The sequence below is a fragment of the Sturnira hondurensis genome, unplaced genomic scaffold (genome assembly GCF_014824575.4).
Source record: "Sturnira hondurensis isolate 20B ecotype Veracruz unplaced genomic scaffold, ASM1482457v3 Scaffold0016561, whole genome shotgun sequence".
Taxonomy (NCBI): domain Eukaryota; kingdom Metazoa; phylum Chordata; class Mammalia; order Chiroptera; family Phyllostomidae; genus Sturnira; species Sturnira hondurensis.
Genome location: NW_028089192.1, coordinates 211174 through 282821, shown reverse-complemented (window position 1 = coordinate 282821; position 71648 = coordinate 211174). Strand labels below are relative to the sequence as shown.

At 43.8% G+C, this 71648-nt stretch overlaps 1 protein-coding gene and 3 non-coding genes across 7 annotated transcripts; all 4 read right to left on the bottom strand.

The window, feature by feature from the left end:
* Nucleotides 1-11942: 11942 nt before the first annotated feature.
* On the bottom strand, nt 11943-12049 carry LOC119001042 (U6 spliceosomal RNA). Its single transcript, XR_005069472.1, has one exon. It is a non-coding gene; the product is annotated as a U6 spliceosomal RNA (small nuclear RNA).
* Nucleotides 12050-29244: 17195 nt separating this feature from the next.
* Nucleotides 29245-36981, bottom strand: LOC119001038 (melanoma-associated antigen D4). Of its 4 annotated transcripts, none has more exons than XM_037066190.1 (13): nt 36867-36979; nt 35706-35966; nt 34596-35429; nt 34031-34234; nt 33852-33915; nt 33552-33631; nt 33082-33173; nt 32402-32481; nt 32252-32294; nt 31779-31841; nt 30435-30549; nt 29651-30081; nt 29245-29460 (listed from the first exon to the last, which is right to left on the bottom strand). In XM_037066190.1, the coding sequence occupies exons 2-13, from the start codon at nt 35913-35915 to the stop codon at nt 29451-29453; spliced, it is 2226 nt and encodes a 741-aa protein (XP_036922085.1). In that variant the 5' UTR covers nt 35916-35966; nt 36867-36979; the 3' UTR covers nt 29245-29450. The 4 variants fall into 4 exon arrangements, 3 of the variants coding, with proteins under 3 accessions (XP_036922085.1, XP_036922087.1, XP_036922088.1); XM_037066192.1 differs by having other exon boundaries at nt 35706-35945; XM_037066193.1 differs by having other exon boundaries at nt 35706-35916; nt 36867-36942.
* On the bottom strand, nt 30813-30942 carry LOC119001045 (small nucleolar RNA SNORA11). Its single transcript, XR_005069475.1, has one exon. It is a non-coding gene; the product is annotated as a small nucleolar RNA SNORA11 (small nucleolar RNA).
* Nucleotides 31115-31244, bottom strand: LOC119001044 (small nucleolar RNA SNORA11). The gene has a single exon (XR_005069474.1). It is a non-coding gene; the product is annotated as a small nucleolar RNA SNORA11 (small nucleolar RNA).
* Nucleotides 36982-71648: the final 34667 nt, after the last annotated feature.

Here is a 71648-nt window from a genome sequence, read left to right as displayed (position 1 = left end):
GCTTGTGCATCATGAGACTTAGAAAAGATATTGAAACAACTTTTTGAAATTAACAAGCATATGTAGCAAGGTTGCTGGGGAGGAGAATATCAGTGTACAAATACATCTGCATATGAAAGCTCAATTGGAGTATAAAATTTTAGAAAATGATATAACTTTTGATAATATCACGTACTTGGGAGAACATTTCACAAACAACTTGCAAGATTCTTTGCAGAATGCTGTGAAAGTTTTTTGAGAAAATTTTAACAGTCAAATATCCAACGTAAGAACAGTGCACATGTTTTCAGATCATCTTCCTTTACATCGGTGGGTTTCCATCGCCTTCAAGATAAACCTAACTGTTGGGAACATAACTTAGCCTCATTTGATTTAGATTACATTAAAGGCATCCAAAGGACAGAGTTTTGGCTTCATAAGACTGAATTCCAAGCACATATCTTACCAATGTTTATTAAACACACTACTCTTTCTACCAGTACTCAGAGACAAAAAGACTGTTTACTTTCGGAGCACATGAAATGAGATGAACCTAGTAAAAGATGGTTTTAATTAGTAAGGGAAAATTGCATAAACTTTGTCTGAAAATTCAGACATTATTGAAACAGCAGAAAAACCTCTAAGAAACAAAAGAAATTTGTGAGAAAAGTGCCATTTGTGTGCTTCGACTTGAAATAGTATGATGGGTATAAGATAGCTAAAACAGTAATGCCACATTTGTCCCTGCCCACGTGAAGTAAATAGAAAGGTCCAAGCTACCTTTGCTTTTTCTCTCTCATGCAGAAATGTAAAAATGTTTTTGGGCTACTTTAGCCTTTATGTGATTGTTTAAGTAGGGTAACCATGCACCCCCAATTCCAGCTGTGGTCCTAGTGTAATTGTAAATAATGCCTTTGTCATACTTAGATGAGTTCCAATTTGTATAATAGCTTATACAGTCACACTAGTTTTAAGTCAGTATTGTCATTTTTGACATGAAAATGTGAAGCTCATATATAGCATGCCTAATGAAGAATAATTTTTTTTTAAAAAAAAAGAAGACTAGAGAGAAGGAGAGGGAAGGAAGGGGGAAGGGTAGAATTGAAAGAAAGAGAAAGATACCTAGACAAGCCAGAAAACTTATGTTCCTAATATAAGTGCTTTTAAAAACTTTACTGGGGAATTACTAACACATATAATTATATATATTGAAAGAGTAGAAAATGATTTCTACACACACATACACATACATTGTGGAATGATTGCCAATGTGAATGTATATCATTAACCCATCCCTTGGCTTGCATAGTTAACATTTACTTTTTGTGGTGAGAATGCTTTAGATCTGTTTTCTCAACTTTCAAGTATATATGACCATGTTATTAACTGAAGTAAAAGCTGGGGAGTGATACCTCTGAACCAATTTCTGAATTTCCCCCATGGTATCTCCAATGTTTCAGACATTCAGGTATAGCTGGCATATATTAAATAAAATAAGTCTTACTCATGTATTAACCATTTCATCTGTATTTGGAAAATATTAGTTTACAGTTCAAGAATATCTACATTTTCAATGATATAAAATACTCAATATCTGTTAGCCTCTTGTTCGTATTTCTTACTGGGTATACTTGGACTTCTTCCATATTCCTCAAGATTATTTAACTAATGGAATCTCTTCTTAAATGTCTTTCAATAAAGCCATTTTTCCAATTGACTGATTGCATTCATTTTCCTTTTCTTGATCATTTATATTAATTGTGTACCTTCTTCCTAATTCTGTTGTTCTCTTTTTGTTACCTTTCATGTGGATGGTCATGCTATTTGTTATCTAGTCAGTAACACATTTAAACTATGATCTTACCCTGAGTCCATTTTAGCCATGTTTAATAGGCTCCTGGAGTTGTCAAAGAAACTAATGCAAATAATCCAATTAAATGGTTCAGCAATGTAGAATAAAAAGTTCAGAAGACTAATTCAAGATAATTCCCTTCCCTAGAAATCAAGTGCTTCATTTAAAATCCAGAAGCCCATTTAATTACTAGTGATCAATTTGGAAACACATGAATTACATTTTTAAAAATTTTTATATTTTTATAATATGTTTTATTGATTATGCTATTACAGTTGTCCCATTCCCCCCCTTTATTTCATTCTGCCCTGCACAGCCTCTCCCACCCACATTTCTCCCACTTAGTTCATGTGCATGGGTTGTACATGTAAGTTCTTTGGCTTCTATATTTCTTATACTGTTCTTAACCTCCCCATGTCTACTTTCTACCTACCATTTATGCTACTTATTTTCTGTACCTTTCCCCCCTCGCTCCTCCCTCCCGTTGCCACTCCCCCATTGATAACCCTCCATGTGATCTCCATTTCTGTGATTCTGTTCCTGTTCTAGTTGTTTGTTTAGTTTGTTTTTGTGGGTTTTTTTTTTAGGCTCAGTTGTTAATAGCTGTGAGTTTGTTGTCATTACTGTTCATATTTTTTATCTTCTTGTTCTTAGATAAGTCCCTTTAACATTTCATATAACAAGGGCTTTGTGAGGATGAACTCCTTTAAGTTGACTTATTTGGGAAGCACTTTATCTGCCCTTCCATTCTAAATGATAGCTTGCCTGGATAGAGTCATCTTGGATGTAGGTTCTTGCCTTTCACAACTTCCAATACTTCTTTCCTGCCCCTTCTTGTCTGCAAGGTTTCTTTTCAGAGATCAACTGGTAGTCTTATGGGCACTCCTTTGTAGGTAACTGTCTCCTTCTTTTTTGCTGCTTTTAAGATTTTCTCCTTCTCTTCAATCTTGGATAATGTGGTTATGATGTGCCTTGGTGTGTTACTCCTTGGGTCCAACTTCTTTGGGACTCTCTGAGCTTCTTAGACTTCCCGGAAGCTTATTTCCTTTGCCAGATTGGGGAAGTTTTCCTTCATTATTTGTTCAAATAAGTTTTCTATTTTTTTCTCTTGTTCTTCTCCTTCTGGCATCCTTATGATTCGGATGTTGGAACATTCAAAGATGTCCTGGAGGTCTTAAGCCTCTCCTCATTTTTTTGAAATCTAGTTTCTTCATTCTGTTCTGGTTGAATGTTTCTTTCTTCCTTCTGCTCTAAACCATTGATTTGAGCCCTGGTTTCCTCCTCGTCACTGTTGGTTCCCTGTGGATTTTTCCTTATTTCATATAATGCAATCTTCATTGCTGCCTGGGTCTTTTTTATTATGCTGAAGTACCCAGTGAGTTCCTGGAGCATCCTGATAACCAGTGTTTTGAACTGTGTGTCTGATAGCTTGGCTATCTCTTTATTGCTTAGTTGTATTTTTTCTGGAGCTTTGAACTGTTCTTTCATTTGGGCCATATTTTTGTCTCAACGTGCCTGTTACATAGTAAGAGTGGAGACTTAGGTGTTCACAGGGCAACTCTCATCACTGCGTTTTGACACTGCATGTAGGGGAGGGGTCTGAGAGGGAACAGTGCTGCTTACTCCACTCTCTGCCAGTTTTCAGTCACTTCCCCCACTGCCCACAATCAAATTGTGCCTTTCTGGTGCTGATTCCTGGGTGGGTGGGCTTGTGTACATTCTAGGACCCTGTAGGTCTCTCCAACGAATTCTCCTTTGAGGCTGGGAGCTTCTCCCACTGCTGCCTTAACCCTCACAGGTGTTTTCAGTCAGAGGATTTGAGGCTTTATTTCTCTGCACTGGAACCCTGGGTTGCTCGGTCTATCTCACTCCCTCGTTGTTCCTCCTGGTTTATCTGCACATGAATGTGGGACTGCACTGTCTGCAAGCCACCGCCTCACCGGGTCTGCCAGCCGCCACCTTGTTGTGAGTCCTGTCCACCCCACTGCCCATCTCTGTCCCTCCTACCAGGCTAAATGAATGTTTCTTCTTTAACTCCTTGGTTGTCAGACTTCCATTCAGTTCAATTTTCTGTCTGTTCTGGTTGTTTTTTGTTTTTAAATTTGTTGTCCTTCTTTTGGTTGTGTGAGGAGGCACAGTGTTTCTACTTATGCCTCTATCTTGGCCAGAAGTTCATGAATTGCATTTTAATAAAGAACATACCTGCTATTAGCATGTAAATATGCTCTAGATTTGGTAAAATCTCCCCGTTGCCTTCCAGCTCATCTCTGTCCTCACGTCCAGTCTTTGGCTGAGCCATCTTTGTCCTCATCTCCAATAATTCCTGGAGATCAGCTTCCAGAAGAGGCCTTTAAACAATTTGTCAGTTTGAGCAGTAAACATACTTAAGCTAATTATTCGGGAATTATTAGTTATAGTTTTTGAACTTCTAATCTCATTAATTGATATTTCAAGGCAAAAAATGCCACATTTGACATGATTACAAATAATTATATCATAGTCTACACATGTTCATCATCAACATTAACTCATTAAAACTGACAGTTATGACAGTGAACTTGCTTAGCATAGGTGTCTTATTCACACCTACCCTGAGCATCAGTGATTGCCTGCACTCTCTGTACTTGATCAGACAAACTAAAAGCTAGACTATTTCTTGCCACACTATAATGCAGTCACTTCTGTCTTCATTGGGGAAAGAAATAAAAATACGATTGTTTCTAAGAGCCAGAAGAATTCAGAATTTATGAATCTAAGAACAGATATCCATATCTTACATAGAAAAAGAAATAACAATGGAGTGTTTACTTCTTATTTTGGTAACTATGAGATCTTAGTTCAGATATTAAACTTTGAGTCAAAAAGATAATCTATGACAAATAAGTCATCAAAATAGAGTATCTTTGTATTCTATGTATTCTTTCTAACAATACTAGAGAATCCAAGAATCAGTAGTGAAAATTCATTTATTTGATTTGAATTCACGATTTATATGAGTAAATATCTTTTTTTTTGCAGTGGGGAGGGGAGAGGGCGATTATGGGTGAGAGAAGGGGAAGGGTTGTCAAGGAATATGTATAAAGGACCCATGGACAAAGCCAACGGGGGGATTGATGTGGGAGGTGGGTGTGGGTGGGTTTGGGGAGAGTAATGAGGGGAAAACGGGTCAACTGTAATTGAACAACAATAAAAAATGTTGATTTAAAAATAGCCTCTTCAACAAATGGTATTGGGAGATCTGGACAGATATGTGCAAAAAAAGAAACTTGATCACCAACTTACACCATACATAAAAATGAACTCAAGGTGGATAAAAGACTTAAATATAGGCCACAATACCATAAAAGTCCTACACCTACAGGAGAACATAGGCAGGAGTATTTCAGATACCTCATGCAGCAATATTTTCACTGATATGTCCCCTAGAGCAAGGGACATAAAAGAAAAAATAAACAAATGGGATCTCATCAAAATTAAAAGCTTCTGCATGGCTAAAGAAAACAACATTAAAATGAGAAGAAAACCAACTGTGTGGGAAAACATATTTCCAAATGATATCTCGGACAAGGGTTTGATCTCCAAAATATATGAAGAAGTTACACGACTCCACTGTAGGAAGGCAAAGAACGCAATTAAAAAGTGGGCAAAGCACCTGAACAGACACTTCTCCAAGGAGCACATACAGAAGGCCTAGAGACATATGAAAGGACCCCCAACATCACTAGCCATCAGAGAGATGCACATTAAAACCACAGTGAGATATTACTTCACACCAGTGAGAATAGCCATCATAAACAAATTAACAAATGACAAGTGCTGGCAAGGATGTGGAGAAAAGGGAACCCTAGTGCACTGTTGGTGGGAATGCAGACTGGTGTAGCCACTGTAGAAAACAGTGTGGAATTTCCTCAGAAAACTAAAAATGGAACTGCTGTTTTACCCGGTAATTCTACTGCTGGGATTACACCCTAGGATTCCGAAAATACCAATTCAAAAGAACCTATGCACGCCAATGTTCTTAGCAGCACAATTTATAATAGCCAAGTGTTAGAAGCAAACTAAGTGCCCATCAGGAAATGAGTGTGTCAAAAATGTGCTACACTTGCACCATAGAATACTATGCAGCAGAGAGAAAGAAGAAGCTCCTCCCTTCAAGACAGCATGGGTGGAACTGGAGAGCATTATGCTAAGTGAAATAAGCCAGGCGGTGAAAGACAAATATCATATGACTTCACCTACAAGTGGAACCTAATTAACAAAACAAACAAGCAAGCAAAATACAGCCAGGGACATTGAAATAAAGAACAAACTAAGAGTGACAAGAGGGGAGTAGGCAGAGGGCTATGGGTGAAAGAAGGGGAATGGGACAAGTTAGGGAACATGTATAAAAGACCCAAGGGCATGGACAACATGGTGGGGATTGACTGTAGGAGTGGGGGGCATGGCAGGGCAGGGGAGAGCAGTGGGGAGAAAGTGGGACAAGTGTAATCGAAAAACAATAAAAAATAAATTAACTAATTAAATAAAGTAAAAATAAAGTTGGAGAAAAAGCAGAAAAAAAGAGAGAAGACCCAACCAAATTAAATCATAAATGAAAAAGGAGAAGTTAACAACTGATACCAATGAAATGGAAAGGATTATAATAAAATTCCATCAACAACTATATGCAAACAAATCAGAAAATCTGGAAGAAATGGATGAATTTCTAGAAACATACCATCTTACTGAATCAGGAAGAAACAGAAAATCTGAACAGGCTACTATAATTAAGAAAATTGAAGCTGTAATAAAAAAAAAAAAACTTTCAACAAACCAAAGCCCTGGGCTGGATGGCTTCACAGGTGAATTTTACGAAACATTCAAAGAAGAATTAACACCTATCCTTCTCAAACTATTCCAAAAATACTCAGGAGGAGCAAAAACTCCCAAGCTCATTATATGAGGCCAGGATTATCCTAATTCGAAACCCAGATGTGGACACTACAAGAAAGAAAAGTATAGGCCTATATACCTGATGAACACAGATGCAAAGATTCTCAAAATAGTAGCAAACCAAACTCAGCAACCCATTAAAAAGACCATTCATCATGATCAAGGGGGATTTATTCTTGGGATGCAAGGTCAGCACAATATTCACACATCGATTAACATGACACAGCACCTACACAACATGAAGCATAAAAATTATATGATCATATCAATAGATACAGCAGAAAAAGCCTTTGACAAAATGCAGTACTCATTTATGATAAAACTCTCAGCAAGTTGGAATAAAGGGAACATACTCTGACATAATAAAGGTCGCTTATATAAGAAAAAGAAGATGAAAAATATGAACAGTGAAAGGACAGCAAACTCACAGTTATTAACAACCACACCTAAAACAAAAGCAAACCAAGAGGACAGCCAGATCAGGAGTGGAACCACAGAAATGGAGATCACATGGAGGGTTAGCAACAGGGGAGTGGAAGGAGGAGAGTGGGGGAGAAGATACAGGAAATAGCATAGACAGTAGGTAGAAAATAGATAGGGGGGAGGGCAAGAATAGTGGGGGAAATATAGAATCTAAAGAACTTGAGACACGTGGTTATAAACTAAGGGGGGAGAGTGGTGGGGGAGGGAGGGTGCAGGGGGAGGGGAATGAAGGGGGGAATAGAACAGCTGTAATGGTATAATCAATAAAATATATTAAAAAAAATAAAGGTCGCTATGATAAACCCAGAGCCATTATCATACTCATTGGGGAAACACTAAAAGTATTTTCCTTAAACATGTAAAGGAAAGCATAGAGAATATAGTCAATAATATTATAATAACTATATATGGGTACTGGAAATATTGAGGGGAATACTATGTAAAGTATTTTATTATCTAGCCACTAGATTATACACCTGAAAACAATATAAAATAAAACTGAAAGGAAAAAAATAAAATTTTTTTCATAAGATCAAGAACAAGAAAGGGATGTCCACTTTCAACATTTTTATTCAACATATTACTGGAAAACCTAGCCACAGTAATCAGATAAGAAGATGAAATAAAAGGCATTCAAATGGGAAAGAAAAAATTAAAACTGTTGGTAATCTGCAGATGACAAGATACTGTATATAGTGAGCCATATAAAGATTCCACTAGAAAACTACCAGAACTGATACATGAATTCTGTGTAGTAGCAGGACACAGAATAAATATTCAGAAGTCACTTGTATTTTCATATACCAATAACAAACTATCAGAAAGGGAATGTAAGAAAACAATCCCACTTGCATTTGCAAAAAATACCTAGGAATAATTTTAACCAAGGAATTAAAATTTCTGTTCTTTGATAACTACAATATACTGAAGAAAAAACTTAAAAAAATACAAGTGGATGGAAGAATATACAATACTTATGGGTATGAAGAATTAACATCGTTAAAATGTCCACACTACCAAAAGCAATCTATAGATTCAACACAATTCCTATCAAAATAGCAAAGACGTATTGTGCAGAACAAGAACAAATAATCCAAGAATTTGTATGGACCCACAGAAGACCCCGAAGAGTCAACCACAGCAATTCTGAGAAAGAACAAAGCTGAAGGTATCACACTACCTGATATGAAACTATTACGAGACTATAGTAATCAAAACAGCATGGTACTGGCATAAAAACAGACATACATATACATCAATGGGACAGAATAGAGAGCTCAGAAACAAACCCATGCTTATATGGTCAAGTAATATTTGATAAAGGAGGCAAGAACATCCAATGGTGTAAAGATAGCCTCTTCAATAAATGGTGTTGGGAAAACTGGACAGGTACATGGACAAAAATGAAAGGTGAACAATTTCTTATACCATATTCACAAGAATAAACACAAAGTGGTTCAAAGACTTAAGTGTAGGACTAGAAGCCATAAATCTCCTTGGAGGAAACACGGGCAACAAAATCTCTGACATTGCTATTAGCAATTTTTTCTGATATATTACCTCAGGCAAGGAGATCTATATATTAGAAAGTAAAATATTTCTACAGAGCACAGGATACCATCAACAAAATGAAAAGGCAACTTGTGAAATGGGTGAATATATTTGTTAATGATATATCTCAAAAGGTATTAATATAGAAATTTTATAAAGAACTCATACAACTCAACAGCAAAAGAAAAAAAAGAATCCAATTAAAAATGGTCAGAGGACCTGAATAAACACTTATCCAAGCAAGCGTATAAGCGTATATAGGTGGCCAATAGACCTATGGAAAGATACTCAATGTTTCTAATCATCGGAGAAATGCAAATGAAAACCACAATGAGATATCACCTCACACCTGTCTGAATGGCTATCACCAATAAATCCACTAACAGTAAGTGTAGGTGAGGATGTGGAGAAAAAGAATCCCTCATGCACTGTTTTTGGGAATGAGGATTGGTGCAGCAACTATGGAAACACAGCATGGAGGGTCCTCAAATAATCAAAAATGGAACTGCCTTATGATCCAGTGATTCCACTTCTGAGTACATATATAATTGAAGAAATCCAAAACAGCAATTCGAAAGAATATATGCTCCTCTATGTTCATTGCAGTGCTAGTTATAATGGCCAAGATACGGAGGCAACCCAAGTGTCCATCAGTAGACAAGTGTATAAAAAAGCACTGGTACATGTATACAATGGAATATTTTTTGGCCATAGAAAAGAATAAAATGTTAGCATTTGCGATGGTGTGGATGAACCCAGAGAGTATTATGCTAAGTGAAATAAGTTGGTCAGAGAAAGACAAATACCATATGATTTCACTTACATGTGGAATCTAAAGAACAACATAAATGAACAAACAAAACAGAAATAGACTCAAAGATACAGAGAACAGACTGATCGTGGCCAGAGGGGAGGAGGGTTGGGGGACTGGGTGAAAACAGTGAATGGATTGAGAAGTGCAGATTGGTAGTTACAAGATAGTCATAGGGTTATAAAGTAAAACATAGGGAATATATCCAATAATATTATAATAACTATGTGTGGTGCTAGTTTGGTATTGAAACTGTTTAGGGGGTCCTTTTTAAAAAATTCTTTCTTTCTTTCTTTCTCTTTAGATAGGAAGGGAAGGAGAGAGGGAGAGAAACATCAGTGTATGGTTGCCTCTTGTGCATCCCCCGCTGGGAAATGGCCTGCAACCCAGGCATGTGCCCTGACTGGGAATCGAACCACAATCCTCTGGTTTGCAGGCCTGCACTCAATCCACTGAGCTACACCAGCCAGGGCTAGGGGATCCCTTTTAAAGTTAATGATTGTCCAACCTCTATACTATACATGTGAAATCAATATTAAATAGTACTGAACGTAAACTGTAACTGAAAAATGAATTGAAAAATCAAAAATAAATAAAAATTAAAAAGCCCATACTTTTCTGAAGGAGTAACTATGTGCCTTTGTGAAACAATGATGAATCTTAAGTAGTGACACCAGTCCCCTACTGCAGCAACCCTAAACTTACTATGTTAAATTATCTAGTTATATTTAGGTGCAAAGGCCCTGTATGTAATGTTCCATAAGTGAGTCTCATTCAGTAGGAAATAGCAAAAGTAACAGTAAATTATTAGCGATAAACAGCAAAATTTTTGTCTTACGCTGGAGAGTACGGCTAATGGAAAGAAATGAACGGATATTGTCATCAGTCATATGGTGGAAACCTCTTGACAGCAAATAGCTAAAATAATCTGTAGCCTGAATAATGTAAATAATTCACTACCAACGTTTTTCGAAAGTGATATATAGTTAAAAGCAATAATTTCTGTTTCCTAATAATTGGAAGATACTTTTCCTTTTCATAATTTTTTAAGTATTTAAACACTTTAAAATACTAAGATCACTTAAAAGTCATACACCTACGACCTATATGGCAGTATTCTGAATAATTCAGCTTTGACCAAACCTACCATATCAAAATATCAGTCAAAGAAAACAGTGGCCACCATTCACTGAGCTCCTTTCTGAGGCTCTATCCTGCTCCACTGAACTGCAATTACTCCTGAGTCAGTACTCAGCTACCTTGCAGTTCAGACACATTTGAGTATTTAGCATTTAAAAATAATTCCTCACCCAAGGATATGTTTTTACTGATTTTTTTAAAAAGAGGAAGGTGGGGGGAGAGAGACAGGTAGATAGTAAGAGAGAAACAGTGATCGGTTGCCTGCTGTTTGTGCCCCGGCATCAGGGACAATGAAAATATCAATGAGATACAACTGTACATACGTCAGAAGGACAAAATCCTGACCACTAACACTACCAAATGCTGATGCAATGTGGAACAAAAAAAAATTTTCATTCACGGGTGGCGGGAAGGCACAATGATGCAACCATTTCGGAAGACAGTTTGACAGTTTCTTTAAAAAAATTTTATTTATTTATTTTTCATTAAAATTTTTTGGCCGTTTTTAAAAGGAAGATTTATTTGACAAGCTTCACCTAGCGCAATACACCTAAAAGGAACTCACGATGCAATGAAAGACATAAATCAAGGCCTCAGAATTTCATACAAACACCAAAACCAAAATCCTAAAATATTGGTATTGCGTCTCAAGTTTTCCCCATTAACTTAAAAAAATAAGCTTAACCTTACATGTTTTAGAAGTTATTAAATGAAAACTAGAATTAACAAACATGCCAAATGTTTCACTTTTAATTGTAGAGACAGCTCCTATATTAAGTTTTACCAAAAAAAAAAGCATGTCTTTCAACATGTTTCCAAACAGTGTTCAAGGTAATGTGGTATAAAAGCAACATTGAACATAATTCAACTGCTTTAACCTAAATATACTTACTGCTTAAGTACATCCTACAATAAAACTAACTTGAGAAAAACTGAAAATTGTTTAACAGTTTATAGTTTACTCAACTTAGTTGTTACATCCTAGATGATATATATGTTAAAAAATACTTAAGTCTTTAGAACAATCCTGATTTTCATTTAAAGCATAAATCACAAGCTAGTATTGCAAAACTCTTAAGTTTCATTTTTTTCATTAAAGTAATATTGACCAAGAGTCAGTGACAAGGATCGATTACATTCCCCATCCACCACTCATACTGGATATGCTAAACATCCTTCCCATTCCGTTCACTCAAAAATATGGAATGCTTCATGAATTTGGGGGTCGTTCTTACGCAGGGGCCATGCTAATCTTCTCTGTATCATTCCAATTTTAGTAGATGTGCTGCCGAAGTGAGCACTATTTTTTATTAAAAAATTTAATTGTTGTTGAAGTTAAGTTGTCTCCATTTTCTCCCCACCAATTTTCCCCAACCCACCCCCACCTCTACCCTCAATTCTTCCTCCCTTTAGTGTTGTCCATGGGTCCTTTGTACATGTTCCTTGAAGACTCTTCCCCTTCTTTCCCCCATGATCCCCCTCCCCCTCCCTTCCAGTTACTGTCAGTTTGTTCTTTATTTCAATGTTCCTGGCTGTATTTTGCTTACTTGTTTGTTTTGTTGATTAGGCTCCACTTATAGGTGAAGTCATATGGTATTTGTGTTTCACCACCTGACTTATTTCACTCAGCATAATGCTCTCCAGTTCCACCCATGCTGTCTTGAAGGGAGGAGCTTCTTCTTTCTCTCTGCTGCATAGTATTCCATGGTGTAATGTAGCACATTTTTGACACACTCATTTCCTGATGGGCACTTAGTTTGCTTCTAATACTGGCTATTGTAAATTGTGCTATTATAAACTTTGGGGTGCACATGTTCTTTTGAATTGGTGTTTCAGTGTTCCTAGGGTCTAATAATCCCAGCAGTGAAATTGTCAAGTCAAAAGGCCATTACAGCTTTAGTTTTTTTTAGAAAATTTCATACTGTTTTTCACAGTGGCTGCACCAGTCTGCATTCCCACTAATAGTGCACTAGGGTTCCCTTTTCTCCATAACCTCACTAGCACTTGTTGTTTGTTGATTTGGTTATGATAGCCATTCTGACTGGTGTGAAGTGGTGTCTCATTGTGGTTTTAACTTGCATCTCTCTGATGGCTAGTGATGATAGTTTGGCACTTTCTTACAAAACAAAATGTACTCTGACCATAAGATCCAATTATTGTGTTCCTTGGATATTTACCCAAAGGAGTTGAAAATGTATGTCTACACAAAAACCTGGACACAGATATTTATGATAGCTTTATTCATATTTGTCAAAACTTGGAAGCAATCAAATATCCTTTAGTAGGTAAATAGACAAAAACTACTTTCCTAATCCAGACAATGTAATATTATTCTGTGCTAATAAGAAATGAGAGAAAACTGTACTTGAACAAGAATTAAATAAAAATAAAAATTTAAAAAAAGAAATGAGCTATCAAGTCATGAAAAACACAGATAAAACTTAAAAGAGTCTTACTAAGTGAAAGAAGCCAATCTGAAAAACCTATATACTGTGTGATGTATATAGGGAAACATTCTGGCGAACGTTGGCGAAGGCAATGCTATGGAGAAAATAAAAAGGTCAGTGATTGGCAGAGGTTAGAAATGAGAGAGGGATGAATAGGCATAAAATGGAGGATTTGTAGGACAATGAAACTACTCCAGATGATACTATACTGAGATAGATGTCATTACACATTTGCCCAGACCTATAGAATGTACAACACCAAGCATCAACAATAATGTGCCAATGTATAAATACTGAGTGTAACAAACATACCACTGTAGTGTGGGATATTAATAATGGGGGAGTCTATGCATGTGTAGAAGCAGGGGATATATAGAAAATCTCTATACTTTCCACTCAATTTTCATGCGAAGCTAAAGCTGCTATCAAATGCAAACCAATTTTGTAAAAGAGCATATGCTGAAGAATTTTATCTTTATTGTGTATTTGATTATTCAAAGAAATTTTTTAAACTTTTGGGTTTTTTAAAGATTTTATTCATTTATTTCTGGAGGGGAAGGGAAGGAGAGAAATACCAATGTATGGTTGCCTCTCATGTGTCCCCTGCTGGGAACTGGCCCGCAACCCAGGCACGTGCCCTGACTGGGAATCGAACTGTGATCCTGTGGTTCGCAGGCCCACGCTCAATCCACTGAGCTACACCAGCCAGGGCTGATTGTTCAAAGAATTTTGACAGGATTTTGTTTTTAGAAAATTCCTAAAGGAAGCACTGTAAGGAACAGACAAGATTGGTGGAGGTAGGTCTCCTCTTCCATCTAACAAATAGCATGAACTGTTGCATTTGCCATTGCTAAAATATTTCTCTTGAGAATTTTTAAAATATTTCATGAAAAACCTATATGCCCTTTCTGGGACAGTGGGATGTTTCTACTCAACTCTTTTAGCAAAATTACTCTTGCTTGTATTTTTAATATGTTAGATAAAAACAAGTTTACTAAATACGGAACTTATATGCAGGAGCCATGAAAAAGCTAGTCCTGGACACAAATAAATACTGTCAATTATGATGATCAAATGCCAAGGTGAATACTAAAAAATAAGGTGCAAATTTAAAAAAATTTCTCAAGTTACATTTTGTCCTGTAATTCACTGTGATCCAGTATTGTCAACATTGTCTTTTACTGAGTCTTTTAGCCAAGGTATTCAGGGTTCAGGTGAACTGAAATGAAAAAGTTTCTCCCACTCTGAAACCACTTTGCTATAGCAATCTTACATTTGTCATGACATCTTTCATACCCTTTTCCTGAAAATGTATTAGGGAGTATTACTGTTAGACCATTCCACGAGGGCTAAGTTTGAGTGATGGCACCGTGTGACTTGGGTGTGGTCTCACTGGAGGATTTATTTTGGAACACAGAGGAATGCAACTTTACCAGAGCCTGTGGGAACAGAGAATTGACTTTCCAACAGTGAAGAAACTGTTGTAGAACGTGCGGTTTAGGTGGATTATAGAGACTATAGAGCACACTCCTCCTGCTCATATTTGGAGGCATATTTGGCAACTGATCATCAAACAGAAATGTACATCACCCCACTTTGACTATGATCATATTAATAGTTGACATGAGCCTGTAAGTGTGGGATTATTGTGCAAGGGAAAATACATATTATAAAGTGGTAGCAGTGTTGCAGGAAACAGTTTAAAATATATGACAGTGATAGATGAAAGGCAATATGTTTTCTATATTTCAAGGCAATTATAAAATGTGAGGTACATAAAAATATTGTGCAAGAAAAGACAATAATTAGTGAGATATGTGAGAATACTTACTGAAGATGAGCTGAAGTATCCCATCTGAACGATAATTGAGACAAGTAAGAAACAGAAGAAACCAGTAACTTAGCCTTGGATATGTTTACCAGTTTGCACAATGTAAATGTCAAGGTCAAATTCCTGAAAGATAAAATGAAGTCCAAGTGAGTCAATGTTCTTATTGTGCAAACAGATTAAGAACCAGAATTCAGGAGACCTTGACTAGTCTTCTTATCAACCGATCCTCGAATTCAGGTTATCAGTGGATCTGTTTTTGCATTACCTTGTGCCCCCAGGGAGACAGAAGGACACTGGTGGTGACATCCTGTCATGAACTCAAAATTGACAGCAGGTGCCCAAAAAGGCCAGGTAGGAGAGAGTTCTCTGAGGAATGAATGGGGAAGAAGCAGAAAGGAGAACAGGGAGGGAATGATGACTTTGCAAATGATTGAGACAACTAAGAATGGTGGAAATGTACCTTGCCTTTTCATACATGGAGTCCATCAACCATGTCTGCAAACACCAACTGCTGCCCTCTGAAAAGAGTGACAATGACCTCAGGGCACATCTATTTGAATGGGTACATGTGGCATTTCAATGTGGGTTATGACTTTTGCATCTGTGTATTCACCATCTGCAGTAGAGTGAGAAACTTCTGAGGGTGTGGAGTTCCTGGTGAGAATCTGACAGTATGGGACTAGTATTTTTCTCAGAGAACAGAATAATGACTGTTAGGCTCCGACCCTGAAAGAACCTCTGTTGATACTTGAGTTGCATGAGGTGGGTTCTCAGTGAAACACCAGGTAGGGGCGAGTGGTGTTCACCTGACTAATATGGACTCATACTTGTTGTCACTGGTGGGTCTGAGGCAACTCAGTAAAAGTCCCAGAATACACTAGGACCAGCTGCCCCTGCTGGGTACTCTCAGACTTTTGTAATGGACCAGAATGTCAAGGAGTCATGACTGTGAGACCAGCAGAGTTTATCAGGCCCAAACAGGACAAGATTGGGCCCTGTGAAGAGGGCTCTTCACTGGCCAGGTGTGAGAGGGAAAAATGGCCTGTCCTAGAGCCACACAACTCAGTTTGTTCCAGAGATGGCTGGACCTCAAGGACAATCCAAGCTACACAGGGCAAGGCTGCTGGGAGTCCAGAAAGTGGGGTGAGTGGACCTCCCATGAAGGGTAGCTGCCCGGCAGGCTCATTGAAGGTGCAGTTAATGACCCGAGCCCAAGAGCCACACAACTCTGTCACTGATATCCCCTAAGTCTGCCTGGACCTCTATACACCACACCCAGACAACCAACTCCTAAGTAGGGCCTGAACTCCACAGGGAGGGGTAGCAGGTAATTGGGATGGTAGGATGATAGTGAGTTGGGAAGGTGAAGCTATGGCATTCCTCCAGGCTGATGCCTCAAGGAGGGGAGTGTTACACCAAATAAAGAGAGCATGTGTGATGTAGAGAGGAACCTAGCACAAGGACCACAGCAGCCATTCCTCCACGTCTCTCTTTGGTGACACAAATCCCAGTCTCTATTAACATGATTTGAGTTGGCTACACTCTTTCTCTGCAGAATCCATGGGGAACGGTGGGACCTTCAAAAGGTATAGTCTGGGTCTCTAGAAATTTACCCTCAAGTATAAGAAAGAAAATCCAGAGAGAGGACAAAATGTTTGTAACTTATATATCTGGTACAGAACTTTTATCTACAACACATAAAATATACTTACAACTGAATAACAAAAAGAACATCCAGATAAAAATGGGCAAAGAATTTTAATAAACAACAGTTCTCAAAAGAAGATATACAAATGACCAATAGGCACAAGAAAAGATGTTCAAGAACATTAGTCATTAGGAAAATGTGAATCAAAACCACATTGAGATACCACATCACGCCCCCTAACCAAGGTGTCTAAAATGTAAAAAGATGGATGGTAGCACATGTTGGCAAGGATGTGAAGAAATGGGAATCTTATCACATCTCTGATGGAGTTGAAAGATGCTACAGTAACTCTGGGAGTTTGGAAGTTCCTCAAAGAGTTGAACACACAGTTACTTTATTGCTCAAGGGTTCCCCTCCTACACATCTACTGAGAGGTCTAAGTGAACCAAAAACATATGTCGAGCGAAAACGTGTACAAGAGTGTTCATAACGTCTTATTTGCCATAGCCCAAAGGTGGAAAACCTCCCAGTGTCCATGAGCTGATGAACAGATAGACAGAATGTGGTATGTCCAAAAAGCACAGTGTTATTTGACGTTCAAAGGAATGAAGTGTTGATACATGCTACAACGTCAATTCATCTAGAAAGCATTACGATTAGTGACAGAAGCCAGTCAGAACAGGCCACCTATTGTACAGTCCCATTTATGTGAAATATCCACCACACGCAATAAATTAGAGGAAAGAGAGGGATAGGAAGTACTCTAATACATGCTGGGCTCTTTTGAAAGACGAACTGTTCTTAAGTTACACTAAGGCGATAGTTGCAAAGCTCTGTGAGTATGCCGACATCCATGGCCCTGTGCACTTTAATGGTGACGTTTACGGTGTTTCACTTGCATCTCAATAAAGTTTTAAAAAAAGAAAAAAGAATTTCTGAGGACATCCAAAATGTTCCTGATACATTGCTAGCTTTACATACATATACGCATGCATGTATGCCAGTAGAAAAATGATAGAATTGTCTTTAAGGTATGTACAAAATAAATACATTTAAAGGTTTCTAGTAGGAAATAACATGGGGCAGAAACCTCAAAAGCCACCTCTCCGCCAGAGGAACAGTATCGGACGCCCAAATGTCAAAACTCGGTTATTCCTCAGGCAGGCCCTTCGTAATCGGTTCTAAATGTGGCTCACACAGATCCCCTTGCTTTCCGAGCCTGTTCTCCATCTCTCTTAGTGACAATGTGTGTGTGCAACCTGCTCTGCTTGAGTAAGATTTTGTTTGCTGTTTGAGCGATCCTCAGTACTTTTCTGTGGTCTGTAACCAAAAACACTGATTCCTCAGAGGTTGGCTGATGTAACTATTCACTATAACCATAAAGAGGAAAGGAACATTTTATCTTCTTTTTGGACCACTTTCTTGAGGTCTGGCTAACACACAAACTGCTGTATGTATTTCCTCTGTACAAGCTGATCTAAAACTTTCCTTAGAAATTACACAAAAGGAGGAAAAGAAAGGCCAAAGCCATAACCTAGAACATGTTAACCTGTAGAGGACTTCAGAGGAAGAGGAGCCAAAAGAGAAAAAATGAGTTGCAGACTAACATACACACAGGATGGAAGAAAAACGGGAAGAGGGTGGTCTTATGAAATCCAGAAAATTGAAGAAAAAGGGAGTAGGTAGGATGTTCAATGCTACTAAAAAGTTAAAGAGCGGCTGGGGCATGATATTTTGATTTGACATCATGCAGGTTACAGGAGAACAAGAAAAAAGGCAGTTTAGAGGAGAGGAGGGGATGCAAGACTTGCTGGAGGGGAAGGTAAGAAAGTGGGGACAACCCATGTCAAGGAGTTATCATCACGAAAGTTTTGCTGGGAAGGGCAGCAGGCATATGGAACAGTAATTGGTAGGGAGGTGTCATCAAGAGAAGGTATTCGTTTACAATGGAGAACAGTGGAGTGTGACAATATGCTGACGGGAATCATCACCAGAGCAAGAGGATGTGAAGACCAAGAGAAAGAGTGGTCCCTGGCACGGGTTAAACATTTAAAGGGGGAGAATGAAGGTTAAGTCGACTGGATATGCTGGTTTTGTTAGGATGATGACCCACTTGCTCCCTCCCACCCATCATGCTCTTACTAAAGACATGCTGATGCCTACAGCCTCCTGGATGGACAAGTTGAGAATGAGGGATTAGCAAAGAGTACCAGCGAGGGGATGAGGGAAGGAGGTTTGAAGTCCCTGAGATCCGCAACACACCCTGCAGGTCAATTTAGACTGACCCATTCAAGATTTGAGAAATCTGCTGGTCAGGGGCATTGTGTCTGTGTGTCTTTGTATGTTCCGAGAGGGGTGGGGTGTGGATAGGCCCATTGTCAAGAAAAAAAGAGATGGGCACACTGAGGCGGATTCATGGAGGGGACTTTCTCATTTTCAAGCTTGGGGGAGAAAAGCAAAGTCCTCAAGACAGAGAAGATAAGCTATGAACAGGGATCCACCCAGAATGGAATCTCCCTAGAGGCCTTAACTTTCGGGTTGGGGGGAGCAGAAGATGGGCGATTTTCCCTGCTCTCTAGGAGCATTGGTGTGTAGCCACCATTTCCTGCTCATTTTGTTCCATATCATAATGCCTTCCAGTTACCTTTAGCCTGTCCTTCAAATCTGCTGCTCTCATCAAGTCCAAGAGTGGTGTTGGAGAAGATTGAAGAGAGCAAGGCATTGAGCAAAGCATTGCCTTCCTTGCATGACTGTTGCTTTGGGTCTTCGTGTAAGGGACTCTGCTCCTGCACATTCAGACAGAGACCAGCATCCAAGCAGGTCTGGAGTCCCCCAACAGAGGAGTCAGGCACAGAGAGCCTGGCGTGTGGATGCTGGCAATGGATCAGAGGCAAAAATGCCTTGCTAAAACCAGACTGGCTGTCTGAAAAGGACCCGAGGTCAGGAGAACGTACACTCTTTAGGTTCTGGCGAGGGCGGGTTTTTCAGCTGAAGGAGAGCTGATATTGCTTAAATATTGGGGGACTGAGAAGTTCCAGTATAAGGGAAGGGGCAGGCAGCAGGGACCCGGGAAGCAAGTGAGGCTGGACAAACGGACTTCCAGAGACAATTTACAATACTGGGATGAGAAGGCAACAGTAGGTGGGGACATACCCCCAACGTTGGAGCTGCTTGTCCTCACAAAATGGTGCCCAGGGAGGTGTCTCACGTCCTGCCTGGCATCTTGCTTATGTGGCCTCAGAAATGGGAGAAAATGCAAAGTGGAAAGTTTGTGCCTCAGCACATGGGGTATGGAAATGACGCCTTCTTAGTTCTGCAGTTTGTTTGTTTTAATCAGGAGACTGGCAGGAACCTCCCTCCCGAGACTCTCCCCAAGGCCCTGGTAAAACAGGGGTGGGGCAGGAGGTGGGAGCCCTAGGAACTGTTCTCCTGGTCTGGGCAGAGGTCCCCCAGGCTGAAGAGCAGAGGAGGGAGTTGTCCGCAGTACGGAGCCCCGACTGCGGATCACGGAACGTTTCTGGGAGCGGTGCATCTGAAACCTGGTTGGAACCGAGGTTTGAGTCAGAAAACCGGAAGGCCCCAGAATGTGATAGAGGCTTCGGGGTGGGAACAGGGGAAACGGGTTGTGTAGCAGGACGTGGAGTCCATGAGCATGGTTTGAAGGTAGACCAAAGTGTCGCTAAGAAGGTGGCTAGGGCACAAGCAGCCTAGGTCTCCCCACCACGTGGGTGCGTTGTGAAGGCGTGGAGATTGTAGCTGTGCGCTGGGCTGCTCTAGGATTTCTGTCCTCCTCCTCCTCCAGGCAGTGGGCACAGGGCCGGGTGGATGTCAGCCTGTGCTTTCTAAGTCCCTGCAACAGGGGCTTGGGTGCCTCAGGGGAAGACAGAGCACACACATTTCTTTACCTTTCTGTGTGTTTCATGCATAATTACTAGACATGACAGGAACTAGATACCGTAGGTTACCATGGGAACCGCAGCTAAGTGATGCATTAGAGTGTGGGAGAAAAGCAGAGGTGGTGCTGAGAGAGGGGCCCTTGGGAGAACAGGTTTGAGCCAAACACTCCCATTGGAAGAATTCACAATGTCCACAGGTACGACGATACTTGTGATCATTATTACACGCAAATCATACACGTACACACAGAGACACACTTCATCCTCTGCATCATGCTGGTCGGCACATAGGGTGCTTGCGGGGTCAGGCTGTGCCGAGACTGCGTCAACGTATGTCATCACCCTCACATCTTTCCACTCTCCTTCCTCCCTCCCTCACCCCTACCTGCATTGTCTTTCAGTTTCCCCATCCTGATTTCCCTCTGCCTCTCATCTTCTCTCCCTGCTTAGCTTTCATTATGGCCCTTCCTGTTCTGCCCTCTTTTCCTTCCTCTTTTCTCTTCAGACTCTGTTCTTCCTCTCATCCTCCCTCCCCAGCCCCTATCCACCTTCTGAGCGGAGGGGCTAAGAATCAATTCACTCCATTGCAACAGGCCTAATAGGAGCCATGAATACGGAACCTTCAGCCTCGTGCGTCAGTGCAATCACAAAATTAACTTCAGACATCGCCGTTTCAGTGCAAATTATGATAAGTGATGTGAAATTAAGTGACAAGGAGCCGTGGGTGAGAACAATAAGGGAACTACTTCCCATGCTGAGCTCAGGGAAGGAAAGGGCACTGGCATTTGCTTTTCTGCCATCCAGCATCCTCTTACTGCCCCGTGACTGCCTTCCCTTTCACACTGGGGGCAACTGCCCTCTTCCATTGTTTGCAACAAGATGCGACTCTCACCTCCCGAGTTCCACCCTCCACTAACCGAGGTGTGACCATGCAGTCCAAACGAATGCCCACGCCTTGGGACACGAGAGAAAATAGACCGCAAGATGGCGAGGAATGTTTCGTCCTGTCAGTGGACTTGGTCCTGCTATCAAGTTCCCCAGGGACAACTTTTTCATGGCCTTTATCCATTCCCTTCCTCATTCTCTCCTCTTCCCTGTCTTCCTGCTCCCTGGCTCCTGGCTACATTCTTTCTTTTAGAGGCCTAACCCCACAGGGGTAAAAAGGGTGGTTGAGGAGACAATACCAATAGAGTATCAGAAGATGGAAGGCAGACAGATGAGTGATCTCTCACTTAGCTGCTCCAAGAGTGCTTAATCCCAGCCCAGAGGGAGGGATGCCTCAGAGCAAACCCCTCTAACCAGGCCTTCAGACCACCTGTGCCATTGGCAGTGGCACAGGCCCCTGCGGTTTCCGGTGGAGTTGCATGATTGCTCCAAAGCAGAGTGAAAAACCATTTTGGTACCCGGGACCCCTCTCACCTCCCAGTGGCCTGGCAAATTAATTTCCTCAAACCCTTTGGGGTTGGAGGAGACACTTACTTTCTGGAGGGGAATGAATCAGCACATGGATAGACCTCGGAACCTCGGGCATCCAAACTCAGGATAGGAATTTAGGTGAAAAACCTACCTAGAGTCCACTCCCTGGCCCAATTCGGTGTACAAACTGCTGGCCTCTTGCATTTTCCAGTGGATGCAGGAGATACTAACCTGGGTGATCGAACCATCGCAAGAGGAGAGATTGCTCATTTTGGTAGGCAAAACACTCCCAAGGTTTTTTGATATTAGCCAGTTCGAGGTGTTTTCTAATTTCAACGTGATTTTTTTTCTTAGAGCCATAGGTCTGCAATGACAGCATATCAGGGATTTTCTAATGGTCTCTGTCATTGAGGGATAGGTTAATATACAAATCACCGGAGGATGCATTTGTTTTTCATTTTATTTTTCAATTGCAGTTGACCTTGAGTATTATTTTTGCATTAGTTTCAGGTGTGCAGCATTGTGGTTGCACATCCACGTAATTTACAAAGTGTTCCCCAGATACTCCCGGGACCCACCTGTCACCATACATAGATATCAAAATACTATTGACTACATTGCCCTCACTCTTTCCACCCATCCCCTCACCCCCTCCCTTCTGGTAACCATCTCTTTGGTCTCTGTTTCTATGAGTCTGTTTAGGTTGTGTTTGCTCTTTAGATTCTGCATAAAAGTGAAGCTATATGGTATTGGTCTTTCTCTGACTGACTGATCTCATGTAGCGCAAGACCCCATGGATCCATGCAGGGTGTCACAAATGGCCAGATGCCATTCCTTTTCAGTGATGAGTGATGTTCCGTTGCATGTGTGCCTACCATTTAATTTAGGTATTCCACCTACAAATAATAACAATCCACTTCAGGGACAAGATAAAAACCTTCATCATATGCGTTTATCTCCCCATTCCCACCCATTGGATTTTGCTTCCATGCGTTTTATGCAGACAGATTATGCGTCGCACGAGGCATTGTTACTGGTGTTGAAAACATTCAGTGAACGTTTAAAGACGGTCATTTTTAAGAGACACGTTTTTTACTTTTTTTTTTTTTTTTTTACCATTTCTATTCCTATTCATTTCTTCCTGTTGGTCTGGGCTTGTATTTGGTCTGGATTTCCTTCATCCCAAAGACATGCCCTCACTATTTTTCTATAGTTCAGGCTTAAGGTGTACAGTTCTAGTCATGTTTTGTCATTGTTTTACTGGGAAAGAAACTATTTTTCCATTATTTGTTTAAGTTTACATTTACATTAATACCCAGTACCATAGACTTCTTTTGGACCCCCCGTTCCAGGAAATCTAACACATGAACGGAATCCTGGAATGACCAGCACAGTCAGTACCCAGGACGTCTCCACGCTCCCGCCAAGTCCCCGAGCAGCGCGTTCCCTTGGTAGTCACCGTCTCTCCACACCTAACCGGGTACCACCGATCAGCTCTCAGTCTGGATTGCTCTGTCCTCACCAGAAAGTCATGTAAATGGAGCCACTGAAAACGCAACCTTCCGAGACTGGCTTCTATCACTAAGCATAATGATTGCAAGTGTCATCCCAGTTGTGGATTGTATCAGTCTTCCATATGTCTGTACAACTGAATAGTATACAATTGTATGGGAATAATACACTTTGTTGAAGGGCATTTTGATTACTTCCAGTTTGAGGTGGTTATGGATAGAGCTGCTATAAACAGCATGTAGAGGTACGAGTAGGAAGTGAAGATTCAACTGCTCTAGGGAAAGTCTTTTGGGGTGTGGTTGCCAGGTCACACTGCGAAGTGTATGTTTAACCTCGCAAGAAGCAACCAAGCTGTTTTCCAGAGTGGTTGTACCACTTTACGTTTCCTCCAGCAACGTGTGGTAACCTCAGATGCCATCTGTCCTCAATATATCTGCTCTTGTGGGGTGGTTGTTGGCTTCTTTGCCTTTGCCCTCCCTCCCTCCCTCCCTCCCTCCCACTCTCTTTCCCTTCCTTCCCCCCTTCCTTCCTTCCTTAGTGTGTTTTAGCACTTTTAGTGCAGGAATACTGGTCTCTCACCTTGGTTTTCATTTGCATTTGCCTGAGAGTTAGTGAGGTTGAACATCATCTATTCATGTGCTCAGTTGCCAACTATATATATATATATATATATATATATAATATTAAATCAAACACTGAATGTATGAATACCATTAAATCTTAATAAGTATAATAAATAGTCAATGGTGTGTCTGTGTTATTAAATATCAATAAATTAAATATATTAATACATAAACATATGTGTAGACATGAAAACTGTGTATAAATATATGTTTACTTCTATATACAACATTTTCTTAATGTTGAGTTTCAACGCTTCTTTCTATATTCTGGTTATAAGACCTCTGTCGGATAAACAGTCAGCATATACACTGTTCCAGCTTGGGATCTGGCTTTTCAAATCCTTAACAGTATCTTTCGTAGAGGAAAAAGGGTTTTTTGGTGTCATGCTTAAAACGTCTTTGCCAAACTCCAGGTCAAAGAATTTCTGTTGTTTCCTTGTAAACGTTTTCCAGTTTTACGTTCTTGAGTTATGTCTAAGGTTTCCTTTCAGAGTTGGAGTGGAAGAGGTGAGGTCCTTTCACTTTTACTTATTTTTTCATTGACTTTATGGGGGTGCCGTTGGGAGGTCCCTCTACTTTCAGATGGCCATTTGGCCGTTTCCACACAGTTGCTGAACGGGCAACCCTCCCGACATTGCATGGCTTCAGTGTCTAGAGTCGGCCATGTTTGCCGAGACTAGTCCTGGAGCCCCTCCTGTGATCTAGTTGCTCCTTTGCCTGTCCCTTCGCCGTTGTCACACTGACTTTCCTTTACTGTAGCCTTGTCCGTTTGCAAATGAGGTCGTGTGATTCCTCCAACTCTTTCCTTTTTGCAATGGCCTTGGCCATTGCCATTTCTATTACTTTCCAAATAGGTGTTAGGATCAGCTCATCTGCATCTAGAACACATTCTGCTGGGATTTTTATTGGAATTGCTCCGAATCCATAGATACATTTCAGGAGAGTTGACATCGTAATGATGGTAAACATTCTGGCCATGACCTCCGAGTGTTCATCCATTGATTTGGGTGTTCTTGCACTTCTTCAGCATTTCCCCGTTTTCAGCAGGTGCGCGTCCTGATTGGACACTCCTTTACCCCCCTCCTGCCTGCTTTCATGTGTGGGCCACACCAGCTGCTCACAGCTGCCCTGGGAGCTGAGCCAGGCGGGCTGAGAGCATGCTCCTACCCCCATTACTTAGGTGAGGAAACTCATGCCCAGAGGTCTGAGGTGACAAAGAGTGCTGGTCCTCTGGACCACAGAGCTGGGGCCCCCTCAGAGTAGCCTAGTCCAATCCCATGCTGTGAGAGGTGGGACCTCTGAGGGCCAGAGAGAGAGGAAAGGCAGGGCCAGGCCCCTTGTGGAGGTGGTGGCAGAGCGGGGTCAGAGACCTCAGGCAAGTGGGTTCCCTCTTGGGATTCTGTTCCCTCCTGTGCGGCTGGAGGGACAGTAACTCCCGCAGAGCATCACCGAGGTGGGAAGGAGATGGTGCACCAGAGTGTGAGGGCCCAGGCCTGATGGTGATGGTGACAAAGATGAGGAGGCAGAGCACGATGGATGCCCAGGGAGGTGCGGAAAAGGATGTCTCAGGGGGCTGGGAGGGCACTGGCAGGGCCCTAACCTGTGTAGGAGGAACCTCAGAGCTGGGGAGCCATGAGCCGAGGGGTTCTGGCTTCCTGAAAGGAGATGGGGCGTGGTAGGGGCAGTTTGGGAGGGTGGGAAGCTGGGTATCGTGAGAGAGTGTTGAGAGGCAGGGTGTCACCCCCAAGACACCCGGAGCCCCTGGGGCAGTGGCAGCAGGCTGTAGTGGGTGGAGCACACAACTGAACTCAGAGGGTTCTGCTGCCTCTTCCTAGCTCTGTGCCACAAGGGGAGTGTCTTGACTCTTGGAGCCTCACTTTCCTCACCCGAGGAATGGGCCTGGTCACCCCCTCCCGGCAGGGACATCTGGTAACAACATGTAGGCCCATAGAAGAAATGGCAAGGGAATAGTGGCAAAAAACGTATGCGTAATAGTAACTGGAAATGAGTGAGTTGAGGAATGCTTGTTGGTCAACAAGAGCGAGAGGAGTGAGAGGGCCCAGGCCCAGGTGGGGGCAAAGGCCGTGAAGCTGCGCAGGTACCCGCACACCTCCTGCGAGGGCCTGGTGCACGGTAGGTTCTGGGGAAATGCTTGGGGGAGAGGCGGTGTGGGCCTCTGTGGCTGGGGGGCCTGTGGAAGGCCCGGGATTGGGGCAGGGCTGGGGCAGGGCTGGGGAGGGGCTGGGGGGAGGTGGGAGGCCCGCCTGGATGTCCAGGTTGCCCTGTGGGTGAGGAGGTAGGCCACCTCCAAGGGGACCAGCCTGACCGTCCTGGGGGACCCACAGTCTGGCTGCCTTCCCCAGGGCCCTCCAGCCTCCTCTCTGATCTCTTCCTCCCTGCCCAACCTGTAGGGTGTGGGGCAGTGTGCCCCAGGGGTGCCGACCGTGAGGAAGGGGTGTGGACAAGGGAGAGTGCTGGAAACCTGCAGGCCTGGGGACTTGGTGACCNTCCTGTGCAGCTGGAGGGACAGTAACTCCCGCAGAGCATCACCGAGGTGGGAAGGAGATGGTGCACCAGAGTGGGAGGGCCCAGGCCTGATGGTGATGGTGACAAAGATGAGGAGGCAGAGCAGGATGGATGCCCAGGGAGGTGCGGAATAGGATGTCTCAGGGGGCTGGGAGGGCACTGGCAGGGCCCTAACCTGTGTAGGAGGAACCTCAGAGCTGGGGAGCCATGAGCCGAGGGGTTCTGGCTTCCTGAAGGGAGATGGGGCTTGGTAGGGGCAGTTTGGGAGGGTGGGGAGCTGGGTATCCTGAGAGAGTGTTGAGAGGCAGGGTGTCACCCCCAAGACACCCGGAGCCCCTGGGGGCAGTGGCGGCAGGCTGTAGTGGGTGGAGCACACAACCGAACTCAGAGGGTTCTGCTGCCTCTTCCCAGCTCTGTGCCACAAGGGGAGTGTCTTGACTCTCGGAGCCTCACTTTCCTCATCCGAGGAATGGGCCTGGTCACCCCCTCCCGGCAGGGACATCTGGTAACAACATGTAGGCCCATAGAAGAAATGGCAAGGGAATAGTGGCAAAAAACGTATGCGTAATAGTAACTGGAAACGAGTGAGTTGAGGAATGCTTGTTGGTCAACAAGAGCAAGAGGAGTGAGAGGGCCCAGGCCCAGGTGGGGGCAAAGGCCTTGAAGCTGCCCAGGTACCCGCACACCTCCTGCGAGGGCCTGGTGCACAGTAGGTTCTGGGGAAATGCTTGGGGGAGAGGCGGTGTGGGCCTCTGTGGCTGGGGGGCCTGGGGCAGGCCCGGGATTGGGGCAGGGCTGGGGCAGGGCTGGGGCGGGGCTGGGGCGGGGCTGGGGGGAGGTGGGAGGCCCGCCTGGATGTCCAGGTTGCCCTGTGGGTAAGGAGGTAGGCCACCTCCAAGGGGACCAGCCTGACCGTCCTGGGGGACCCACAGTCTGGCTGCCTTCCCCAGGGCCCTCCAGCCTCCTCCCTGATCTCTTCCTCCCTGCCCAACCTGTAGGGTGTGGGGCAGTGGGCCCCAGGGGTGCTGACCATGAGGAAGGGGCGTGGACAAGGGAGAGTGCTGGAAACCTGCAGGCCTGGGGACTTGGTGACCTCTCCGGCACCCTGTCCCTCATGGCTGCCTGCTCCTGCTTTCCAGATGAGCTGCCATATCTCAAGTGCCTTCCGCACACAGGGCTCAAACTCACACCTGTGGCTTTGGTGACGGCCCCACACTCCTCCACGAAAAGGCACGTGCCTACTGTGCGCACATGGGGGTCCCGGGAGTTTCCCAGGTCGAAGGTGCCAGAAATGGCACGTATCATTCACCATACCAGGGCTGGGGCCCCAGGCACCCTTCGCCCCTCACCCCAACATCTCCAGCCACGCACCTGGAAACCTCAAGGGCACTTCCTCTCCTTCGGAATCACAGAGTGTCCATTTGGCTAAGCAGAGACCCAGCGGCCAGGGAGGCAGAAAGGCCAGCAACAAGACAGAATCCCACCTGAAGCCCGTCTTTAAGGGAGGGGGTGCGGACAGAGCCAGTTTCCTGGGGGTGCGACCTATGTGGTCCCACGAGACCCTGCACTCACAAGGGCTCCACACGTGATTCAAGGCTGCAGTGTTGGTCCTCTTGGGATTCTTAACGATCGGTGAGCAAGGGGGCCCACGTTTGCATTTTCTACTGCACCTGGCAAATTATGTAGCTGGCTCTAGGTCAGCATCCAGGGCGGGCCAGGAGAGGAGAAGCTCTTCTGGGGGGGGGGGCGTCAATCTGGAGGGCAGGGGCCCTTTCACTACTCCAGCCCTCTTCTTCACCTGGGGCCTTGTCCTCCCTACCTGCAGACATGACCAGGGCACCTGAGGAAGCCCTGGACTCTGTGCCTGCCCACTACTGAGCCCTTCCCGGGGGACTTCTGTGTCTCTGCCCTCACTGCTGTCCACCGGAGAAGTAGCGGAACCAGCCGCACCCTCCGCAGGCATCACCCGGCCCTCGAGATCACCAGGACCTGGGCCTGGCCTTGACCACACTGGAACAGCCCCGCTTCCAGTGGAGGGCTCCCGAGGCCCAAGCAAGTCTCGGGTCACTGCCACGGGCAATGGGCTTTCCGGGTCTATAGCAGCTCTGATTTCATTAAATCTACTCTCAGCAACAACGATCCTCCTTCTGCCTGCTGGAAGGGAGAGGATGTCACCTTGGGGCCTACCTCATTGTCCCCAGGGGTTCATCCCAGGGATGAGGTCCTGAGCTTGGGTGGATGATGATGGCAGAGTTTGACGCCAGCACCTCCAAAGGGGGGGAGGGGAGACAGGGAGATGTGTCCTGGTGGGCAATTGTGGATCCTGCCTCTTGGTGGGAGCGAGGGGGTCACCAACCCCCACCCTCGACCCCACCCCTCCCCCTGCTTCCCGCCCCCTCCATGGGCGACTGGCTGTCCTGCACCCAGTAGGAAATCAGGAGACCTCGCACACCAAATCCTCTCAAAACTCCCGCTCTCCACACTCACAGGTGCCCCCACGGTCTCCAGCACCCTGCCCGCCTCTTCGGCAGAGGCGAGCCCTCTGACCCCATCCCAGAGAGCTGACCGCGGGCCACTCAGAGCACAGGGAACGCAGGAAAAGCCCCACTCCATTTGCAACTTTAATGTGACACTGATACCAAACACACAACATCACGACAACAGCACACAGTGAAAGCAGCAGGGCGTAGACAGCTTCGTCTCGCGTGCCATCTCCGATGGGCAGGCAGAGGCGGCCTAGACTGCTGTGTGAACACAGAGTCTGGGGAGGCACTCTGGCTGGATGAGAGATGGCTGCCTTTCGTCAGCGTTGTCTGCAAACACAGGACACGGGGGCAAAAACGAACGGAAATACAGATGAAACAGTGAGGGACATGGAGAACAAAAGAAGGGGCTGTGCACACTCCCAGGGCTTCCCCCTCCCCGTGCCAGGCCTTCTGCTGACTTCTCACGGACCCTCCCGGCCCCCCCTCCAGGCTCTCATTTCACGCCTGAGAACCTTACTGGATCCAGGAGAAGAAGTTGGCACTCGTTCTGGCCGCATTTCTAGTCCGGATGGTGGAGCTGGTGCTAGGGCCATCTAGGAGGCTGGTGTTGGCCCCGCCGTTGGGGCCACTGCTGATGCCAGCTCTCCAAGTGGCTCTCCCGTTGGCACGGTTGCTATTCAGAATGTACTGATGGTATCTGGCCCAGAAGGCAAAGGGGATCCTGGCCCAGGCGTCGCCAAAATCTCCATCCTCGTCCCAGGTCAGGAGCTCCACCTGTATGTCGTCCCAGCTCCACCGTCCAATCAGAGCTTCATCCCCGATGTTCATCTGGGCCCTCATCTGGGCCCTGGCATGTTCCTCGGCCATATCCACATCCATCGTCTTGAAAGCGTCATCCACGGCCTCCAGGAAATGGGCCCTCCATTCCCGGGGGTCTCGGTTCTGATACTGCAATGCAGGGAGAGCCATCATCCTAACTGCCACCGGATGTATGTTCGCCGAGCACCTGCTTCCCACGGTATACCCTCCTGTGCGCTGAGCATGATCACAATAACAATGAAGACCACCGGACTCGAGCTCCTCTCATTCTGGACCAGGCCCGGGGTTTCGCCCCCCCTCCCCTCACCTGGGCAAGCCACCCAGGAAGCTTTGTGAGCTTCAGTGTCCGCACCGGACACGCAAACGGCGTGAGGAGCCCATGCCCGAGAAACAGAGAAGCTATGGGAAGTGCCAGGCCCTGGCCCTGGCCTTGGCCTCGGCCCCGGCCCCCCAGCCCCCCCGCCCCAGGGGCTCTCTGTTACCTGGGCAATGAATCTCAGCACCCTCATCTTGCTGGTCTCATGTTGGGCCCGCAGTCCCCAGAGGAACTCATACTCAGGTGGGCTGCTGTTGGGGATCTTCTTGTACTCCAGGTACCTCAGGGGAGAGGAAGAGGAACTTTGGCCTCCAGCCAGGCAGACCCGTTGCCCAGCGAATGGCTCCCAGGGGGCCCCCTTCCAGACCCAAGGCAGCCGCTCAGCTCCTGCAGGAGAACTGTCCTGACCCTCCGGCCGGTGCCCCACTCCCAAGCTCACTACCCAGGGTTTCTGCTTGCAGTACTGAGCCCTTCAAAACCCTGGGCTGCCTGTTCCTGCCCAGCAGCCACAGGGAGGTGTGTGGGTGGTGGGGGGGGGAGGGGCACATGTAGAGTGTTTGTCCACGGTAAGGCCACAGGTTTGTGCCCCTTCTCACAACGACCCCTGGATTCCTGTCGGGGGTGTTGCAAACCGGGGGGCCACTGCTCCGGGGCCCCTGCTCTGAGCACACCCCACCACAGCGTCTTGTCCGTGGCCCGCCCGAGCCCTGGGACAGCCCACCACGGAAGAGGACTGTGGAGGGAAGAAACGGTCCACCGAGAGCTGCGCACTTCAAGTACGCCCCGGACCCTGTGGGTGTGCACACGTTCCCCGGGACCGAGGACTGCTTGGGNGGGGGGAGGGGCACATGTAGAGTGTTTGTCCACGGTAAGGCCACAGGTTTGTGCCCCTTCTCACAACGACCCCTGGATTCCTGTCGGGGGTGTTGCAAACCGGGGGGCCACTGCTCCGGGCCCCCTGCTCTGAGCACACCCCACCACAGCGTCTTGTCCGTGGCCCGCCCGAGCCCTGGGACAGCCCACCACGGAAGAGGACTGTGAAGGGAAGAAAGGGTCCACCCAGAGCTGCGCACTTCAAGTACGCCCCGGACCCTGTGGGTGTGCACACGTTCCCCGGGACCGAGGACTGCTTGGGCCCTGGCCAGTGAGTCAGGAGGCCTGAAAGGGCCGCTCGCCAGCAAGGGCCGGGCTCACATTTCCACTCTGGAGCCCCAGGTTCCTGGGATGGAAAGCAGGGGATATTCTCCTATAGCCTGCAGGGCCGGTGCTTGGGCGGTGGGGCGGTTGTAGTGCACCCCGCACCATGTTCTCAGTCGACGTGTGCCCCCTTTTCCCCAAGAATGCCCCGGCATTCTAATCCCCCTGGCTCTCACACTCGCCCTGACCCACACTCGCCCCGGAGACTCCATCCCTCCAGTGTTAAGACCCAGGGTGGGGAAATGGCTTCCTCAGCCGGACCAGCACGAGGAAGGCACGAGTGTGAGACAAAGTGAACTCGGTCAGTACTCACTTCTGCTTCACAAAGTCGTCTGTAATGAGCTTCCTCAGATCGCCAAGGAATGGGTGCCTCACCCTGAGGGCAAGGAAAGGAGTCCATGACTAGTGCCGGTGGCAGTGCCCGGGTGTGGGCAGGAGCACTGGCTACCAGGATTGAGAGCTTCCTGGCCCGTGGGGCAGCCCCGTGAGGCCTGGGCATGCAGCAGAGGTCCGACAGCCATGGCCGACATAGGGGTTTGATGGAGCCCCGAATTCTGATGGTTTCTCTTAGATCTCCTCTGGGGACACAGAGGGGACATGGAGCACAGAGGGGGCTGAGAGTTCAGGACCACGTCGCCATGCACCCTGGTGAGGCCCTCTGTGCTCTGCCTAGTCCGGGACGCCCACTCCCCGGCACCAGACCAGCAGGTGGTTGCAACCCCGAGGCCTCCTGTGCCCCAGGGACAACGCTGAGGGGCACTGGGAGCCCAGAGAGCCCAATCATACCCAGGGCGCAGTCCCATCTTGCGTAGTGCCTCCCAGAGGACAGCTGCCAGGGGAGATGAGGTACAAGAATTTGAAACAGGCAGGTGAGATGGGGGGTGGGGGGGGTCGGGGGGGTGGAGGCAACCGCCACCTGCAGGCCAGGCCACTCACCCTCGCTGGCATGGTTGCCATTCATGAAGATGACTCCCAGAATCACCAAGAGGAGACTCAGCCTGGGAGTGTCCTTGGTCCTAAAGGTGTAGAAAGAGGGATCCTGTCCAGCGGCCACCAGCCCAGGAGGCGACAGTCAGCTCACCCAACTGGCCTCTGCCAGATCGCTCCACTGGCTACAGGGCAATGCTCGCCCCTCTGCGCATGGCTTGCTACCCGATCCAGACAACTCGTGCTTCCTCCGCTGGCGATTACATCACTTCATCCCTCAGGTGTGGATGCTAACACCCCCTCGAGAGATTCTGCCCAGGACAGGGTTGGCCAGCCGGAGCAAACGCTTGCCAAAGGTGTGTGTCCACAGGCTCAGCCGCACCTTCCCCGCCCTTTGCCCATGGGGCGGACACTGGACAGAAAGCTCCCCCAGGACCGACCCCTCTGTCCAGCCACAGCCAGGCACTGAGCAGGAAGAGGAAAGCAACGAGAAGCCTGCTTTCTTGGAAGGAGGGGCGTGGGCGGACAGGGGCGCAATCCCGACTGCAGCAAGGCCTGGCCCATCTGGTAATCCCTTGACAATGGTAGGTGGGCACTGTGCTTAGGCCCTCCGGCCCCGTTTCCTTGTTTCTCTGAGAGGAGGGGGAGGCACCGCCTGGGAAGGCCACGACCCTCCTGCCCTTTCTCACTTTCCCAGGAGGCGAGCTGAAGAATCCTGCGTGCAGACGAGAATGTACAGATGTTCTTCCTTGTCGATCTCCTTCAGGTGGATCCCGAACTTCTACGCGGGGAGAGAACAGGACTGTGAGGTCAAAAGTCCAGGCCGAGTGTCCTCCAGGTGGTCACTCCATTCCCTGCCAGAACCTTTCCTGGGCAGGGGACCCGATGTCACAGGGGACGACAGAACAAGAGAGGGCGCGGAGGAACCGGCCTCTGGGAGCTCTGGCATTGGCCGAGGCAGCGGGGACCCCCTCAGGAGACCAGAGGCCTCCCAGAGCACAAGGGGGAGGAAGTAGGCAGTGGGCGCTCCCAGGTGGAGGAGCCGGGCAAGGCTTCCAGAGCAGGCAGTGCTGACACTGGGCCTCCGAAGGCTGCGGGGGGGCGCAAGGCTTCCCTGCCGCTCACGCCCCAGACAGCTGCCCCCCATCCCCCCACCCACCTTTTCCAAGGTGTATGTTGCTCGTTCAATGATCTCTGGGAAGTGTTCATCGTATTCTCGGATGACGTCCTTCAGCATGTCTGCAGGAGGAAAGAGGCGGCAAAGCACCTGGGCTGAGCAGGGGCCAGAGTCGCAGAGGGGAGCACAGTCAGGACCCCGCGGTGTACTGTGCCCTTGGAGCCATCAGGCAAGGCCTGACAGTTGGGGGTATCCGATGGCGGGGCTGGGGGGGATGACGCCACCGAGGAGGGATGAGGGAGGGGGGCAGGCAGAGCTCGGGGATGGGGTACAGTTGTCCACCTGAGCGCTTGATGGGGATCTTCTTGTAGTCCTTAATCATCAGATACTTCACCAACTTATTTGCCTGGAGAAGGGGAGGTGAAGGCAATATGGTGAGCTCAAAACACTGGCCAGCAAGGGAGGAGGAGGAGGAGGAGGAGGAGGAGGAGGAGGGAGAAGGGAAAGGGCAGGCTCCTTACCCTCTCTTGCAGAAGGGTCACGTTGCGGGGTGGCAAGCACAGCACGTGCCTCGAGGGTACCTGGGACCTCAGGGCCATCGGGGGCCGAGGGGCCATCTGAGCCCTCACTGTCAGTGGGGGCTGCGATGCTCTCCAGGTCGGTGGGACAGCAGGAGGCTCTCTCTCCTCCTCGCTGCTTTCATACTCATCATCCAGGTGCTTAGACTGCGGCATTGGGGAGAGGAGAGACCCAGGGCTACCAAGCTTACTGTGCCCAAGCCCCTGGCAACATCTTCCCCAGAGCAGGGGCTTGGAAATAAGAGTAGTGGGAAGAGCGGAGGACACGTGCAGAGGGCTTACTAAGTGCCAGGCACCGAGCCAATCTCTTTTCCCTCCAGGCCGGAGGGTGGTGACTACGTGGAGTAAGGACGTGCTAGCGCACTTGTGTGGTAGAAACTTGGACCAGCTGAGAGAAGAAGAGGGGAGGGGAAGAGGAGGGAAGCGAAGGGACAGGAGGGGAGGGGAGGGGAGGGGAGAGGAGAGAAGAGAAGAACAAGGGGGTCTGGAGAAGGCAGGGAGCTCTCACCTTCTTCGTCCTCTTGCCTCCCATCCTGGCCCAGGGCTCAGCACTGTTCTGAGCAGCAGCAGCTGCACTCTCAGGCTCGGGGGCGCTTGTGGCCATCTTGGCCTTGGCAGCAGCTGCTGCCACAACATTCTGAGGCTCCACCCACCGAGTCTTAGCGAGAGCCTTCCCAGACTTGGTCGTTTTGGGCCGAGTGGCTGCCCCCTCCCCGGAAGATGCTGGCTGAGGCACCCGGGAGGCGGCAGCACTGGGGCCCTCTCTGGCCACATCTCGGGCCGGGGTGGGCCTCCTGGGCCGTGGGAAGGCTATGCCACTGACACCAGCCGGCTGGGTGAAATCAAAGACATCATTCTGACCCAGAAAGACTGTCTTGAGCTGGGTGGCATCCACCTCACTGGCACATGGAGCCTGAGAGGAAGCACAGGCAGTACTGGGACCCTCAGTAGCGGCCTCCTGGGCCTGGGAGGCTGGCTGGGGCTGTGAGGAGGTTGCTGGAGCCCCAGAGGCAGCCATGTCACTGTTGACTGGCATCTGGGAGCTGTGCGGAGAAGCAAGGGTTGTCTCAGGGGTGGCTTCCTGAGCCTCGGCCGCATACGTCGTGGGTTGGGTATTGTCTCTCGAAGCCTGGTCTGTGGCCAGCGGGTGGTTAGTGACCACCTGATTGTAGACGGCCCGAGCAGCAGCGGCAGCGGCCCGAGCAGCGCGGTTGGAGGCGGCAGCTCGGGCTACATTGGCGGCCCGAGCCTCCGCCTCATTGGCAAGTGTTTCTGGATCCAGCTGAAGTGCCTCCACCAGAGTCTGGGCCAGCATAGGGTTTTCCAGTTCCCAGGGCTCATTCTGCAAGGCCAGACAGAAGGGTAAAGGAAGGCAGACAACTTTACACACTCGCATCATGCTTCCCTGTGCCGGCCAGCCCCCCCCCCCCCACCAGGGAGTCATCCAGCCCCTACCAAGACCCTTGCCGGACCCTCTTTCTCCCAGCAGGGAAGAGAAGGTTTGATTTGGAGTGGCTAAGCCGTCCTTCCCCATCAGCCCTCCCCTCTGCATAGAACCTCCCCTCCCCTCCCCTCCCAGTTTTGGCAGGGCCAGCAGGTGGCCAAGAAGGGGCCTCACCGCCAAGATGTGAAGGCCTGGACCCAAGCTCCCAAAGGCTCTGAGGAGACGAATGTCAAAGCTGGTGAAGGTGCCATAGCCTCCAAAAGCACCAAATTCTTCATACTCATTTCCTCCAACCATCTCTTCCTCCCCAACTTCATCACTACCCTCATCCATGTCTTCAGCGTTGTAGCGTTCGGATTCCAAGCGGAAGCTCCCCTCAGCCATGCTGGTGTCCCAAGAAGAAGAGAGCTCAGCCTGAGAGGAAGGATGAGGCCTCTGGGGGCAGGTGGGGGATCCAATGGAGGCATGATCTCTTGGGGCGGGGGTGGGGGGGTGGGGGGGGAGCACCCATCAGCCAGCCCCTTACTAGGCAGTAGGGGTTGGGGGTGAAGTCTGTCGGGGTAGATTCTGTCAGAGACGGAGCCATAGGAGAGGGGTAGAAGAGGTAAGAGGAGGTCGCCACACTGAAAGGTGGGGGCAGGCTCCCCACCCCAGTGGCTAGATTTGAATGGAGGGGTGGACTGGTGGGCTTGGGTCTGGAGAGCCCCAGAGGGGATGGATGCAGGGAGAGAAGGAGAAACAACGGGCCCGAATTTAAGGGCTGGAGCAGGGAGCCGGGACGAAGGGTGAGAAGATGAAATGTGAGGAGGGCTCAGACACATGGGGACTGCGAAAAGCTCTGGGAAACTGAATCCCAGGCACCCTTTGGGGAGGTCCGGGTGGGTGGGGGCATTCCGGTCAGGCTGGGCTCACACAGGAGCGCTAGGGGTAGATGGCATGGGGGCCTTGGAGTAGGTGACGCTCCACTGGGAGCGCCGGAGGTGTCAAAACCCAGGATTGCAACTCCGGGAAGGAGGCAAAGTGGTCAGCTGGGTGGGAGTGATCTAGGAGTGGCTGGGCGGGGATGGGGCCTGTGTGTAAGGCAGGTCAGCCCAGAGCACACGGGTCTGCGAAAGCGGTTAGGATCCGGAAGCCTGGGTCTGGCGGCGGGGCGGAGGGGACTCCTATCTGGACCACGGGTCTAACGGGGTTCGGGTTTTGAGCGCTTGGGCTTTGTTCGGCTCCCGGGTGGGGGGAGCGTTGCAGGGAGGTGGGGTGCGTTGTGCGGGAAGGGGTGGCGCAGCGTACCGGGTTCCACCCACCCTCTCCCGGTCCTGTCGGAGGCTGGATCCTTACCTTCCCTGGGGCTCCAATGGCGTCGGTCCTCAGCACCGGGAACCCCGCAGCCGCACCCTCGCCTACTGCTGCCAGCACAGCAGCTCCTACCACCCCGCCCCTTTTCTCCTCACACCCCCACCCCACGGCTGGCAGCCTGCGCATGCGCCGACCCCTCCAGCCCGCCGCTTTCCCAACAAAAGCCCTGTCCACCAGGTCCCCAGCGCGCAGGCGATTCCGCGGGTGGGCGGGCGGGATGGGGGGAGGTGTTTTTTTCCTTCTCGCCGGATCCCCCTTTCCACCCCCACCTCTGACTGCAGGTGCGACCTCGCGCCGTGTGGTGCAGTTCAACCCACCCAATCATCTACCCTCAGTACCTCCCACTTTTGCGGCTCTGCCCTCCACCTTTCCCCTAAGCTCCTCCAGTGCGCTCTGGAATCCACCACGCACCGGTTCCCCCAGCGTGATCCCTAGGTCACAAGTACAGAGGTCTCTAGCAACAAGGGAAATGCAAACAGAGGATACCAGTTCCCTCTGTGTTCCCCTCCACTGGGTCCACCACCTCTGTGGCCTCCTGACGCCCTGGGAACATCTGCTTCCTCGGTCAGTCTTTATGCGGCCTGCGCATCACAGCCAGATCTCGGCTGCGGCTTGTCTTCCTCTCACAGCTGCCCTGGGAGGTCGACGTCAGCATCCCCATTTTACAGGTCAGGAAGCTGAGGCACGGACACACTGCAGGGGCTAATTACACGAGGCCACAGAAAATGTAGCGTTCGGGCTCCAGGTTTGCCTAGCGCTGGCCCGGGGACCGAGGCATCCTCCCCTCTTCCGTTTCAGGGACAGCTCCCCACCCGCCTTCCCTGCCCTGTCAACATCTGTCCCAAACAAGCAAGCTTTGCACTGTCTGAGACCTAAGCTCAAGCTCATGCTCTGCACCTGGGAGGACACAGGTGGAGGCCCCCCCCAGCCCCACCTCTGCCTACTCTATGTGGATCCAGCCAGGTGTGGGAATTGCTGGTTGGGGTTCACTCTCCACTCTGACTCTCAGGCCTCTTTGCCGAGAGTGGCACACACATGCTGCCCCTTAGGCCCTCCTGGTGCCCACTGGAGCAGCCTGGACAACCGGGCCCTCGCGTGTCTGAGCCGTGGCAAGCCCTGATTCAGAGTAAATGTTTGTCCTGGTTCCTCCCAGGGATGGGGTCTGGGGCAGCCGTGGCCTTGCAGGAAGAAGCTGGGCCTGGCTTCAGAGTTCCAGGGATGGAGTGCTGGGCCAGTCTGTCGCTAGCTAGCTGTCTGAGCCTGCTCAGGCCGTTGGACATCTCTGAGACTGGTGTTTGCGTTGTGGCACTCTATGTGGGGGAGGGGTAGAGAAGGAAGAATACTGCCTGCTCAGCTGAATAAAAACTCAATAAAACTCCCAACCTCACAGGAAAGTTTGTTGGAGGGGCCCCCAGGGTCCCAGGATGTACACAAACCCACCCACCCAGGAATCAGCACTAGAAGGGCCCAATGTGCTGGTGGGTAGTGGGGAAGTGACCGAAAGGCAGCAGAGAGCTGAGCAGGCCCCCACATAGAGCACTACAATGCAGTGACTTCGGTTGCCCTGTCCTGGTGAATACCTAAGGTGCCGCCCTTTCCAACTTAACAGGTGCCCAGAGACAAGAAATATGGCCCAAATGAAAGAACAGATCAAAACTCAAGAAAAACAATTAAGTGATGAAGAGACAGTAAACCTATCAGAGGCAGAGTTCAAAACACAGGTAATCAGGATGCTCACAGAAATGGTTGGGTATGATAAAAAAATAGAGGAAGAAATAAACATTCAACCAGAACAGAATGAAGAAACAAGAAATCAAAAAAATGAGGAGAGGCTTAGGAACCTCCAGGACAACTTTATACATTCCATCATCTAAATGAAAGGGGTCCTAGAATGAGAAGAGGAAGAACAAGAAATTGAGAACTTATGTGAAAAAAATACTGAAGGAGAATGTCCCCAATCTGGCGAAGGAAATAGATAGACTTCCAGGAAGCCCAGAAAGCTCAGAGAGTCCCAAAGAAGTTGGACTCAAAGAAGCACACAGCAAGGCACATCATAATTACATTACCCAAGATTAAAGAGAAGGAGAGAATCTTAAAAGCAGCAAGAGAAAAGGAGACAGTTACGCACAAAGGAGTTTCCATAAGACTAGCAGCTGATTTCTCAAAAGAAACCTTGCAGGCAAGAAGGGGCTGGAAAGAAGTATTCCAAGCCATGAAAGACAAGGACCTAGACCCAAGATGACTCTATCTAGCCGAGCTATCATTGAGAATGGAAGGGCAGATAAAGTGCTTCCCAGATGAGGTCAGGTTAAAGGAGTTCCTCATCACCAAGCCCTTATTATATGAAATGTTAAAGAGACTTATCTAAGAAAAAGAAATCTAAAAAACAAACTAAGCAAACAACTGCAGCAGAAACAGAATCACACAAATGGAGATCACATGGAGGGTCATCAGTGGGGAAGGGTAGAGGGAGACTGGGGGAAAAGGTAGAGGGAATAAGAAGCATAGGTGGTAGTTACAAAATAGACAGGGGGAGGTTAAGAATAGTGTAGGACATGGAGAAGCCAATGAAGTTATATGTATACCCCAGGACATGAACTATGCTGTTGGGAGGGGGGTGCAGGTCAGAGGGGGATCAATGGGAGGAAAAAAATGGGATAACTGTAATAGCATAATCAATAAAACATACTTAAAATAAAAGATGGAATAAAATGAAAAGAAAGAAAAATTAAAAACAAAATGGGAAGAAAAGCGGATATAAATTCCAGTATGGTTTTTGGTAAAAAGCACTGGTCAGTTTGAGGTGGGAACATGGCATTTTGTATTACCCTATGGCAGTTTGTCAAGGCTTTCTCTTCTAGGGTCTGCTCACCTTCCGCGGAATCGTGTTACCCAGGAAGGGCTGAAGAGACACAAGCAGCTGACAAGGGAGGTTGCTATGCAACAGCAGAGGAAAGCCATTCAGCCAGGCAGAATTGATATTGGTCACTGGATAGTAAAAGCTCTGGTCCTAGCAATAGCTTCTTATGCATACACAGGAGTCCTGGAGAGGCTGATATAAAAAACTAATGGAAAAGTCCAGTATGGCCCTGCCTAGTGGATTGAGTGCTGGTCTGGGAACCAAAGGGTCGCAGGTTTGATCCCCACTCAGGGCACATGATTGGGTTTCGGGTCGGGCCCCAAGTGGGGGGCGCAAGAGAGGTAACCACAAAGTGATATTTCCCTCTCTTTCTTCCTTTCCCTCTCTCTAAAAATAATTATATAAAATCATTTTAAAAATAAATAAAATAAAGGTCCAGTAAGCTTTGTGTAAAAAGTACATAATTTGAGATGAGAACATAGCACTTCCTGCCTCCAAAGCAGACTCACTGGTCGTCCTGGAAGCCAAGAGGCATTCATATCCTTGCATAGGACCTGAGTAAGTGTTCCTTGCGCTTCCCAGTCTGCATATCGACGAACCAGGCTGAGAGCTGTCCAGCGGCCTGAGCAGGCTCAGACAGCTAGCGAGCGACAGACTGGCCCAGCACTCCATCCCTGGAACTCTGAAGCCAGGCCCAGCTTCTTCCTGCAAGACCACGGCTGCCCCAGACCCCATCCCTGGGAGGAACCAGGACAAACATTTACTCTGAATCAGGGCTTGCCACGGCTCAGACACGCGAGGGCCCGGTTGTCCAGGCTGCTCCAGTGGGCACCAGGAGGGCCTAAGGGGCAGCATGTGTGTGCCACTCTCGGCAAAGAGGCCTGAGAGTCAGAGTGGAGAGTGAACCCCAACCAGCAATTCCCACACCTGGCTGGATCCACATAGAGTAGGCAGAGGTGGGGCTGGGGGGGGCCTCCACCTGTGTCCTCCCAGGTGCAGAGCATGAGCTTGAGCTTAGGTCTCAGACAGTGCAAAGCTTGCTTGTTTGGGACAGATGTTGACAGGGCAGGGAAGGCGGGTGGGGAGCTGTCCCTGAAACGGAAGAGGGGAGGATGCCTCGGTCCCCGGGCCAGCGCTAGGCAAACCTGGAGCCCGAACGCTACATTTTCTGTGGCCTCGTGTAATTAGCNTCAAAAGAGCCCGGTATGTATTAGAGTACTTCCTATCCCTCTCTTTCCTCTAACTCCTGGGAACCTCTAATTTATTGTGTGTGGTGGATATTTCAGATAAATGGGACTGTACAATAGGTGGCATATTCTGACTGGCTTCTCTCACTAATCGTAATGCTTTCTAGATGAATTGACGTTGTAGCATGTATCAACACTTCATTCCTTTAAACGTCAAATAACAGTGTGCTTTTTGGACATACCACATTCTGTCTATCTGTTCATCAGCTCATGGACACTGGGAGTGTTTCCACCTTAGGGCTATGGCAAATAAGATGTTATGAACACTCTTGTACACATTTTCGCTCGACATATGTTTTTGGTTCACTTAGACCTCTCAGTAGATGTCTAGGAGTGGAACCCTTTTTTTTTCTTGTTGAAAAATATATTTTATTGATTATACCATTACAGTTGTTCTATTCCCCCCTTCGTTCCCCTCCCCCCACACACTCCCTCCCCCACCATTCTCCTCCCCGTTACTTTATATCCTCGTGTCTCAAGTTCTTTAGATTCTATATTTGCCCTATTATTCTTGCCCTCCCCCTATCTATTCTCTACCTACTGTCTATGCTATTTTCTGTACCTTCTCTCCCCTTCTCCTCCTCCCACTTCCCTGTTGCTAACCCTCCATGTGTTCTTCATTTCTATGGTTCCACTCCTGATCTAGCTGTCCTCTTGGTTTGCTTTTGTTTTAGGTGTGGTTGTTAATAACTGTGTGTTTGCTGTCCTTTCACTGTTCATATTTTTCTTCTTCTTTTTCTTATATAAGTGCCTTTAGCATTTCATATAATAGGGGCTTGGTGATGATGAACTCCTTGAACTTGACCTTATCTGAGGAGCACTTTATCTGTCCTTCCATTCTAAATGAAAGTTTTGCTGGATAAAGCAATCTTGGCTTTAGGTCTTTGGATTTCAGGACTTGAAATACTTCTTTCCAGCCCCTTCTGGCCTGGATGGTCTCTTTTGAGAAATCTGCTGACAGTCTAATGGGTACTCCTTTGTAGGTAACTGTCCCCTTATCTCTTGCTGCTTCTAGGATTCTCTCCTTCATTTTAATCTTGGCTAATGTAATGATGATGTGCCTTGGTGTGTTCCTTCTTGGGTCCAACTTCTTTGGCACTCTATGAGCTTCCTGGATTTCCTGGAAGTCTATGTCCTTTGCCAGACTGGGGAAGTTCTCCTTTATTATTTGTTGAAATAAGTTTCCCACTAGTGGCTGTTTCTTTCCCCCTTCTGGTACTCCTATAATCCAAATGTTGGAACGTTTAAAGATGTCCTGGAGGTTCCTAAGCCTCTCCTCATTTTTTTGAATTCTCATTTCTTCATTCTTTTCGGGTTGGATGTTTCACTCTTCCTTCTGGTCCATTCCATTGATTTGAGTCCCAGTTTCCTTTCCATCTCTATTGGTTTCCTGTGCATCTCCCTCCATTTCAATTAGTTTAGGCTTCATATGTTCCTCTAATTTGTGACTATAATCATCCAGTTCTGTCAGCATCCTGAGAAACAGTGTCTTGAACTGTGCTTCTGAGAGGCTGGCAATCTCTTGGTCGCTTAGAGTTATCGGCTCTGGGATTTTGAGTTCTTTTTGCTCCATTTTTTAGGGCTGTTCGGGCCTGTTACGTAGCAAGATCGGAGCCCTAGGTGTTCAACAGAGCAGGGCAACTCAGTGGAGCAGAACCCTTGAGTAACTGTGTGTTCAACTCTTTGAGGATCTTCCAAACTCTTTCCCAGAGTTACTGTAGTGTCTTACAATTCCATCAGAGATGTGATAAGATTCCTGTTTCTTCACATCCTTGCCAACATGTGCTATCATCCATCTTTTTACGTTTTAGACACCTTGGTTAGGGGGCGTGATGTGGTATCTCAATGTGGTTCTGATTCACATTTTCCTAATGGCTAATGTTCTTGAACATCTTTTCTTGTGCCTATTGGTCATTTGTATATCTTCTTTTGAGAACTGTTGTTTATTAAAATTCTTTGCCCATTTTCATCTGGATGTTCTTCTTTTTGTTATTCAGTTGTAAGTATATTTTATGTGTCATAGATAAAAGTTCTGTACCAGATATATAAGTTACAAACATTTTGTCCTCTCTCCAGGATTTTTTTCTTATGCTTGATGTTCACCTTTGTAGTACAAAAGTTTTCAATTTTAATTAACTCTAATTTTTCTATTTTATTTTTATCTTGTTATTTTTGTGTTTTGTTTCAGAAACCGTTACCTCTTTCAAAGTCCTGGAGAATTATTTTAAAATTTTCTTTTGTTTTATTGTAGTTCTTTCTACGATGCTATGTCTATCATCTATTGGTGTTTATTTTCCGTGCCGTGTGCAATCACAGTCCATCTTCATTGCTTTTATGTGCATTTCCAGTTGTCTGTGTACCTTTTGTTGAAAATACTGCTTTTTCCCTTTTGATTTGTCTTGGTATACTGTTCAATAATTAATTGATCTTAAACATGAAAGTTTAATTTTGGAATTTCAATTTTATTATATGGATACATATGACAATATATTTATTCTAATACCACATCTCATTTAGTTGCTCTGTAGTAAGTTTCAGAATCAAGAAGTGCAAAACTTCCAACTTTGCTCTTTTTAAGATTTTTTTCATTTTTGTAGGTCCCTTGAATTTTTATAGTAATTTTAGGATGAAGTTGTAGATTCTGGCCAAAAAATATCTTCTAGGTCATTTAAAATAAGGATTCCACTTATCTGTAAATCAATTTGTGGAACATTATTATGTTCAAAATATAAGGAATTCCAGTCAATGAATAAGGAATGTCTTTCCCTTTATGCTGAGTGAAATAAGCCAGGTGGTGAAAGACAACTACCATATGATATCACCGTTAACAGGGATCCAAACAAAACAAAGAAGCAAGCAAAATATGACCAATGACACTCAAATATGGAACAGGCTGACAGGGTCCAGAGGGGAGAGGTGAGAAAATCATAGGGGAAAAGTGGATGGACTCACATGAACAAGTATAAAGGGCACATGGACAATAACTAAGGTGGGGGGCGGAAATGGGAGGGAGGTGGGGAGCATGGGCGGGGGCTGGGCAGGGTTGGGAATATAAGACGGAAAGCTGTACTTGAACAAGAATTAAATAAAAAAATTATTTAAAAAAGGAATGCCTTTCCATTTATTTAGGTCTTCTTTAATTTTTTTCAACAATGCTTTCTGAATTTAATTTTATTTTTTAAAAAATTTATGTATTTATCTTTAGAAGGGAAGGGTAGGAGAGAAGGACAGAAATATCAATGTATGGTTGCCTCTGGTGTGTCCCCTGCTGGGAACTGGCTTCTAACCCAGGCATGTGCCCTGACTGGGAATAGAACCGCGATCATGTGGTTCGCAGGCCCGCGCTCAATCCACTGAGCTACAGCAGCCAGGGCATGAATTTTAATATATAAGACTTTCACTTCTTTTGTTAAAATTAGTCCTAAGTACTTCATTCCTTTGCATACTAATATAAATAGTAGTTTTAGTAATTTCTTTTTATATATTCCACTGATAGTGTATAAAAACACCCTTATTTTTATACTCATCTTCTATCTTTATACTTATCTTTTATCTTGCAATGTTGCTAAGCTGGATGATTCCTTGTAGTAATATTTTTTCCCTTTCTTTGTATTTTTTATATATAAGGTCATATCAACTGTGAATAAAGATAGTTTTATTTCTTTCTTTCTAATTTGAACTTATTTTATGTTTTTTTATTGCCTAAATGCTTTAGCTAGAAGCTCTAGGATGATGTTGAATAGAAGAGGTGACAGCAGATACTGTTGTCTTTTTCCTTATCTTAGAGCAATTTTCTAGTATCTATAATTAAGAATTATGGTAGGGGTTCATGTTATATTCCTCTTGTTGAGTTGATAATGTACCCTTCTTTTCATAGTTTGTTAATTTTTTTATCAAGGTATAGTTGCAGATTTGTCAAATGCCTTTTCTATTTTTATTGAAATTGTAATGTTTTCCCTTTTATTCCATCTGTATAGCACATTATATTGATTGATTTTTCTATGTTAAAATGAACTTACCTATCTGGAAAAAAAATCTCACTTTGTCTTTGTGTATAATCCCTTTTAGTGTTACTGGATTCAGTACGTATGTAATTTGAGGAAGACTTTATGACTGTATTTTCAAGGTACATTGGTCTTAATTTTGTTTTTCTTGTGATGCCTTGTCTAATTTTGAACTTAGTTTAAATGCAAGCTTATAATATTAGTCGATAAGTGTCCCTTTCTTTTGTACTTGTTGAATAATCTTGTGAAGTTTTGATATTAATTATTTTTTAAATATTTAGCATAATTCACCAGTTAAGTCTCTGATTCTGGGCTTTTCTTTGTAGGAATATATTTGCTATTAATTCAATTTTCTTACTTGATGTAAGTCCATTCAGATTTTCTATTTCTCCTTGTTGCACTTTAAGTAGTTTCTGTCTTTCTGGGGATTTTTCCATGTTATCAAGGTTATCTAATTTTTTTGGCCTGCAATTGTTCATGTTATTCCTCATAATTTTTTATGGGTAATTCTTGAGAGATACAGGAGCACTTGTACTTTTTTTAAGGCTGAGTTGGAGTTCATTAGTTAACAAAGCTGTGGGAATGATATCCCATGGGAAGGAACAGAATTTGTAAAGATTTGTGAGCAATGATTTGGCAAACATTTATTGAGAACTTCCTGTTCTCCAAACATTATGCAAAGTTCTGGGGCTATAGAAGAAATTAACATGGTATATACCCAAGTCATTGGTGAATGGAAGTGCCTTAGAATGGTAAGGAAAACGTTCACAAACCAATTCTCATAGCTCAAAAATGCATGTCTCCGGGGATGCTGAGTAAAAGCCCTCTTGTCATCCAGTCAGTTCCCCAGAAGGGAAGCCAATACCTTGGTAGTCACTATTGTTCCTAGGTTTATAACTCCAGAAGTTAAATTTTGTGTATATATTCAGAAACAGTTTGAGTACAGAAGATTCATACTGATGAAGTCTAACAAAATTATACACAGATGGTACATAAAATTATCAGTGGTGCATTTGGATAAACCTTTAAAAATTATACACATAATTAGTGGCTCCCAAGATGGTGGAGGAATGAGGGGGACATTACACTAACCTCTTCCCAGGGCTAATCTGGAATTACAACCAAATCGTAGCAAAATCACCCAGAACAAACACTGAACAATAGTGAGAGAGAAGCCTTATAACCTTCACTGACAGAAGAAACAGCTTCAGCACAGCCTGTTTGGTAAGGACTGCAGTGGAGACTCAAGAAGGCTGACCTGTGTGCCCACAGGTGGCAGTACTGGAGGGAAATTAAACAGCTGGTTGGATCTCCCTGGGAAGAATGGGGTCTAAACCCTAAGCTGGGATCCCCAGCCTAAAGCACCAGAGCCCCAAAGTACACAGAAGTACAGCCCCAAAGTACACCATATGCAATGGTGGCAAGCTGCAGGTTTGCTCTCTGCCAGAGAGGGATGGCTGGAGATGCAAAGAGCTGTTTAAAGGGCCAATGCCAAATTTTCATTTGTAGCCACTTACTTGGGGCTCTAGCAAAGGGGGGCACAATGGGTTGGAGAGACTGGGAACAGAAGCTTTGGGGAGATAGCTGAGAGAGTAGGTACCAGGATCCCAGTGCTGAGTCATCTCCCATAAGGCAGAAGCCATCCTGTTCAGGCAGACCACACTTCTCAGAGTGATAGCAGCCTGAGGGGAAATAATAACCCCACCCCCAAGAGGAACTCTGACCCACCCTGTGGCACTTAAGCCTGACTGCTGAGTGCAGAGTGACTAGGTTGACTATGGAAGGAAACAGACACAGACAGTACATCCCTGAAAGTCTCTAACACACTGCCTAAGGTCAGATGGGGTCAACATCTGTCGTCACCAGAGGTGGATCCAGAAAGAAAAAACAGTGCACCTGTATAACAGCATATAAGATGTGGTGGGCAGAGTGACCCTCAGTCAATGAACTGGAGGGAAGAACCCACCAAAGAATGATCCAGCAATAATTAGAACCCAATTAATATGCAGATACCCAACATATATGGCATAAAGGGCATCCTACAAGCATCAAGTTCAGGAGATCAAGGAAACTGCACCACTGATCTCACAAGACTCCCACCATAGAAGTTCACACCACAAAGACAGGGAGTCAGAGCAGACCAACTTAAGAAGAAGAAGCAAACAACAAGAGTCTCCCCCAAGATGGGAAGACAAAGAAACAACCCCAATCAAAAGGAAAGGAGGAATCCCCTGAAAGGGTGCTAAGTGAAATAAAAGCAAATAAGCTATCAGATATTGTGTCCAAAACAATAGTTATAAGGGAACTCAATGAACTCAATGAAAATTACCAAAACGGTAGAGAAGCTACAAGAAACTTACTGAGAACTACATCAGCAAGAAAAAGGACACAGAAACTACCAAAAAGAGCCAAGAGGAAATTAAAAATAGCATCTCAGACTTGAAGTACACAGTAGACAGAATCAAAAGAAGGCTAGATGAAGCAGAGTATTGAATCAGTGAGTTGGAGAACAAGGTAGAAAAAAAACCCAGAAAGCAAGAAAAGGAAAGAAACTCAAAAAGAATAAAGAGGGGTTAAGGGAACTGTAGGGCAACATGGAACAAAATAATATGTGTATAATAGTGATACCAGAAGAATGAGGGATAGAAAACATGTTTGGAAAAATAATGATGGAAAATTTCCCTAACATGATGAGAGAAAAAGTCACACAAGTCCAGGAAGTGCAGAGGGTCCCAATCAAGAGGAACCCAAAGACACCCACTCTGAGATACATCATAATTAAATTGGTAAATTTTAAAGACAAAAAGAATCTTGAAGGCAACAAGGGAGAAACAGGAAGGAACATATAAGGGAGTCTTGATAAGGCTAGCAGCTGACTTCTCAATAGAAACACTACAAGCCAAAAGGGAATGGCAAGAAATATTCAAAGTAATGAAAAGCAAAGGCACGACACCAAGACTACTCTCCCCAACAAGGCTCTCAATTAAAATGGAAGGCAAAATTAAAAGTTTCCCAAAGAAAAGGAGGCTAAAAGTATATACCTCTAACAAACCAGCATTGTAAGATATGCCAAAGGGACTGCTTTAAGAAGAAGGAAAAGAGTGTGAAAGAGAGGAGCACAGATACAAAGAGGGAAAATGAGTAAGTACATATGAATAATAACCTTACATGTAAATGGATTAAATGCTCCAATCAAAAGATATAGGGTAGGTGAATGGATAAGAAAATATGACCCATTCATATGCTGCCTAAAAGAGACCACCTCAGAACAAAAGACCTACAGACACTGAAAGCAAAGGGTTGGAAAAAATATTCTAAGCAAAGGGACAGGGAAAAAAGGCAGGGTAGCAATACTCACAGCAGACAAAATAGACTTCAAAACCAACTCCATAAAAAGAGACACACAAGGGCACTTCATAATACTCAAGGGAAGAATCCACCAAGAAGACATAAATATTATAAACATATATGCCCCAAACATAGGAGCACCCAAATATATAAGGAAAATCTTTGAGGACTTCCAGAAAGAGATTAACAGCAACACACTTATAGTAGGGGGGTTTAATACACAAAGGAATTTTATCTCTCTACAGAGGTGTTGTGGAACTGAACAACACATTAGATCATATGTGTCATTCATATATATAGAACCTTTCATCTCAAAGAAGGAAAATATACGTTCTTTTCAAATTCACATGGAACATTTTTAAAGATAGACCGTATGATAGGACACAAAACAATCCTAAATTCAAGAAAACTTAAGTCATATCAAGCATTTGCTCAGAACAGAAAGACTTGAAACTAGAAAACAACCTCAAGGAAAAAACTCAAAAACATTCAAACTCATGGAGTCTGAATAGCATGCTATTAAACAATGAATGGGTTAACAGTGAGATCATGGAGGAAATAAAAATGTTTCCGGAAATAAATGAAAATGAACTCACAACAGTCCCAAAGCAATGGGACACAGCAAAGGCAATTCTAAGAGGGAAGTTCATAGCAATACAGGACTACCTAAAAAAGATAGAAATATTGTAAATAAAGAACCTAATCCTACATGTGCAGAAACTGGAGGAAGAGCAACAAAGAAAGCCCAGAGGGAGTAGAAGGAAGGAAATAATCAAGATCAGAGCAGAATTAAATGACATAGAAAGTAAAAGAACAATTCAAAGGATCCGTAAATCCAGGAGTTGGTTCTTTGAAATGATAAACAAAATTGACAACCATTTAACCAGTCTCATCAAGAAAAAAAGAGAGAGGACCCAAATAATAAAATTAGAAGTGAAAGAGAAGAAATTACAACTGATACTACAGAAATACAAAGGATTGTAAGATATTACTGGGAACAACTATATATCCCCCAACATTTGAAAATGTGGGTGAAATCAATAAATTTCTAGAATCATATAATCATCCATAACTGTATCAAGAAGGAGCAGAAAGCTTGAACAGTCTGATAACAGCCAGTGAAATTGAAGCAGTAATAATAATAAAAAAAACTTCCCAGCACACAAAAACCTTGTACTGGACAGTTTCTTTTTCTTTTTTTTAAAAGATTTTATTTATTTATTTTTAGAGATGGGAAGGGATGGAGAAAGAGATAGAGAGAAATATCAATGTGTGGTTGCCTCTTGCATGGCCCCCACTGGGGACCTGGCCCACATCCCAGGCATGTGCCCTGACTGGGAATTGAACCTGCGACCCTTTGGTTTGCAGCCCATGCTCAATCCACTGAGCTACACCAGCCAGGTGGACTGGACAGTTTCATAGGAGAATTTCACAAAACATTTCAGGAAGAGCTAACCTCTATCCTTCTCAAACTATTCCAAAATATCCAAGAAGAGGGAAGAATCCCAAACTCTCTTTATGAAGTTAACATCATTCTAAACTGAAAACCAGATACAGGCAAGACAGAAAGAAAACTACAGGCCAATATTGCTGGTGAACATAAATCTTAAAATACTCAACGAAATATTGGCAAACTGCATCCAGCAATAAATTAAAAAGGTCTTCCACCACGGTCAAGTGAGATTTATCCCACGGATGCAAGGATGGTAAAATATTCACAAATCAATAAATGAAACACATCACATAAACAAAAAGAAGGAGAAAAATCACATGATCATATGAATAGAAGTGGAAAAGTATTTGATAAGGTACAGTACCCACTTATGATAAAAAAACACTTAGCAAAGTGGGAGTAGAGGGAGCATACATCAATGTAATAAGGGCTATATATGAGAAACCTGCAGCTAACATTATATGCAAAGGGAAAAAACAAAAAGCTTTCCCACTAAGATCAGGAACGAGACAAAGGTATTCACTTTCACCACTTGTATTCAACATAATGTTGGAAATGATAGACACAGCAATCAAATAAGGAAAAGAAATAAAATGTGTCCAAATTGGAAAGGAGAAAGTAAAACTCACTGTTTGCAGATGACATAATAGTGTACACAGAAAATCCTATAGACTCCATCAAAAAGCTACTCGACTTAATAAGTGAATTTGGCAAAATAGTGGGATACAAAGTCAATATTCAAAATCAAAAGCATTTTTGTGCACCAACAACAAAATATCTGAAACATAAATCACAAAAAAATCCCATTTGCTATTGCAACAAGAAAAATAAAGTACCTAGAAATAAACCTAACCAAGGTTGTAAAAGACCTGTACTCAGAAAACTACAGAACACTGAAGAAAGAAATTAAAGAAGACACAAATAAATGGAAGCATATACCTTGTTCATAGATTGGAAGAATTAACATCATAAAAATGTCTATAATACCAAAAGATATTTTCTGTAATTACAAAATGCCTGCAATCTATAGATTTAATGCAATACCTGTTTAAATACCAATGACATATTTCACAGATATAGAACAAATATTTCAAAAATTTATATGGAATCCCAAATGACTCCAAATAGCTTTAGCAATTTTGAGAATTAAGAACAAAGTAGGAGGGATTGCCATACCTGGTATCAAACTGTATTACAAAGTCAAAGTAATCAAAACAGTCTGGTACTGGCATAAGAACAGACACATGGATTAATGGAACAGAATAGAGAGAAATAAACCCAGGTCTCTATGTTCAATTAATATTTGACAAAGTGGGAAGAAGTATAAATGGAGTAAAAATAGCCTCTTCAAGAAATGGTGTTGGCATATCTGGACAGTTACCTGCCAAATTACAGCATACACAGAAATAAACTCGAGATGGGTAGACAACTTAAATATAAGTCACAATACAATAAAAGACCTAGAGGAGAACATAGGTAGGAAAATTTCAGATATTCTATGCAGCAATATTTTCACTAATATGTCCCCTAAAGCAAGGGATGTAAAGGAAAGAATAAACAAGAGGAACTTCATCAAAATAAAATGCTTCTGCATGGCTAAAGAAAACATCAGCAAAATGAAAAGGGATCAAAATGAACTAATTGTATGGAAGAATATATTTGCCAATGATACCTTGGACAAGGGTTTGATCTTCAAAGTATATAAAGAACTCACATGGCTCTAATCCAGGACGACACACAATCTAATTTATAAATAGGCAAAGGACCTGAACAGACACTCCTCTAAAGAGGACAGACAGAGGGCTCAGAGACATATGAAAGGATGCTCAGCATCACTAGCCATCAGAGAGATGCAAAATAAAACCACAATGGCATACCACTTCACACTGGTTAGAATGGCCATCATAAAAAAAATCAACAAACAAGTGCTCGCAAGGTTGTGGAAAAAAGGGAACCCTAGTGCACTGTTGGTGGGAGTGTAACCACTGTGGAAAACCATGTGCAATTTACTCAAAAAACTATATGTGGAACTGACTTTTGACCTGGCAATTCCACTGTTGGGATTATATCCTAAGTACCCTGAAATACCAATCCAAACGAAACTGTGTACCCCAATGTTCATAGCAGCATAATTTACAATAGCCAAGTGCTGCACACAGACCAAGTGCCATCCATAAATGAGTCAATCAAAAATTGTGGTATATTTACACAATGGAATAATATGAAGCAGAAAGAAAGAAGGAACTACTACCCTTACTGTCAACATGAGTGGAACTGGAAAGCATTGTGCTAAGTGAAATAAGCCAGGTGGTGAAAGAGAAACACCATATGGTGTCACCTATATGTGGAACCTAATCAACAAAGCAAACAAAGCTTGAACAAGAAAAATAGAACCAGAGTCATTGAAATAAAGAAAAAACTGACAGTGACCGGAGGGGAGGGAGGAATGGGTTAACAGTGCAAAGAGTGGGAAGGGTCATTAAGGAACATGTATGAAGTACTCATGAACAAAGATAACGGGGCAGCGTAAAATTGAATATGGGAGATGGAGTGGGAAAGGTGAGTGAGAGTAATGGGATGAAAGTGGGAACAAGTATAATTGAACAACATTAAAAAATAAAATAAAAACTTTTGCATTTTTAATCATTTAAAACAAATTACACATTTTGTTTCACTTAAATTTGTTTTCAGGCCACTTGTCATTTTTTATGAATAATGAGGAATTTGCACTTATGGTAGTGATAAAAAGTTGCATTTTAAAATATAAAATAAAATATACTTATTAATGTATAATGACTTACTTTACAGGAAAATATTAGGCCTTACAAGTGAAATAATGAGGTTAATAAATTTAAATTCTTAGTGAAGGTATAGCGTATATGCAAGTGAAATATTTATGTATAATAGTTAGGAGGCATTTGACATTGTACTGGTATTTACCCTAACTGAATATTGTAAAAAGAGTGAAGCTGGTAAATGGATTACTGAAGTCTAGGAAACACCAGCATAGTCATTAAGAGTGAGGGTGCTGGAGACGGACCTGGGTCCAAATGCTAGGTACCCCACTTTTTGGCCATGGGACCTTAAGAGAATTGCTTTTGCTTTTTCAACCCCAGATGCTTCCTCTGTGAAATTTCAACAATAACCTAAGTCACTATGTGGTTGGGAGAATTAAAGGAGAGTGTCTATGCAAAGCTCTTACCAAAATACCTGGCACACAATAATTGGTCAATAAATGTTAGCTATTATTATTGTCATGTTTATGTTACTAGTAACCATCACTGCCGGGGTCCAGCCTCGGCAGGGTTCAGAGTCCCCAAAGGATGGATGGTGCAGGCGACAAATGACGAGTCAGACACCCAGTGGGATGTTGGAGAACAGCCAGCCTTTGAAGGTCCAACTGAGCTCTCAGAGTCTGACTTAAACTTTATTTTTATAGGGATTGTTACATGTCATTAAGGAAATGGGTGCATGGCATGATCAGTTAAGTGGAAAAATCAATACAAAAGTAACTAGGGAAAATACAAGAAATTCCACAGATTCAGTGATGTTACACAGAAGTCATTTTGCCCAGGAGAGTTATCAGTCTGATAATTAGAAATAGCTGTTTGTGCAAAGCTTCAAATGTCTCATTGATGAATAGATGTTTATTCAGAATTTGGCATGGGTCACAAGGATACGCTAGACTGAATGGTGGTTATGGGAAACTCACTATGAGGCCTTTGTAGTGCCTAACTTAACTATCTATCTTCCTATTTAACATGATTCTTCATGTACCATGGACTCTGACTCTTTAGTAATTGTTTCTTTGTGCTTAGTTTGTAATAGCTAACCAGCTTCTCCTGTTTCTTTGTCTGTCTAGTTCTAATTAGTATATATTCCTGTCCAAAGTAGAGGAGGGACTGTTAGTCATCAAACTGTGACCATTCAGGGGCTATCTCATTAGGGGGGGCTTTGTTCTCTGGCCAAGAAATCATTTTGTACAACTCCTTTGGAATTATGCAAATAACTGGGCCTGAAACACAGTTGTCTGAAAATCCCACCACCTATTAATTGCAAAGACAAACATGCAAGGAGAGTTAGACAGGAAATCCAGCCTCAGTTGCCTCTGCTGTGCAGATGCATCTCATCCGTCCCGACCTTGTCAAGGAACGAGTGCTGATCGGCTCCCGACACATCACTTCTCAGATCAATGTTCCTTCCTTCATCACAGTAACCTGGGTCTCAGGAAAACCTTTGCAGGGGGCAGGTTGTTATTCAGTGCGGGTGGGGAGAAGGTCCAAGTTGGTGAGGCTGGTCTAGTGATTCTCATGGTTCCCTGCCCTTTTTCTCTTGCATTTCTTATAAGGCCAATTAGAGAGAATATTAGCCTTATATATTTCTTTTGAGAGTGTGCATAGTGCATTTTTTATAGAGTCTCCATGAAAGGACAATATTTTGCAGGAGATGTTGCATTTAGATCTTTTGTAAAAGCTCTTGGTTCTTTAAGCTTCACTAGTATGGCATTGTAGGTACTAGGGAGGGCAGATTTTGCTGGAAAGGAAGGTAAAGTGTGTAAAGATGAATGAACTGGGAGTAGTTGCTGTCTGATTTTTTAAAATTTTATTTTATTGGTTCTGTTATTACAGTGGTTCCAAGTTTTCCCCCTTTCCTCCTCAACCCAGACTCCCCACTCCCTCAGGCAATTGCCCTACCATTGTTCATGTCCCTGGATCATGTGTATAAGTTCTTTGGCTTCTCCATTTCCTATACTGTACTTTATATCCACATAGCTATTCTGTAACTGCTTATTTGCACTTCTTAATCCCCCCATCTCTTCACCTATTCCCCCACACCCCCCTCCCATATGGCAACGAGCAAAACACTCTCCATATCCATGATTATGTCTCTGTTCTTTTTGTTTGCTTAATTCACTTTTTAGATTCAATTGTTGATAGATATGTATTTATTGTCGTTTTATTGTTCATAGTTTTGATCTTATTTTCTGAAATAAGTTCTTTAACATTTCCTGTAATAATGGTTTGTTGGTGATGAACACCTCTAGTGTTTCCTGTCTGGGAAGCTCTTTATTCACCCTTTGATTGTAAATGATATCTTTGCTGTGTAGAGCAATCTTACTTTTCATGACTCTGAATATTTCTTGTCATACCTTTCTAGCCTGCAAAATTTCTTTTGAGAAATCAGCCAACAGTCTTATGGGAACTTCCCTCTGGGTAATTAACTTCTCTTGGTGCTTTTAAGAATCTCTCTTTATCTTTAACGTTTGGCATTTTAATTATGATGTGTTTGGGAATGGGCCTCTTTGCATCTATCTTATTTGGGAGTCTCTGTGCTTCCTGGAGTTGCATGTCTATTTCCTTCACTAGAATTAGGGAACTTTTCTTTTACTATTTTATCAGACAGATTTCCAATTTCTTTCTCTTTCTCTTCTCCTTCTCTCCCCCCTATGATGTGAATGTTGGACCTCTTGAAGTTGTCCCAGAGGCTGCTTATACCATCCTCGTTTTTGGGGGGATTCTTTTTTCTTCTTCTTTTTCTGATTGGTTGTTTTTTGCTTCCTTATGTTCCCAATCATTGATTTGAATCTTGGCTTCATCCACTCTATTGTTGTTTCCCTGTAAATTGTTCCTTTCAATTAGTGCATTCTTCATTTCTGACTGGATCTTTTATATGCTGCTGAGGTCCTCACTAAGTTTCTTGAGCATCCTTATCACCAGTGCTTGAACCCTGCATCTGATAGATTATTTAACTCCATTTCATTTAGTTCTTTTTTCTGGAGTTTTGATCTGTTCTTTCATTTGGACCATGTCTCTTTGTCTCCTCATTTTGGCAGCCTCTTTGTGTTTGTTCCTATGCATTCAGTAGAGCTGCTTTGACTCTGTGTCTTCATAGTGTTGCCTAATATAGTATGCGTCCTATAGGGTCCAGTGGCACAGCCTCCCCTATCACCCAAACTGGGTACTTGAGGTGAGCCTTTTGTGTGGATTGAGTACACCCTGCTCTTGTAGTTGAGCCTTGATTGCTGTTGGCAGATCAATGGGAGGGCTTTACCCAAGCCATTCAGCTTCAAGGATAGGCTGTGACCACTGCCCTCTGTGGAGGATCAGCTGTGCAGGGGCAGGATGGTGGTGCTCCAACGTGGTCTGCAGCTGTCTACTGGGCATGCAGGGTCTGGGGTTTCCCCAGTGGTGCAGTTCAAGATCAGTTCCCATCTGTGTTTTGCCCTGTGCTACTCTGCCTTAGCTATGACGCCCTCTGAAATGGCTGCTACTTGTGCTGGGCTTGGAGATTTCTAGGTGAAGCCAAGCTGTGAATCTTGGCTGGATGCTGCTAGTGCTGAGCCTGGGGCTCACTGAGGCCAACTGTTGCTTGGTTGTTAGGATCTAGGAACTTGTGCACTATGAGCCAAGACCAGCTATTTTATGGAAAAGTAGCCTTGGTGGGCCAATAAGTTGTGTGGTGTGGAGTCTCTAGAAATCTCCAAAGTAGGTCAAATGGTGTTAGCCAGATTGTTGGTGTTTCACTAATGCACCAGCTTGTCATCTTTGTGGCACGGGTGGGGGAGAGTTTAGAAAAGGGTCAATGGCTTCTGCCTGCCTTGATGTCAGACACTTCAGATTCTCCCTGTATGCCCCTGGTGCCTTTCAAGCTGATTCCCCAGTGCTGGAGCTCAGATTGGGTGAGTCTCAGCAGGTGAGTCCATGGGTGGGTTCTTTAAGAGGAACTGCTTGTGGTTCTAGAAGTTTCTTTCACTGACTCAATCCCCACTGGTTTTTGCAGGCAGAAGTAGTGGAGCCTCATCCTGCTGGCCCTGGTACCCTGGACTGGGGTGCCCAGTGTAGTGGTTGGGTTCCTTGCTCCTGAGATATTCTTCCAGAATTTTAAAAAAGATTTTATTTATTTATTTTTAGAGAGAGGAGAAGGAAGGAAGAAAGGAAGAAAGAAAGAGAGAGAAACATCAGTGTGTGGTTTCCTTTCACATGCTCCCTACTGGGGACCTGGCCCACAACCCAGGCCTGTGACCTGACTGGGAATCAAACCAGTGACCCTTTGCATTGCAGTCTAGCTCTCAAACCACTGAGCAATACCAGCCAGGTACCTCCCAAATTTTTATCCACCACATGTGGGTGAGGGGCAGCCCATTCCACCTCTGTGCCCTTCCTACCAGTCTGGATGGATCTGTTTCTTTAATTCCATATGTGTCAGACTTCCATTCAACTTGATTTCTGAAGTTCCTGAGTGATAGTTGTTTTGTATTTTTGTTGTAATTTTGATGTGGTTCTGCAAAGAGGTGAACCGTGTCTGTCTACACTGCCATCTTGATGTCCGTTGTTTGTTTCTCACAGTAGAGCTGACCAGCTCATGTGGTCCCACCTTGTCTCTTCTATGTTGGGGTCTGCTTCCACATACTAAAGACCCATAAAAGAGAGAGCCCTAGTGCACACACGGAGTGATGCATGGCCCACAGTACCAACTTATGCTAGGCCATGGCAAATATTTGAGGCCAATATTCTTCATACCAGAAAGCTTAAAAGCCCCCTCATCAGGCTGGAGTCTGAACTCAACATTTGCATTCCAGGCTCACTGGGACACAAATAAAGACAGATAAATAACACTGTGAGTGGAGAAGGACCCCCAAACCACATGCCCATGTCTCTTTTCTCTCTCTCATTGCATTAAAAATGGAATTTTAAAGTATCTTATGTAAAATAAATTTTAGTCTATTATCATTTTATTTAATACCATGCAAAATTCAAAACCTAATTTTTAAAATTTCTAAGTATGGAAGAGTATAGTAACAGGATTTGGAATAAAAAATGAGTGCTAAGACCAGTGTGTGAAAAAAATTATGTGTGTTCAAATCCTGACTCCACTTCTAGCTCTGTGATTTTGAGGAAGTTTTTACACAAACCTCACAGATTCTCATGGACCAGTAGTAATTATTGTGGTGGTGAAAGCAGGAGAAGAGAGGAGATATGACATGTTTTTCTTCAACTTTTCTGCTAATTTCAACAGTTTACACACCTTGAGGTTAGTTTCTATTAAGTGTTGTTTTTGTTACTTTTGACTCACTCTTTTATACTTTTTGGTATGTCTAGAAGTTTTTTTGTGCAGAATATTGTGAATGATGTATTGTTTGGAATTTGGGCTATATCATATTCCATAAAGGTTGTTCAGTTTTGTTCTGGTAGCTAGTTAAGTTATTGTTAAGTCATTTTGGACCTGTTGAGCTTTCTTTAATTATTTTTGAGGGTGGGTGTAAATCACTTTTGAACTTAGTTCTAGGGCAGAGTACAAGTATTTTATTCCTAATGCCTGGTCTCTCTATCACCTAAACTAACTTCCTACAATGTTTAGCAAGGTCTCCGCATTCAGCCCCACAACAACTGCTCCATCATAGGCTTCTTGGAGTATTGCCTTCAGCATATGAAAGGAAGAACATCCTTCTCTCCATATAAAACCTGTAAATTTCAAGTGCTTCAGCAGCTGCAAATCCAATCTCTTCAAATTGTTGAAGCATCTCTGGACTTTGTTTAGGTTCTACCTCTTCATTTCACCATCTGGTATGTGCTCTCAGGCATCAAGTTGTGGCAAACATTGGTTTTATCACATAGATTTCCTTTTCTCATGGATCACAATTCTGCACTTCCTGTTGTCCAATAATGCCAAGCAGTCTCCTAAATGAATTGTGAACAGTATTACAATTATTCATGCTGTAAGTGCATGTCAGAGGCCTGCTATAGAACATCTGGTATTAATAGTTTCTCAAATCTCAGTCATCATTCTATTGAGAAGGAGGAACTGAATATCCAACTGGACTTGAAACACTCTTTGATGTTTTTTATAGAATACAGATTGAGTTAGAAACAATGTAAGATCTAAACTTTTGTGTCATCCTCTCCCAGGAAAAGGTTATTTAATCTCTGGTGTAAGGAAAATAATCTTAGAATTCATAGAGTGAGGTTGTGTTAAGGAAGGGGCCATACAAAGACTTCATTGCCATATAGGTAACCTACTAATGTAAGAGAGGGTGGAGTACCTCTCTTTTCTTCTTTCCTTCAGGCAGTGAATGGCTGATTAACCAACTGATTTTAGAGTGAAAATGCAGAGGACTATAAGGAAATGTGAAAGGAAAAGTCAGTTAGTATTAGAAAATGTTACTGTGCTCAGGTTATAAATTTCCCTATGTAGTTTGCATAGTCCATAATGTGAAACTAGGCACTTACATCTCTGCCTGGTTTGTGATAGCCTAATAAGTACTGACCTCAAGGTGTACTTGACATTGATAAGAATGTGGTTGTATCAAATGTATCAAGGTTACTAACCTTGGTAATGGCAAAGATGGTCTGTTCCTTCAGAATTAGATGGGCTGGAGGTTAAGGAGGCTATGTAGAAGTTTCAGCCATGAGCTGTTCACCAACCTGGATCAGGTTGTGCAACTGCACTCCACATGACCATTACAGAATTATAATAATCTTGCTTGGTTGACTTGGGGAGTTGGATTGTTTATCTCGACCTCAGAAGCAGAATTAAATATGAGTCAATCTTCTTTTAAAATAGTGAAAAAAACACTACCACAGCAATATTGTTTTGGGCATGCTGGAAGAAAATCTTGTTCTAGGAGCTGAGAAAGTAGTTTGGATTATTTAGCAGGCAGTGAGCATGGAGAGGAAAAGGGATGGGGAGATAGGCTCACCCATTATCCATTTTACACATTGCTCTACAGGGAAATGTAATGGTCTACCTGACAGCTACCCCTTGGTGGAGTAATGTTTGTACCCCAACACCTTTCACAGGGCATTGAGGAGTCCCAAAGAACTTTAAAGATCGGAAACACAATGTCAACCCCACAGGACCAGGGGGAATTCTCATTAGAATAGGAGGGACAGAGCAGCAGACTTTCAGCTTAGAAACTTTCTGATAAATTCTTCCATGATTTGAATGTATCAAGTTTCTCTAAAATAGACTATTTAGAGGCCAGAGATATCATATTTCTGAAAAGAGAAAAGTAAAAAGTTTAGTTTTTGCTCATTGAGTATGATGGTGGCAGTGGCTCTGTCATATACGGCCTTTATTATATTTAGGCATGTTTCCTCGAATTCCACTTTACTGAGAGGTTTTATTATAAATAGGTGCTGGATTTTATTAAGTGCTTTTTTTCATCTAATGATTTGATCATGTAGTTTTTATCTTTCAATTTGTTTATGTGGTGAATCACATTTATTGACTTTCAAATGTTGTACCACCCTTGCATTCTTGGAATAATCCTGCTTGGTCATGTTGTATGATCATTTTGATGCATTGCTGTATTCATTTTGCTAATATTTTGTTGAGGATTTTAGCATCTATATTCATCAGGGATGTTGGCCAATAATTTTCTTTTTTGTAGTGTTTATATCTGCTTTTAGAATTAGGATAATGCTGGCCTCATAAAATGAATTTGGGAGGCTACTCTCCTCTTGAATTTTATGAAATAGTTTGAGAAGGAGAAGTGTTAATTCTTCTGAATGTTTGGTGAAATTCACACGTGAGGCCATCTGTTCCTGGACTTTGTTGGGAGTTTTTTGATTCCTGCTTCAATTTCACTAGGTGTGATCTGTTTATTCAGATTTTCTGATTCTTCCTGATTCAGTTTGGGAAGATTGTATGTTTCTAGGAATTTATTCATTTTGTCCAGGTTGTGCAGTTTGTTGGCATATAGTTGTTCATAATATTTTCTTTGAATCCTTTGTGTTTTCTGGTGTCCATTGCTATTTCTCCTCTTCTGTTTTTGAATGTATTTGTTTAGGTCTTTTCTCTTTTTTTTCTTGATGAGTCTGGTTAAAGGTTTGTCAAAGTTGTTTATCTCCCCACAGAACCAGCTCTTGGATTCATTGATCTTTTGTATTGTTTGTTTAGACTCTATTTTGTTTATCTGTGTTCTGATCTTTATTGTTTCTTTCTTTTTACTCACTTAGGGCTTTGTTTGTTGTTCTTTTTCGAGTTCCTTTAAGTGTAAAGTTAGATTGTTTATTTGAGCTTTTTCTTGTGTGTGTGTGTGTGTATGTGTGTGTGTGTTTGAGACAGACCTGTAATGCTGTGAATTTCCCTCTTAGGATTGCTTTCCCAGTGTCCCACAGAGTTTGGATTGTTGTGTCTTCATTTTCATTTGTTTCGAGGTATCTTTGATTTCTTCCTTAATACTGTTGTTGACCCATTCATTGTTAAACAACATGCCATTTAGCTTATTTGTCTTTGAATATTTTTTCAGTGTTCTTGTGACTGATTTCTAGTTTCATAGCATTGTGGTCAGAGAAGATGCTCGATATGACTTCAGTCTTCTTAAATTTATTGAGAATTGTTTTGTGTCCTAACATGTGGTCTATTCTAGAAAATATTCCATGTGCACTTGAAAAGTGTGTATATTCTGCTGTTTCTGGGTGAAATAGTCTGAAGCTATGAATTAAATGCACTTGGTCTAGTGTGTTGCTTAAGGCCACTGTCTCCTTGTTGATTTTCTGACTAGAAGATCTTTCCATTGAAGTCAGTGGGTTCTTGAAATCCCTGACTATGAGTGTATTTCTGTCAATCTCTCCCTTAATGTCCATCAAGATTGCTTAACATATTTAGGTGCTCCTATGTTGGGTGCATAAATGTTTAGTAGGTTTATATCCTTTTGTTGGATTGTTTCTTTTATCATTATGTAGTGCCCTTCTTTGCCTCTTACTGTAGCCTTGGATTAAAGCCTATTTTGTGGGGTATAAGTATTGCTACCCCAGCTTTTTTTCCCTTTCCCTTTGCATGAAATATCTTTACTTTTAGTCTGTGTGTATCTTTTTATCGGAGATTGGTGTCTTGAAGGCAGCATGTATATAGATCTCGTTTTCTTATCCATTCAGCTACCCTATCTCTTTTGATTGGAACAGATAAGCCATATACATTTGAGGTGATTATTGATGGATCCATTTTAGTGTTACACTATTTTTCTCTGTTCTTTTTTTCTTTTCTTTCCTCCTCCTCCTCCTCCTTCTTCTTCTAACATTTGTTGCAGTTTCTGGTTTGGTGTTAACAAACTCTTTAGCTTTTTTTTTCTGTGTGGGAAGCTCCTTACTTTCCTTTGATTTTAAATGAAAGCCTTGCTGGGTAATGTAGACTTGGTTTTAGGTCCTCGCTTTTCATCACCTTGAATACTTCACACCACTCCCTTCTGGGATGAAATATTTCTGTTGAGAAATCAGATGACAGACTAAATGGTGCTCCTTTGTATGTAACTACCTGTTTTTCTCTTCTGGCTTTTATGATTCTTTCCTTGTTTTTAAGCTTCGTTATTTTAATTCTGATGTGACTCAGTTTAGGCCTCTTTGAGTCAACTTTTTTGGGACTCTGTGAGCTTCCTGGACTTGGGTGCCTTTTCCCTCCACCATGTTAGAGATGTTTTTGGTCATTTTTTCCAAATAGGTTCTTGATCTCCTGTTTACTCTCTTATCCTGGAATTTTTATGATGTGGATGTTATTACGCTTCATGTTGCCCAAAAGGTTTCTTAAGCTATCCTCATTTTTAATGTTTTTTTCTGCTCTGACTTGTTGTTTTGTTTCTACCTTGTCTTCCAAATCACTGATTCAATCATCTGCTTCAGCTAACCTACTGTTTATTCCTTGCAGTGTATTATTTATTTCAGAGATTGCATTTGGGAACGAGACAGGAATATCTGCTTTTCCCCTTCTTTTCCAACACAGTAGGGGAAGTCCTAACCACAGCAATCAGACAAGAAGAAGAAGAAGAAGAAGAAGAAGAAGAAGAAGAAGAAGAAGAAGAAGAAGAAGAAGAAAAAGGCACACAAATTGGAAGGGAAGAAATAAAATTGTCATTATTTATAGATGACATGGTACTGTATATAGAAAACTCTAAAGGTTCCATCAAGAAACTACTAGAACTGATCAATGAATTCAGAAAAGTAGCAGAATACAAAATTAATGTCCATAAATCAATTGCACTTTTATATGCCAATAAGGACCTAACAGAAATGGAAATTAAGAAATCAATCTCATTCACAATTGCTTCAAAAAGAATAAAATACCTAGGAACAAACCTAACCAAGGATGTAAAATACCTATACTCAGAAAACTTTAAGACACTGAAGAAAGAAACTGAAGAAGACACTAACAAGTAGACACACATACTGTATTCATGGATTGGAAGGATTAACATACTTGAAATGTCCATACTACCCATAGCAATCTACAGATTCAATGCAATTCCTATCAAGATTCCAATGACGTGTTTCACAGAACTAGAACAAATATTTCAAAAAATTATATGGAATCACAAATGGCTTCAAATAGCAATAGCAATCCTGAGAAAGAAGAGCAAACTTAGAGGAATTGTGCTACCTAATATCAAACTATACTATAAGGCAATAGTAGTCAAAACAGCATGGTACTGGGATAAAAACTGATACATAGACTTCTGGCCAAAATGGAGGCATAGATAAGTACATTTTGCCTCCTCACACAACCAAAAGATGGACAACAACAAATAAAAAAAACAGAACTGCCAGAAAATCAAACTGTATGGAAGTCCGACAACCAAGGAGTTAAAGAAGAAACATTCATCCACAAGAGTAGGAGGGGCAGAGGCAGGCAGCTGGGGTGGACAGGACTTGCGGCAAGATTGCAGCTGGGAAACCAGGGAAGGTGAGGCAGTGGCTGATGGACCAGGCAGTCCTACATTTGTGAGTGGATAACCCGGGAGGAACAACTGGGGAGTGAGGCAGACCATGCAACCCAGGGTCCCAGTGTGGGGAAATAAAGCCTCAAATCTCTGGCTGTAAAAATCTGTAAGGGGGTAGTTGCGGTGGCAGGAGAAATCTCAGCCTCACAGGAGAGTTCATTGGAGAGATCCACAGGGTTCAGAGCATATACAAAACCACCAACCCAGGAATCAGCATCAGAAGTGCAAAATTTGGGTGATGGAGGAAGTGACTGAAAGCTGGCTGAGAGCTAAGCCAGTTGTATTGTTTCTTCTTGGACTCCTTCCCCACATGCAGCATCACAATGCAGCAAGATGGGTTAGCACCCTGACCAATACCTAAGGCTCTGCCCCTTACCACACAACTGGCATACCACAACAAGAAAAAAATGACTCAAATGAAAGAATAGATCAAAGCTCCAGAAAAAATACAGCTAAGTGATGAAGAGATAGCTAACCTATCAGATACAGAGTTCAAAACACTGGTAATCAGGATGCTCACAGAAGTGGTTGAGTATGGTCACAAAGTAGAGGAAGAAGTGAAGGCTATGAAAAGTAAAATAAAGAAAAATCTACAGGGAACCAACAGCAATGGGAAGGAAGCTGGGAATCAAGTCAATGGTTTGGAGTCGAAGGAAGAAATAAACATTCAATCAGAACAGAACAAAGAATCGTTCAAAACAATGAGGAGAGGCCCTGGCTGGTTTAGCTCAGTGGATTGAGTGCGGGCCTGTGGACCAAATAACCGTGGTTCAATTCCCAGTCAGGGCACATGCCTAGGTTGCAGGCCAATTTCCAGCAGGGGACCCACGAGAAGCAACCATACATTAATATTTCTCTCTCCCTCTCTCCTTCTCTTCCCCTCTAAAAATAAATAAATGAAATATTTAAAAAACAATGAGGAGAGGCTTTGGGACAACTTTAAACATTCCAACATCTGAATCACAGGGGTGCTGAAGGAGAAGAGGAAGAGCAAGAAATTGAAAATTTATTTGAAAACATAATGAAGGAGAACTTCCCCAATCTGGCAAAGGAAATAGACTTCCAGGGAGTTCAGGAAGCTCAGAGTCCCAGAGAAGTTGGATCCAAGGAAATACACACCAAGGCACATCATAATTATATTATACAAGATTAAAGAGAAAGAGAGAATCTTAAAAGCAACAAGAGAAAAGGAGACAGTTACCTACAAAGGAGTTCCCATAAGACTATCAGCTGATCTCTCAAAAAAAACCTTACAGGCAAGAAGGGGCTGGAAAGAAGTATCCCAAGTCATGAAAGGGAAGGACCTACATCCAAGAGTACTCTATCCAGCCAAGCTATCATTTAGAATGAAAGGGCAGATAAAGTGCTTCCCAGATGAGGTCAAGTTAAAGAAGTTCCTCATCACCAAGTCATTATATAAAATGTTAAAGGGACTTATCTAAGACAAGAAAGAAGATAAAAAATATGAACAGTAAAAAGACAACAAACTCACAACTATCAACAACCAAACCTAAAAAAACAAAACCAAAATGAATTAAGCAAGCAACTAAAACAGGAACAGATTCATAGAAATGGAAATCACATGGAGGGTTATCAGTGGGGAAGAGGAGGATGGAGAATTGGGAAAACGATATAGGGAATAAGAAACATGTATTGCAGGTACAAAGTAGACAGGTGGAAGTTAAGAACTGTAGGGGAAATGGAGAAGCCAAAGAACTTATTTGTATGACCCATGGACATGAACTAATGTGGGGGAATGATGGTGGGAGGTGTTTACAGGGCAGAGGGGAATAAACAGGAGAAAAAATGGGAGAACTGTAATAGCATAACCAATAATATATATTTAAAGAAAAGAACAATGGGGAGCACTGCGGGTATGGGCTGGGATGGGAGTAAAAGACAGAAAACTGTACTTGAAAAACAATTAAAATAATTTTTTTAAAAAAGAACAGACACATAGATCAATGGAACAGAATGGAGATCCCAGGAATAAACCCAGACCTTTTTAGTCAGTTAATATTCTACAGAGGAAGCAATCTCATACAATGGGCTACAGATAGTTTATTCAATAAATGATGTTGGGAAAATTGGACAGATACATACAGAAAAATGATACTAGACCATCTTTTTGCAGTACACATAAGAATAAATTCAAAAGGGATCATAGACTTAAATGTTAGCCCCCAAACCACAAACATTGTAGAAGAAAACCTAGAGAGCAAAATCTCAGATATTGCTTATAGCAATTTTTTTATTGGATATGTCTCTCTGGACAAGGGAAATAAAAGAAAAAATAGACAAATGGGACTATATCAAACTAAAAAGTTTTTGCATAGGAAAGGATATCATGAACAAAATAAAAAGATAATGTACAGAATGGGAGAACATATTTGCTGATACATCTTAGAAGGGGAAAATATGCAAAAAGTTTTAGAGATTTTATTCATTTATTTTTAGAGAGAGGTGAAGGGAAAGGGGAGAGAAGAATCAATGTGTGGTTGTCTCTTGTGTGCCCTCTTCTGGGGACCTGGCTAGCAACCCAGGTATATGCCCTGACAGGGAATGAACCTGTCATCCCTTGGTACACAGGCCTGCACTCAATCCACTGAGCTACACCAACCAGGGCTAAATATCCAAAATTCATAAGGTACTTATAAAACTCAGCATCATCCCCCCCTTAAACAACCCAATTAAAAAATGGGCAAAGGACCTGAATAGACACTTCTCTACAGTGGGCATACAGATGGCAAATAAACATATAAAAAGATGCTCACTGTCACTAATCATCATAGATATCCAAATAAAAACCACAATGAGATACCATCTCACACCTGTTGGAATGGCTATCATCAATAAATCAACCAACAACGAGTGCTGGCAAGGATGTGGAGAAAGGGGAACCCTATTGTAGTGTTGGTGGGAATGCAGATTAGTGTAGCCACTGTGGAAAGCAATATGGATATCTCAAAAAATTAAAAATGGGTCTGCCTTTTGATCCAGCAATCCAACTTCTGCAAATATATCCAAAGAAACTCAAAACACTAATTTGAAAGACAATAAGCACCTGTATCTTCATTGCAGTATTATTTACAATTGCCAAGATATGGAAGCACCCCAGTGTCTATCAGTAGATGAGTGCATAAAAAAAGTATGGGACATTTACACAAAAAGAAGAAAGAAAAAGAAAATTTTACCATTGCGACAATATGGATAGACCTGGAGAACATTATGCTAAGTGAAGCATGGAAAAAACTAATACTATATGTTTTAACTCATATGTGGACTCTAATGAGCAAAGCGAACTAACAAGGAAAATGGGATCAAACTAATAGATGGAGAGCAGGATGAAAGGTAGGGGGTGGGGGGAGGTGAAGGGGTAGAGTTATTGAGCAAAAAGGAGAAAGGACTCATGGTGTGGTGATTGCTGGGGAGCATGGTGTATAATGGGACTAAATGGTAATGAGAAAAACACAATAAAGATTAATTTAAAGAAAAATAAATTTAGTACTCTGCCCCCAACCCTTCCCAGAGCTGAATCACTGAGTCAAAGAGCTTCCTTTTTTCTGACTGAAGGATAGAACCATTCCTTTTCACAGAATCCAGGCAAATAATCAAACTGACATATTAAGAGAGGCAATCACCAAACTATAGTGGCTGTAAGAATGACAGAGCAGTGTCACCAAAAATAAAACACAGCTCAGGAACTTTGAAGTAGTTGTTTATGAAAGGACAGAGTTCTTTGGTGTTATGGGTGCCTGGTAAAGAGGGGGAGTTAAGTCTCAGGGGAATAAGGTAGGAGATGGGCTTGCTAAATGTAGTTTGGTATGAACATAGAAAGTCTTTAAATGTCACATGCCAAAGAGTTTTGACTTTATCCTGTAGGTGATGGTTGAATAAATTTTTAAAGATGCATGCTTTTAGAAAATTCCTAATTGCACCACCACTGTAAAAAATAGACTAGAGTCGTGGAGGCCTCCTCTAGTATGTAATGAATAGTGTAAACTGTTGCATTTAATATTGCTAAAAAGTTTGTGTTGGGAATTCTTTGAGCAATTCATGATGATGTATCTGTTGTCTGTTCTGGGACACTGGAATATTATCTAATCTTCTCTTTTAGCAAAATGCCCATACTGGTATTTTTAATGTGTTATATAAAAATAAATCTATTAAATAAAGATTTATACTCAGGAGTCATGAAAACTTCATTCCTGTCTTATGGGTAAATATTATCAACTCTGACTGCTAAGTATCAAGGTAAGTTTTTTAAAAGCTATAATATGTTGTTAATTTTTCTGAAGTTATGTTGTATTATTTTTTAAAGATTTTATTCATTTATTTTTAGAGGGGAAGGGAAGGAGAGAGAGAGAGAAATATCGATGTGTGGTTGCCTGTTGTGTGTCCCCCACTGGGAACTGGCCTGCACCCAGGCATGTGCCCTGACTGGGAATCGAACCACGATCCTCTGGTTCGCAGGCCTGCGCTCAATCCACTGAGCTACACCAGCCAGGGCAGGAGAGAATATTTTAAACATAGGTGGGTATGAAGACTTTTAGCAAAGATTATTAGTATTTGAACGAACTTAGTGCACAACTGTTTCCTATCCTGAAAATACTTTACCACATTCTATCAGCTTTGTCACGAGATTTTCCATTCCCCTTTCCTTATTGTACATGAAGAAGTACTGTGTGTGTTATTATTTCAAGAGGACTCATTTTGAGTGATGGCACCATGTGATATGGTTGTGATCTCAGTAGTGGATTTATTTTGAGACACAGAGGAATGCAACTTTACCAGAGTCTATAGTAACAGACTACTGATTTTTCTTTCTTTTTTCATGTTATTTTATTTCTTAATTCTTGTTCAAGTACAGTTTTCTGTCTTATATTCCCAGCCCTGCCCACCCCCAGTGCTCCCCACCTCCCTCCCATTTCTGCCCCCCACCTTAGTTATTGTCCATGTGTCCTTTATACTTGTTCCTGTGAATCCTTCCCCTTTTCCCCTGTGATTCCCTCCCCTCTCCCCTCTGGTCCCTGTCAGCCCGTTCTGTATTTCAGTGTCTTTGGTTATATTTTACTTGCTTGTTTGTTTTGTTGATTTTTCTTTTGTTGTTGTTGTTAATTTTTTCCTTTTTGTAGTATATTTTATTCATTATGCTTTTATAGTTGTCCTGATTTTTCCCTCTTTGAGCCCTCCATCCAGCACCTCCACTCCCTCAGGCGATCCCCGCCCCCCCGCATTGTTCATGTCCATGGGTCATGCGTGTAAGTTCTTTGGCTACTCCATTTCCTATGCTGTACTTTACATCCCCATGGCTATTCTGTAACTACCCATTTATCCTTCTTAATCCCTTCCTCACCTCTTCACCCATTCCCCCACACTCCCCTCCCATCTGGCAACCAGCAAAATACTCTCTGTATCCATGATTCTGTGTCTGTTCTTGTTTGCTTAGTTTGCTTTTAAGATTCAATTGTTGAGATAGATATGTCAACATATCTATCACATTGCCATTTTATTGTTCATTGTTTTTATATTCTTTGGGTTCTTACATAAGTCCCTTTAACATTTCATGTAATAATGGTTTGGTGATAATGAACTGTTTTCATTTTTTCTTGTCTGGGAAGCTCTTTATCTACCTTTTGATTGTAAATTATATCTTTGCTGGGTAGAGCAGTTTTGGCTGTAGGTCCTTGGTTTACATGATGTTGAATATATCTTGCGAATCCCTTCTAGCCTGCAAAGTTCCTTTTGAGAAATCAGCTGACAGTCTTAGGCGAACTCCCATCTAGGTAACTAATTTCTTTTTTCTTGCTGCTTGTACGAGTCTCTTTATTTTTAACCTTTGGCATTGTAATTATGATGCGTCTTGCAGTAAGCCCCTTTGCATCCACCTTGTGTGGGACTCTCTGTGCTTCTTGGACTTGCATGTCTATTTTCTACATCAAATTAGGGAAGTTTTCTTTCACTGTTTTTAAAAATAGATTTCCAATTTCTTCCTTTTTCTCTTCTCTTTCTCTTGCCCCTATGATGTGAATGTTGGACCCCTTGAAGTTGTCCCAGAGGCTGCTTATACCATCCTCATTTTTTTGGATTATTTTTTCTTCTTCTTTTTCTGATTGGTTGTTTTTTGCTTCCTTATGTTCCCAATCATTGATTTGATTCTTGGCTTCATCTACTCTATTGTTGTTTCCCTGTAAATTGTTCATTTCAATTAGTGCATCCTTTGTTTCTGACTGGATCTTTTTTATGCTGCTGAGGTCCTCACTAAGTTCCTTGTGCATCCTTATCACCAGTGCTGGAACCCTGCATCTGACATTAAAATGTCAACAAATTTACAACTATCAACAACTGAATAAAAAACAAAGCAAACAAGCAGAATAGGAACAGAATCATAGATATGGAGATCACATGGAGGGTTATCAGTGGGGAGGGGGAGGGGGGAGAACGGGAGAAAAGGTACAGGGAATAAGAAACATAAATTGTAGGTACAAAATAGACAGGGGGAGGGTAAGAATAGTATGAGAAATAGAGAAGCCAAAGAACTTATATATACGACCCATGGACATGAAATAAGGTTGGGTAATGATGGTGAGAGGGTGTTACAGGGTGGAAGGGAATAAAGGAGATAAAAATGGGACAACTGTAATAGCATAATCAATAAAATATATTTTAAAAATATCTGCTTTTTAAAGTATTTGACGCTTCACTCCTTAGCAGATTGATAAATAGGGGTCTTTCCTTTGTTTTCCAGTAGGTGGCGGTGAAAAGCAAGTTTTTATTTTCTCTTACCTGTACTGTTCCAGTTTCCAGTATCTCTGCGGGATTGCGTCAACCGGGCTCTGAGGAAATTCCCTTATTCCCTGGGGATGTGGGGGCTCCCCTTTACAATGTGGTTGCCTTGGTCTCAGGGTACCACTTTTGTGGATTGGAAATGGTGTGCTATCGTTCTCCAGTGTGTTCCCGGTTCTGCCTTGCTGTGGCCAGAAGTCTCTGGTGCACCCACTCTGTCTGACCTGTCCCAGCAGCCTCCATTAGGCAGCCTAGCAGTGATGGGTGGGGAAGGACTGGGCAGGGGGTTGAGGGAGTTGATTCAGCATCCAGGGTTCTGTGCTTCCTCATGGATTTAGCCACAATAAGTACAGACCACTTAGGTTGGAAAGTTTTTTCAACCCTTTTGTGATCTGCCAACTGAGGATTTTATTTCTGGAAGAGACACAGGGAGATGGAGTGGGTGGGTTTCCATGTTTGAAGAGTCCTTTGTCCAGTGCTGATAGGCTGTGGAATGCTGTGATGATATTTTGCACTGCTTCTCTGCCCGTGTCCTTGACTGGGCCTGAGGCAGGCTAATGAGAAGCTCGGAAAATTCCTTGGCAAGTGGAATAAGGAAACAGAGACAGGTAGCTGAACAAAATGGTGGAGCAATTTATGGCCAGGTGCAGATGGTGCCTGGCGGGAGCAAAACTGGGAAAAACAAGGACCTCGCTGTGAGGGTGAACTTTCCTCCCCTGGCCTTTTCTCCCTGGAGATAACATTTAGCCTCAGTTTTATTACAGCTCTGGGCCCAGAAAAGCAGCAAAACCAGGTGGATGATGCCGGAACCCACAGCAGTGACTAATAACCCACTGCCCTGCCACTGACCAATCAGCAGCAAACATGACCCTAAAAGGACACACCTGGAAACCTGTGGCAGACTCTACAGAATCCTCCCCTAAGGTTCCTGCCTGGAAGACAAAGGTAATAGCCTGAAGGCAAACAATCCAGTTGGGTGGGTTCTCCCTGTGGGGAGCAGCCTGAGCTGCTCAGTTCCTTTCTACACCCCCAGATCCCTACGCCCCTTTTTTCTGCACAGGCTTGGTTATCCTCAACTCTAAGGCAATGGGCAGCTGGCAGCTTGTCCCAGGTAATTTCCTGAACCTGTCCCCAACTCCCCCTTCTGCCTGACTTGCCACTGAGCTAAGGCAGCCCAGCCTAGGCTCTCGGGTTGCTTCTTCTGGGCTAAGCCCTTCCTTATTTCCTTGTCTGCAGCTTTAATAAATGTATCCACCTAGTTATATGGATTCGAGTTTTGAAATTTTTCCTACATGAAGTCAAGAATACACACACTGCAGCTGGCCCTGGGCAGACCCGCTCAGGGCCAGGCCCCT

Excerpts from the sequence above, each read along its gene's own strand:
- LOC119001038 (XM_037066190.1), bottom strand. The coding sequence starts at position 35,915 with ATGGCTGAGGGGAGCTTCCGCTTGGAATCCGAACGCTACAACGCTGAA. Across the intron at positions 35,430-35,705 it reads CAGGCCTTCACATCTTGGCG|AATGAGCCCTGGGAACTGGA; the intron begins GTGAGGCCCCTT and ends CTGGCCTTGCAG. Across the intron at positions 34,235-34,595 it reads GAGGCAAGAGGACGAAGAAG|TCTAAGCACCTGGATGATGA; the intron begins GTGAGAGCTCCC and ends CCAATGCCGCAG.